At 49.5% G+C, this 52,345-nt stretch overlaps 4 protein-coding genes across 4 annotated transcripts; 3 read left to right on the forward strand and 1 right to left on the reverse strand.

Annotated features, from left to right (window-relative positions):
* The first annotated feature begins 13,435 nt into the window (after nt 1-13,435).
* LOC106865667 (salivary glue protein Sgs-3-like) lies at nt 13,436-13,858 on the forward strand. Its single transcript, XM_014896251.1, has one exon. The coding sequence runs from the start codon at nt 13,436-13,438 to the stop codon at nt 13,856-13,858; it is 423 nt and encodes a 140-aa protein (XP_014751737.1).
* A 5,128-nt stretch (nt 13,859-18,986) lies between these two features.
* Nucleotides 18,987-22,088, forward strand: LOC100824887 (protein kinase G11A). The gene is made up of 3 exons (XM_003563893.4): nt 18,987-19,114; nt 19,583-20,510; nt 20,983-22,088. The coding sequence occupies exons 2-3, from the start codon at nt 19,696-19,698 to the stop codon at nt 21,857-21,859; spliced, it is 1,692 nt and encodes a 563-aa protein (XP_003563941.1). The 5' UTR covers nt 18,987-19,114; nt 19,583-19,695; the 3' UTR covers nt 21,860-22,088.
* A 441-nt stretch (nt 22,089-22,529) lies between these two features.
* LOC100826714 (U-box domain-containing protein 35) lies at nt 22,530-25,490 on the reverse strand. The gene is made up of 4 exons (XM_003560753.4): nt 25,038-25,490; nt 23,362-23,480; nt 23,118-23,233; nt 22,530-23,046 (listed from the first exon to the last, which is right to left on the reverse strand). The coding sequence occupies exons 1-4, from the start codon at nt 25,351-25,353 to the stop codon at nt 22,761-22,763; spliced, it is 837 nt and encodes a 278-aa protein (XP_003560801.1). The 5' UTR covers nt 25,354-25,490; the 3' UTR covers nt 22,530-22,760.
* A 6,481-nt stretch (nt 25,491-31,971) lies between these two features.
* LOC104582201 (gamma-gliadin) lies at nt 31,972-32,451 on the forward strand. The gene has a single exon (XM_010231567.1). It carries the CDS (start codon nt 31,972-31,974, stop codon nt 32,449-32,451), a length of 480 nt encoding a protein of 159 aa, XP_010229869.1.
* Nucleotides 32,452-52,345: the final 19,894 nt, after the last annotated feature.

Below are 52,345 nucleotides of genomic sequence, written 5' to 3' on the forward strand. Positions count from 1 at the left end.
TTCATATATGTAGTAATTTTAGGCATGCACATCGCATAAATGACTAAACCGAAACAATGATTAGTTAAAATCAAGATTTGTTAAAGCAAAAATCCAGATCTAAACTATCTGAACTCACTTGCAAGGCCAAACGATTGGAAATATTGCATCCAAACAAGACTACTTAGCAAAAACTCATAGATCTCCTTACTTTAAAATAGATCTACAAGTACTCGTTAACACCTCACCTATTACATAACAACAGATAAAGGGGGAGAGCAGGGGAGAGTACCTTAGCAGTTGAATGCGTCCCTCCTATCTCTAACATCGACGCTGCGAACTTGCCGCCATCGACAGTGCGATAGTACCGCAGCATGGTAGCCATATGCTTAGAAGGTCCGGATATAGTCTCCATCGTTGGAGATGGCACAGGCGTCAGTTCTGGCGCGCTCACGCCTACATGCAACTCGGGAGCCGCTGGCGCTAGATCTTCTGTTTTCCCAGCTCGAGTTTGTAGATGCGAAGTGATAGTCGACACAGGTACCATGGACTGCACAACAGACTTAGGCACAACGATGTGAGTTTCCATTGCACTATCGTCCATCTGTTCATCCATGTATACCTGGGTCGAACTAACTCCGGTAGCCATTGTTGGAAAGCTCAGTGAATAGTAGAGATTGTTTAAGAGATTTGGATGGCCAGAGAGAGTGCCGAAGAATCGACGCAGTATTTATACAACGGAACTTCCAGTAGGACAGTCTAATTGGGCTGCGAATGCAACAATTCTGCGACCCACAACGAATGATCCATATAAGTTGTTTAACGGCCCATTGGATCATCGAGTTTTACATGGCGAAGCTCATACATACTGTTCACACTCGTAAATTTATCATTTTATGATTATTATTATCAGAAAATGAAGTTCGCAAATAATCGAAAAATTCATATAAGAAGGCCAACAAAATACCAGGATACCAAAATAACCGATAAAGCCCATGTAAGAAGCCCCAGATCTGTTTAGATCGAAAGCCCAGCTAAAACGAGTACACACAATACACATGGTACATCAACAGCCCATTGCCTGGCTTCACCTTCCATGTTAATCTCCATCACCATCCCACCTTCCGACGCCAGCTGCGGCGGCGCACTGAGTGAAACCCTAATCCCCTAGATAGTTCATCTGCCACAACACAAATGGGGGAACGCTACATCCCAAGTAGCCGATTGTTTCCAGAAGAGATATTTCACCGAGGTGATCCTGAATTTCGTCCGGAATCTGCACATGTTCTTCTATCCCGAACACCTGGGATGAAAGCCAAGCAGGATGAGCTCATCGGTCGAGCTCTTTTCGCGACAATCCATCCAGGTGCTGCGCAAGCGACCCCTCCTCCGATAGGAAACCAAGTCATATGGGCAATAGGACAACACTGCCATCTTGTTGGAGATATCGGTATTTCAGTAAGTCTCCCCCCTGCTCATTTTATTCTGAAATTCCATTTTAGTCAAGAATGTAACGCCACTGTGATGCAGTCGCAGCATATCCGTTGCCATGGATACACTATTTCGTTTCGGTGTTGGTCCCGCGATTACAGAGTTGAAAAATCAGAGTTACCATTTAGTATTATCATGAGTCTGGATGGCCACCCAGAAGATGCACGCGAGGTTGCATTTGTTGGGAACGTAGTTAACAGTCTAGGTGGTGAATTTGTAGAGTTTGTTAGCCCGATTGACCAACGATGTATAAGACTGAGAGCGTGGACACAGAATCCATCAGATATCCCAAAGATGTTACGAATCGAGATACCTGAACCTATGGGACCGCTAATTCCCCCGTTGGATAACGAAGACGAAATACAATTCATGGAAGAATTTGATCCTCCACCGACGGTCCAATTATCGAGGCGTACACTCACATTTCAAGTATTCGTGCATATCCACGAAGTAATAGACCGATTTCCACTACTTACTGATGGCCCGGGACCAATGACAAGGGCCTCTTCTTCAGATTCAGATTCAGACTACGCAAATTTCAACGGAGGGTCACCGAGTGAACGCGATGTTACTCGTGTCCACAAGTTCCCCTGCTTCGTTGGTATCATGGATGGCTCAGCTCCGCCAAACGAAAAACAAATCCATGCTAGTAACAGCGAAATAGTAAGCCTTATGCGCTATGTTGTAATCATCAATATATATTTTCATTGATGAATCCTAAGTCAAGGAAGTTGTTATAGCTTGCTAGCACCGCAGCCTGTCATTAGTCGTGCGTCTTATGTAATAAAAACTTAACTAAATCGTGAACTATGTGCGTCGTGCTGTAATTTAAAATGACACATTTTACTTCATGCATCATGCTCTTATTTACATTTAGTCATGTATCCTAAATCTAAATAGCAATCATGTGCAATTGCAGACCTTTGACTTATGAATTGTTCTATTAATCATGATATTTTTTTTGCTCTTTAACTCTTTGTTGCTTGAAATCTTGATTAAGGACGTAGATGTTGACAATAAACTGAATGAACTGTATTAATTGTAATTTTGACGACCCAAATATTACAAAACTAACTATTGTTGTGATTCTCTGACACCACCACAGATGTAACCAACCAGAGGAACTAAGCGCTGGCTTTCAGGTACGACTCCAACCGTTTTTGCTTGTAAGACAGTTTATATGGTAGATATAACCATTGTCTAACGATAACTATGCGATTTAACAAAACACAAAATAGGTACATGTTAAAAAAAAGATAGATATTGTGCTTGTACAGGTCGTTATTTCAGTCGATTAGTCTTATACATACATGCGAAGAAATGGACCGGATTAGGCGAAAATAGAATCGGCCCAGTTTACTGTTTTGACATAATTGGCGCCTAGCCCTGAGTACATCAGGTAAATGCTGGCTTTCAGGTATGATCCTAACTGTTTTCATCTGCGAGACAACCTTAACTGCAGATGTCGCCATTGTGCATCGATAACTACGCGACTTAATTCGGCACCGAATAGCTATGTGTGAAAAAAAAGACATGTTGCGTCTGTATAGCTCGTCATTTCAGACGAAGTACAGTCTTACCAACACACACAAGGAATTGGGCCAAATTTGACGAAAATAGAATCGGCTCACTTGACTGTGTTGAGAACATTGCGCCCTGAATTTATCAAGCCCATACAATTGTTACCAATCAATGGGCCGACATATTTCAGTCGATTAGTCTTACGCATACATGCAAAGAAATGGGCCAAATTAGGCGAAAAAAGGATCAACCCAGTTTACTGTTCTAACAAATTAGGGCCTAGCCATAAGTATGTCAGGAAAATACTGGCTTTCAGATATGGTCCTAACTGTTTTTATTTGTGAGAAAGTTTTAACTGTAGATATAATCACTTGATTGTGTTGAGAACGCTGAGTTCTGAATATACCAAGCACATACAATTGTTACCAATCAACGGGCCGACAGGCTATCGGACCATTCAACCCACGCACCAGATATATTAAGCAAACTAAAGCCTGTGCACTCGGTATGTAAACTGCACATGTTAACATTATTTTTGAAGTCATAATAGTGAACACTATAATAAACGGCAATAATACTATATTTTGTTGATTGTGCGCAGCCAAACAAGTTAAGCAATAAAAATGCCACCACATATAACACATAGAAGTGTCACCACATATAAAAACAAACTGTTACAAGGCAACAACCTAGATGGTGTCAACAGTAGGCTAGACAACATATCCTGCTGTCACCACATAAAAACAAGCTGCTACAAGTCAACAATTCAAATCGTGCCAACAGTAGGCTAAACAACATGTCTTTAAATAGTACATGACAACAACGCACAACTAAACGAATTGCCACGAACACTATCCCTAAGCTAATGAGTAACCACGTGATAAACTCATTTTATTGGAGAGAAACTAAGTGCGTCAAATAAAGCCGAAACGACAAACTACCACGAAGCCATCGAACATAACCACACTGCCCATCGCCATCATTGCATACACATATATCACGTACTGTATTTCAGCGAGAGACGAGGAAGGAAAAAATTAAAATAAAAAGATCAACAATTAAGCATGACCAGACGACGGTAAGGTGTTCAACAATTGTAACCTAAGAACCTACGTGACAGTACCTCTATGAAGTGGAACCAGATGGATTGCCGAAGAGTGTTTTCTGAGCATGTATTTTACCCACAGAAGACCGAGGCCTACTCCTGAATACATTCACTTATATTAAGGAGTAAACAGAGAAGAGTATAAATTAATAATAGCATCCCTGTAAAGAACAAAGATAAACAAACCTATTATTTCTACTCTTGCCTCCAGATTTAGAGGTGGTCATATCAGAAATCTTGTCTGCATTGTCGCCTTCACCCTCATCGCTCACAACAGCCTGTACAGAGAAAGCACTACCAATAAAATTAAATGCGATTTGAACTAACAATTTGCATGAACAAAAGAAAGCAAACGTAATATCTGTGAGTCTGTAGGAGGTGTATTACCAACCAGGGATTGCTCCATAAACGCCTCCCGAGAGCCAAGCATCTCAGCATTGAAAGGCTCCTCTTCAGATTGCATAACTAAGAACAACAGAAAGACAAATATGCAAATAAAAAACGGAGACTCACCTAGAAATCACACAGTTAGAGAAAAATTAAAGGAAATAACAAGGATCCCGACCCTGTTTACTCGTAGAATCACAGGTTTCTTTAGCCCCTGAACCAGACGCCTGATCAACATCTACCCCACCAGACACAAATTGAGTAAACACCATACCACCCACAGGATAGAATTTTAGAGCCTGAAATGATATGTTATCCCTTCGAAAAGAATAACGTGAAACAACTAAATCGACAACATAATTCCTGCCCATTAGGGAAGCAATCTCTGATGGGACACCGGACTCGAGCATAAGAATCTGCCACTAATACATCAGCAGGCTTTCCAAGAAGCTCCTCTGCAATCTGACCGAAGAAAACCATCACAATAGTGGCGCCGGCATCGGACCCCAAAAGAACCAATTTGTACCTGAGCCATGTCACACAAACAGACATGCAATAGATCCATTCATGAACAATATCAACTGTAAACAATGTGAACAATCACCAAACCTGGGACTCGCTGTGCGATTACTACAATTGGTATTAGTGCAGCGGAAACTGTCGCCTTCTTTCACAGCTTTAGACGTACAAATGTCGCAAGATAGAAACCACCAAGACCGTCCATCGGCAACTTCATCGATATGTACCTTGCATCTAAAAACCTTATTCTACAAAGAAATGATGATATTGTCAAAATAAAAAAGAACATAGTCAACTAATAAAAACGATAGAACACGAAAGCCACGCCTACCATGGCTGCATGCGGCACCAAAGCCGCCAGGGTAAAAACATCGGCATACTCTGTACCTGAAGAACCAAGACGACGTCCATGCTCAGCAATCCACTCAATGGAATAACGAATGCCAGCAACCCTTCCGAAAGCATATGGAAAAACACAGTTAATAGGGCACAACCAAATTAACCAAGAAAGATAATGAACAGACACCACGAAACCTGTTACGTAAGGACACAACATCCCGATTTGCCATATTGATACATATCTTGGATCCAAAACTCGCGGACAAACTTAACATTGCCGCAGCATAAATAAATTGTTAAAACACATTTACCCAACAAAATATCCAAAGAAAAAAATACAACTTATATCTATGATCATAATCTCAAGCTTACCATCTTGCATCCTAAAAGTACAACCCATTATAAGAGCGATCGCAGGCTCCCGTTCACTTAACCGCACAAGTCGATTAGCGTCTAATTCTTCTGCATTTGCACCCCACAAGGAAACAATCGCAGTATGCCTACAAATAACCACGAAATCTAAACATTAACACCATAACACATTCAGATCCAATCGGAAAATACAACTGAAAAAATTAAAGCGGACAACAACATGAATTATTATAAATCGTAGACAGCCCACAGGTGTACCTCGTATCTGTTAATCGAACTATCCTGTGTGATGTGACTTGGCCTTTCACATCCACTGATAATAATTCTGACACACCGGTAACAACACCCAACACATCTCGACAGTTACAAAAGAGCAAAAAAATACAAAGTCAGTAAATCAACAGTAATCTCTTGAATTGTCAATTAAAGAAAGAAAAAGGATAATAATCATACTAGCCAAAAAAGTCTTATCTAATAAACACATCCTTCACCGATAAGGTTCCTAAATTTAGAGATCTGGCCTTCAGGAACAAAACCATGCATGCCATCACCCTGCATAATATTTTTAAAATATAGAATCTCATGAAGTCGAACTGAGTTACCTAAGGCAATATCACATAGAATCTAAAGACGCCACATTCTCAAATGTTCAAAAACATAAACCAACGAAAAGACTTGGCGTTTACCTTTTCGTCGACAACTACAAAATGCAGACGAATCAACTCGTCCTTTGTAAAATCACGTTGTTCCCAAAAACGTGAGATCCTCACATGCACACGCCAATCTTTGGAATCATCATTCAAATCTTGAAGCAAGGAGTAGGAGCCCGACAACATCTTCCAACCTAATTCACAAACCTATACAGAAAAATATAAGAAAATACACGATTGACCACCGCACATAAAATCTCACCCCAAATAGTCATAAATACAAATGCCCATGCATCAAAAAAGAAAAAAAAGTAGAATCAGGTGCCAATAACAACAATTTAACAAATCCGAATATCAAACAGCACAAAGAAAGCTTTATTCATACATCTCCAACGCAAACAACACGCTGATACAAAGCAACATCTTATTATGCAAGCGAACAAAGGTGTCCCAAGGACACAAAATGCGTCTTAAACACGCAAACTACCAAACAACAGCGACATCTCAAGAACGCAAGGCATCAAGCATCTCAATGTATACAATATTTTTAGTAAGCACTCCTAGGGAACAATCGTCTTCTTCTATGAGAATCCTAAGTCCAGAAGGAGAAGTCACTCGCGAAACAGCCACATAAAGCTGGCCATGAGTGAACACTGGACTACGAAGGTACAACCCGACTTTTTCAAGCGTTTGGCCTTGGCTCTTATGAATAGTCATAGCATAGAAAACTCTAATCGGAAATTGACGACGCTGCAATATGAAAGGCCATCTTGGATTGGAAGCATTGAGAACAATCCTTGGTATGCAAATGCGCTGTCCAACAGCGAGGCCACTCAAAACTACACCTTCGAGGACAAAATCGAATAATTTGGTAATTATCATACGGGTCCCATTGCACAATCCCAGCGACTGGTTGATATTCCTGAGCGATATAACAGGGACCCCAACCTTCAGAACCAAACGATGATGAGGATAGTTAGGAACAATAACGGTGTTCAAAAACTTAGTCGGATAAAGTAACTCCACAATAGGAACTTGCTCAGAGGAAGGCGCTACTCTATCTGCGCTGAGATACTCCCTTGCATCACCGGGAACCTTGGAAATAATATACAAATTAATCTCATCAACTACCACATTCGTAGGACAAACGATAGCTCTCGCAGCAAGATAGTCTATGTTACGGTAAGACGACATGAAATTAATCGTAAATATCAGCAACAATAGAAGCAACCTTGTTATCCCCACCAGCCACCAAAAATCTATCGGGTATCTGCACCCAACAACGCTCCGGTTCAGATCCACGGCTACAACAAGACAATGCACCATCACCCATCGAAAGAACCCAGCCGGCAAACCAAGAGAGTTCATCTCTCTCGACACATGATAATCCAGTCCTCTGCAATATGATGTTGTCAGAAAGATTAAAAACCTTGACATCACGCCAAAGGACTAATCTGCAAAGAGCAGCATCCAGCACCTCCCGCTTCGAAGCACTGGGCAAAACAGGCAAAACTTGCCTGAAGTCACCTCCTAAAACAACAGGTAAACCACCAAAGATAAGGTTGGAATTATCAGATTGATTTTCTGATAAAATATCCTTAAGCGATCGGTCAAGACACTCAAAACACCAACGATGAGACATCGGAGCCTCGTCCCAAAGAATAAGAGCGGTCTGCCTGACCAAATCAGCAAGCAAAGTACCATGCCCGAAACTACAGTAGGACTTCTCATCAACATCCACAGGGATGTGAAACCGAGAATGAGTGGTACGTCCACCTGGCAATAACAAGGCAACAACTCCGGAAGACGCAACAGCTAATACTATTTTCCCCTGAGATTGTAATTTCGTAGATATAGTCCTCCAAGTACCACCATAACCGTAGATGAAAAAGGCACCAGGCTTCCTTTGCTCCACAACATCCATAATGTCCCTATACACAGCAAGTTGACCAAAGTTCAACTTCGAGTACATCACTTCCCATTCCGAAGCCAAAGCGCATGCATCATAGCAAGTCTCTTCAAGTACCAACCGATTGGCAGAAGCGCCTCCCGCAGGAGTCACGGCAGACGGCAGATTATAGTGAGAAATTGAACCACCATTGTCTGTAAAAAGTGCAGACAACTTCCGCAAGAGATGAACTCGCAGTAGAGGCTTAGGAATAACATATGACTGATTCCGAAGGGCTTGCCGCAATGTATACTTAATATCATCTGACATAAACTCCCAATAATTAGCAAACAGTGAACCAGCATCGGCCACATCACAAAACATCAAAATAGTGAAAAAAAGATCCCTCAACTGTCGAGGTGTAGCCCACAAGACGGTCTCATCAAACACACGGAACCATTCCTTATCATCACCTAGCAACCACAAGATTGACATGCCTCACGAAATGTAGGATGCAACTGACCACGATAAGTCTGCAGATCTTCAAAGCTACGGGCCCCATGTACAGACATCAACAACATCCTAAGATAGAAAAGCTCACCTGTGGTAGGATGAACATATCGTATTCTTCCAATTCTAGTTCCACAACCCCGTGGAGTCCATCTCTTGTGTTCACTATACCAAGTGAACCTAGAAGTGAATTCACAATAAGTAAGATCACGGCAATGAATGTACATCCGATTCATAGCAAACCATTCTGTCAAAGCGCTCTTCCGAACATCCTCCCACTGAACAACATCGGAAAGGCTATCATCTTCAGAATAAGTAACTCTGTTCATTTCCGGTAGATGGATCTCAAGCCTTTCAACAGAAGGATTCTAACATGCACGTCAAATGAAAACATCCTCCACATAGCCTCGCAGGAAGACAAATAACGACAATTAACATACTCTTCCACCTCATCGACACCAGCTTCCAAAGTCTCGCCATCAGTAACCACCGAGCCATCCAAACGAACCGTAGGATCATGAATTCTCACCGTAGCATGATCATTTCCTTTAAGTACATATTTAAGAAGATACTTCACCAAGTGAGTCTTATTGCACCACTCAACAATGATATGTGCCTGATATTTCTTCAACAAACTAAGATTATAAGGGACAACCCAATGATTATCAAGAGCATGAACACCTTTTTGCACGAAATGTGACGTGTCACGACGCATGTAAGAAACAAAACCGTCTCCATCGATAGAAGTATGAGAACTGAACTTCGTAGGAAATCTCTTGGAACATGACCCCTTCTTCATACACGCACAACCTTCATTCATACGACCACAAGGACCATGGACCATAAATCTATCCACCAAAGCATATCCAAGTGGATCCGTGGAAACATCATGCAACTCAGCCGAAATCAATTTGTCTACAAAGGCCACGTTCAAATCAGTACCAGTATCCGTCACAGTCCGTTCAGACGTGTCAAGCCAAATCAACATGTGGGCATGAGGTAAACCTCTCTTCTGAAACTCCACGGTGTAAAGAGCTGCATAACAAATAAGACAACCCATAAGTAAGCGCATCAATCGACTAAAACATAATCTTATTAACAACAATTGAGCCAAACAAACACTCACCAGCATGTGTAGATCCAAACGCCTCTCCACGCCTGACATCTCTTTATAATTCATTCAATTCCATCTTAAAAACACGGGTAACGATATCCGGCCGGTCAGAAGAAGAATGCCCAACCTCCAACCGCAAAGTATCAGAAATCTCATCCCATTTTGGATTGCATGTTAACGTGACAAACAAATCGGGAGCCCCAAAAGTCCTGCATATAGCCATAGCATCCTGGTAATTCTGTGCCATATACCTCCGAGACTCGACAAAACTGGCAAGCAACAAAATCTTCACACCAACGTTTCTCCCGCAAGATGCACCCTGACCAATAGCATCGGTCAACCCCTGATACGATTCACCACGTAACTTATCTTGGTTTCTCAAAACGAAAGAAAGCCTATCACACTCAACGCAAGAAAATGTTGGGAATATGCCCTAGAGGCAATCATGTATGATGTAATTTCCAAAGTATTCATAAATATTATTAAGTTGTCCTTGTTTGAACATCTGATATGTATCATTGAATATGTGATTTGATTGTGGAACTATGTATTCATGTTGTTCATACTAAATTGTCCTTAGTCATTGAGGTTGTGCTGGACACATAACCTAGACTAATGTGAAGTTGGCCGATGACTCGGTTCCACTTGTCATGGGCATGGTGATGTCATTCCAGCTTACACGGACTCGGCTAAAGAGTTTAGCGAGTCGGACTGACCCATATTGAGATGCAACGAGTATGTCGTCATTTGCATGTCTCAATCAATGTAATCCTTAGACCTGAGGTTATCGCACAATCCAAGTTGTGGATCACCAACTTAGGTTCTGTCAAACGTTGTTCCGTAACAGGGCAGTTATAAAGGCAGAGTTCGGGTTGACTGAGAATCAAGCTGTGTGATGTGGATAACCAAGATGGGATTTTGCCCCTCCGACTGGAGAGATATTCTCTGGGCCCTCTCGAGTGATATGATTCGGGAAGCATGGCCATGCGCGACTTGGTTAAACTGTTAACCGGGTCGATCGACTAAGAGTTAGTCGGATGAATCGTATATCACAGATCGAGAAGAGAGTTGAACTATTAAAGGGATGACGATTAATCGCCTATAGTTTGACAAGGTATATCATGAGGCAAAAGGGACTAAGACGTATGTCACATTGGAAGGTACGTCGTCATGACTCGATGGTACTTGGGAGTCGACACGTTCTGCTAGGAGCCGCTACCGATTGATCGATTGAGAGTCGGACTCCAATCGTGTCCAAGTCGCCATGAGCCTGCGGGGTCACACACTTAACAGCGGGAGCAAGTATTTGGTCGGGTTGGACCTGAACTGGAATTGGGCTGACAATGCGAGTTGGACTCGCAGAGTGGATGGGCCACAAGTGTTGGAGCCCACTTCCACTCGGTATATAAGCAAGGGCGTAGGATGCCTAAGGGGCACGGTTTTTCCACTCTCATGCGTTGAGAACCCTAGCCCTATTCAGTCCAACCGTCGCACCGGACCTAGCAGTCCGCCGCCGGAGCTCCTCCTCGCACGTGTGGATACCGGCAGAGGTGCTGTACGTTCAGCACTTCGACGATCGCGGGATTGGATCGGCTGGATCGGATCGAGGGACTGCACTGCATCAAGGTGCCGCATCGATAAACCGCAACCGCGCGTCTAGTGGTAATCCTCGTGGCCTTCTACCTCGGCTAGATCTTGGGAGTTCGCGTAGGAAAAGTTTTGTTTATCTCTACGCGCCCCTTCAGAAAAGGCATCAACTTTAGCTTGATCAGACAACCGTCCATAACACAAATATGGATTAGGCTGATTCTGCCTATAATGGCATCGGTAACAATAATACTCAAGCATGCTAACATCAGTCTTTCCACCTACGTCATCCTCATCAAGACGCTGGAACTTCATGTCCAAGTAAAAACCTTTCTCACCATATGGAAACAACAATGGATACTGCAACGCCATGGGAGCCGGATGAAGTTCATACACACGTCGGAGGACCATTGTTGCGCTCCATGACAATATCAAACTTGCATTGATCGGCCATGAAATCACCAACCACAAGAGCAGCCAACTCAGGCGCAGTAGGAGGACTGTACACATTCGGATCAGAAGAATCCGAACCCAATATACGAACAGCCAAATTTGGACACGTAGGAGAATGCAGGCGCTGAGAAGCGATTCGAAAAGTACGAACCAATAAATTATGCTCATCCAACATCGCAATTAAGGACGCCACAATACCAGGATCAGGAGAACCACCAGATTTATCATCACACCCAAACACACCAAGACGATTCGCCAACTTGTTCGCCACATCGTACACATAAAGCTGCGCAAACTGTGGAGACTTTCCATCAACAGGCACCAAAGATCCAATACGATGATGCACTTTCCCACAGGAACGGAAGACATATGGACCATTCCCCGTATTAATACTTTTGTCAATATCAACCCCGTTGAAGTGAAGGAAAATAGAGAATTATATGACCTAATCAACAACATAAAATGCCTCGACCGATGATCACCAGAAAAGGATGCCAACTCCTGCAAAGGCGACGGCCACACTTTGTACAAAGGCAAACGAATACGCCCGTCTCTGCAACAAAGCTTACACAACACATTCCCTTGGACGCTACCAGTGACTATACGTTCAGAAAACCAAAAAAGCGCCCCACATCAAAGATAGCATAATCAAGCCCTCCATGATATGGCCTCGATTCGTAATTAACTGCGAGACATACAGGAAAAGAAGCACATAAATACACGAAAATATTACACAGAAACACATAAGAAACAAAATATACCAAAGTAAGCAAGCCCACACCTTTGAAATAAGAAATGTACTCCTTCGAGAGTGACAGCCTACCACCGCCAGACAGGAAGAAGGACAATTGCTCTACGGAAACCAAAAACCAAATCAAAGTAGTAAGTCCCAACCTAATAATAACAAATGAATAACACCTAGTGAACACAACATCACGAATCCTCACCGAACAAATAAGGATGCAGCTGCATACGCTTACGTTTCCTGTTAGACCTGGCCTCCAAAGCACTAACATGAGGCAAAACGAGATTACCTAGAAAAACACGTATACAGAACTCAGTGCCACGTGAAGAACAAAATGCAAAGAAAATCAAAATCGAACAATTCATTACCAAGCAAATAGCCACGAACAACTGGCGATTCATCGGATAGAACCGACGTTGATTCCACATGAACAGAAGTTACACTCACACCGACACCAACAACCGAGGAAGCAGATGTTGCAGTCACATCGAATCCAATAGATGAAACAACAACTGAAGAAAGCAACACTACAACCAATCAGCAGAAAGCACATCAAGAGGACAACAAAAGAAACATCAAAATGAAGAAACACACCGCCTGAAGAACCACGGCCGACAGAGCGCCCACGCCCACATCCACGTCCAGATCCACTAACGCGCCCACGGCCAGCGCCAACTCCACCCTCGCCCTCCTAGACCCCTCCCAAGCCATGCCCACGGCCACGCCCACGAACAACCCTAGCGTCGCCTCCAGCGCCACCTCCGTCCTCACCCTCATGGCCACCCCCAAAGCCATGACCAAGGCCACGCCCACGAACAACCCTACTACCACCTCCACGTCCAACAACAGATCCACCCCTAACTACAACGCCGTCTCCACGACCACCACCATAAACATCCTCACCTCCACAAGCACCACGGCCTTGCCCACGTCCACGCCCACGTCTACAACCGCGTCGACCACCCACGTCGCCTCCAGATCTATCCCAATCTCCAAGGCCACCCCGCCCTCGCCCACGCACGGCCACTACATCACCTTTGCCGCCAACGCCAACTCCATCCCCGTCACCACGTCCAGAACGTCCTTGCCCCCGCCTACCACCACGCCCACGGCCAACTCGCACATCACCTCCAAGCCCACCACCAACTCCATTCGCGCCTCCACAACCACGCGGGCCAGAAGAATTATCCATCCATAAAAATCAAAAGAACACGCAAAAGCAACACCCGATATACAGCCACTGCGAAACACCTCGCAAAACCAGAGACAAACGAAGCAAGAATCACGAAAATCAGGGACAACAAACATGAATAATCATCGTACACATACCGTAATAGTGACGCCGGCTAGTACCACGAATCCAACCCAAGTGCCCACAGCACACCTCGTCAATACCTGCGTAAAAATAGAGAAGCCAACATCAAGCACGCACGCACAAAGAAGAAACGGGACGAAGGATACAACGATCTCGCAGAAAAGAAGGACACACCAGATCAACTGAAAGCACAAGACCTGATGAACCAAAACCAACACAAATCAGACGTATATATAGGACCCAACGGAAGCCACCAGAACAGCCACTCAGCAACCCAAAACTGCCAGTGAAACACCCTAGAAAACTCCACACAGACAGCACATGGTAGACGTAGCCATGGCAAGTTCTAGATAGCCCACGTAAGAAGGAACACACGCCAACCGCATGCATAGCCACGGCGGCACAGTAACCCCATGCAAAAGCACATGCAACCACGAAGAAATGGCGAACCCTGCACAACAGCACCCATCAACACATACACACGCTGATAGTAGACCAACCAAGCATACATCGGCCCACAAGCAGCGTCATAGACAAAGGAGCAACCAGTACAAAACAACATAAGTCATGCAACACATAGAATATTCAACCCCCAACCCAACCGCATCCATCAAGCATGTCCAGGATGATAGTGGGCCAACAGCACCACATGGCCCAACCGACAGCAAGAAGAGGCAGCACGCAACCGGTATCAACACAAAACCAAAACGCCAGAGAACACCCAAAAATCAAAACAAAACTGCACAAACGAAATCATGGAGCGCTGTGAGCGCGAATAACTCCTCGGCTTTAGGAGATGTATCTTATGTGTCTCCAACCCAAGATCATTTTCTTCGGTAACATTAGCTCAAGCTTGGGTTCATGAACATGCATCGTATTCAATGGATGCAAAAAAGGATATACTCTTGATTTCGACAGCAAGAAGAGAACCTATATATGTGTAGGCAGGATCACCAAGTAATTATATACAGTTCTATTTAGATCCAGCACGTGTTCCTTGGCAAATTAGTGGATGGATGGATACATTGGATGCCTGCCATTGCAACAGTTGCATTGCATTCTCCTAGTCCTAGAGATCTCGAGATAAGATTCCAAGGTCCCCACACTAATGACTAATCTTCGTTCTAGCCCCAACACTCCTAAAGAAAACTATATGTGGTCACATGGCTGGTTTACTCTCCCCAGAACCCCAGAATAACTAATCCCTGCATAGTCTTTAGTTCCAAACAGAAGAGCCAGACACATGATACATTCAGGTGTAGCTTTTAGTTCCTTATCCTCTCCAATTTTGCACGCAGGTCGGGAAGGCACGAAATGGAGAGTCACACTGAAAACTTCTCTCCTTCCTCAATCTCGACCGTCCAAGGCATGATGGTGCTCAACCTGAAAATCTTCAGAAGGCAATGGGTTCAGTTAACTCAACGCAAGCCTTAGCATGATTTATATTTATAAGAAGATGCTTACGGAGGGCAACTCAACTTTGAGATAGGCCACCACTGATTATGGGCTCTAACTGTGTAGGAGGCTAGCTGGTGCCCTCCACGATAATGATGTCCCAAGTTCTTCGCAAGCAAGCAAGCAAACAAACAAACAAAGATTATGATGTCGAACTCTAATCCACTACTAGGTCCACTCCAGTCCAACTGACCAACTCAATGGACCTGGCTTGCCGGCGATGCCTTGCACATTCTTTTCTTTACGCAGGAAATTGTCTACGCGGCTCCTGTCCTATCAGTCGCTATAGGCGGACCGCGGACCACCTTGAATGTCACCACGTGGATAGCTAGCCGGTACCACCCAATGTGACTCTTCATTGCTGATGTTTGAGATTGCCATGAGCTTGGATTTTTGCTTCTGCAATATCATTACATGTCGACATGTTGGTCTTTTTATGCACTACTGCTCAATCCGTTTGTGTTTTTGACGATAAAGATGCTTCCATCTAGAAGTTGATCTGGTATTTAGTTAAGGTATGTTTGGTTCGTGATGAAAATAAACTTTATAACTGATTGAGTGGCCAGGATTAATGGTTGCCACAATTTTGACATACACATACTCTTCGGTCTCTTTTTGTATTTCATCATGTCTCTTTAACAGGGCGTCCTCTTGGTTACCCCTTTTTGTTTTTCACATAACATTATTGGATTTCGAAAAATGGGTTATTGCCGCAGCAAGTCCCCGTGGACAAGGCAAAGTCACAAAACCTAGAAATGCCATTAGTTAGAACGAGGAAAACCTGGTAATGAAAATTTTAAAATTTGTTACTTGTGTAATTTTTCATACATTTGAACATATACGCTGGCCTCTTACAGCAACTCTAGCAGTTACCGAACCCGAGCGATCTGAATTCGGTTTTCAGTTTTGGGGCAGAAAAATGAGCCAGACCAGATACCGAATCGAGCCTGTTTACCGAAAACCTAATTCGGGTCACCGAATCGCCTCGCTTCCGCGTAGTATATGTAGGGTTCGGAGGGGGCTTTTCGGTTTGTTCTCCGAACTCTCATCCGCTGCAAATCCACCCCCCTCCGTCGCCGCCGCCGCCACCAACTCCATTTCCGGCGAGCTTCGTAGGAAAAATGCGACCCCCGATCTCCTCCGCCGCGTGCCGCACATCTGGCCGTCGGTCCTAGCGGCCACGGAAACCCTAGCAGCGGTCAGGTCACCATCGCGGCGGCCGAGGAAAAATCCCGGTGCCGCCGAGGAAAGGCCCGCACTTGGGTGAGATGGCCCCGATGCAGCACCCGCCGGGGAGTGGTTGGGGACCACCGCTTCAGCTATTCCGCTGCCAGGGAGGGGAGCTCGAGTAGCTCAAGCTGGCGAGTGACCGGCTCCGGCTGGCTCCGCCCTCCTCTTCTTCCTCCTCCGATTCGTCGGTGGAGATACTCAGGGAGGCGCTGGCGGTTGCGGTTGGGGAGGTGGATGCAGAGGAGGAGGAGGTGGATGTAGAGGGAGAGTAGGAGGAGGAGGGGGATGCGGCGGAGGCGGAGGCGGAGGAAGCTACGGAGCCGGGGTTCGACCTAGAGGACATCGCTCGTGCCAAGGAGGCGTCGAAGCACTCCATCACCAATGACGATGCGCGCCGCCTCGCCATCGAGGAGAGGATGCTCACGGAGGCCTATACAACCTCTTCAACGCGGCTCCCCCGCCTCTGGTGCCGGTTGCTCCCTCGATCATCGTCCGAAAAGTAAGTAAGTAAGCATTCCGGTGAGGGGACCGGAAGCCGGCGGGGCCGGCGAGGAGCAATTTTGTTTTTGGGTGTTTGCTCATCTAATTTAGCTATCTATTCGTAAATGTCGAACTAGTAGATTTAGTAGAACTTAAGTATGTCGACGAATGAGAACTACGATGATCTGCGATGTGAATCGCGAAGAACCAGCCCCTATTTATATGAATTCAGCGCAAAGTTTCAAATTTCTGTGTTTTTCGGTTTTCGTATTCGGTATCTGTTCTGCCGAAACTCAGACAGTACCAAATTCTGGAATTCGGTTGATCAAAACTCGATTAGTTCGGATCGCTCGGGTTCGGTAACCGATAGAGTTTCTCTTATGAGCAACGGGGAGAAGAATCGCCGAGAGACTCAGAATCCAAGCCATAAAGAAACCATGAACTTCTACTGTTGTTTATTGCAAGGTCATGTACACTGTACCCCAACCATACGGACAAATTAGGGTTCAAAAGATTCGAGGAAAGAAGAGTAAAATCGCACATCTAGCCTGCAACACTCTGACCACGTGGAGCCAAATTTAGACAGGCATAGACTGTACCCGGAGCTTCTTTTGCCTACAAGCCTGCACCTGGTAATGTAAAATGTTTCTACATTTGTTACTCTTTGCATGCTTATTTTATTCTATTTTTCCCCAGGCTCCAAAGCTTCGTTTGACTCCATGCCTTGCGCCTGAGAATGTGAAATGTTTCTACATATGCGTGTTACTCTTTGCAAGCTTTTTAGTATTCCCGAGGCTCTAAAGACTGAATGCGCAGCTAAACCCCATTTTAGCGGTGATTCTCCCGAAGGTTTTGCCCACAAGTTATGGTTCTTTTGTTTCTTTTGGCCTTTTATCATAGTTGTAAGTGGTACACTATGGAATCACTGTCGCAAAACCATTTTTCTTCTTTTCTTGGTCGACTTTGTTCGATTTTAATGTCTGACTTTGCCTGATTTTAATAATATATGGTTGCAAGCGTCGACCGATGGAACGACTTGGGTTATCCACCTTTTAATAATATAGAAAAAACTAAACCTCATATGAGTTTCTAATTCAATACAAAATTGCTATCCTTGCACAACTCTTAAAACAAGCTGCTACAAAATACTCCCTATGTTCTGTTTTATAGGGAGTATGAATTTTCCCATGAAACTCCGAAATATAGGATGTTCCACTGTGGCGCCCCTTTAATTCTAAAATGTATAATAACTACTCTAATTGATTTTGTGAGCAAATTGGTGCTTGTGTGAGACGTGATTAAAAAAATTGAAGAAGTCAGATGCGTTTGTATCGAATATGTGTATTTCAAAGAGTCGGTCATAACCGACCTTGTCAACTGTTGTGATATTGATAATTAACCAAACTCAGCAAGGTTTGAATGAAAATAAAGAGTTACATCTCGTTTGAGTGCAGACAGTATAAAGCTTTTCATGCATCGCCACGAGAGGTCTAACTTGATGTTACTAAGTTGACTAGATCTGTGTTGTTGAAACGATCTCGTAAAGTTAAATAGAAGAAAAAACACTTCATGAGCTGTTAAAAGTACGACGAAATATACACAGTTTATAAATGAATAACAAATTGTAGTTATAAAAAAGTTAAATAAAACCCTAAATGAGCCGTAGTAAAAAGAACGATGAAATGGACCGAGTTTTTTTGTTAAAATATTTGTTTTCTGTTGACACCAAAAAAGGAACATTTTTTACGTCACATGGATTATGGGGTTACTTTTTTCTCACATGGCCCGAGGGTCAGACCTCATCTCATATATCTCTCGCTTTTTCTACTCATCTCGCTGCCGAGCGCCCCAACCCCGTCGCTCGTCTTCCTCGAGCGAGCGCCGCCACCCCTCTCTCCCCATCCCGCTGTCGAGCGCCCCAGCCCCCTCGCTCCGTCGTTCGTCTTCCTCCTCGCGAGAGCTCCTCCGTCGCAGGTATCTATCTCCCCTTCGATTCTCCCGCTCCGGACAATTTCTCCTCCCATCACCCCACGAACAGATCCCGCCATTTAGCTCCCCATTTCATCTCCTTAATCTTCCTCAATTCGTAACTGAGGCAAAAATCAAGGTAGGGTGGCCGCCCTTGTCGCTAGTGCTGTATCATTACAGTTAGTGGGCGGTTGGACAGGTTCAATTGTTCTGTCAAAGCCATGTATAGATAGTAGGGTAGACATGAACTTTGTGACAGCTTTTTTGAGTCCAGTTTTGTGACTTGTGACAAGCTCATTGTGGTGGAAGGTTGATGGATCTGACTTTGGAGGTCGTGTCTTCATTTAGTCTTGGAATTGTTTGTTGATGATCTTTTGCTCAATGAGTTGGACTCATGTAGTCATGCAATTCTATGCTTTAGGTATGCATCTGTAGATTTGGAGTTCTTAGATTTTCTTTGCTCCTTTTTTGCAGATTCAGAATGCAAGGAACTTCAGTGGTCCATGCAAGCTTAAATCTTTGATTGGCCAGTAGTTTTGCAATCTGGCCTTCAGGTTTCAGTCGTCAGAGTAACAACCTGAAAGACAATGCCTCAAACCCTCCCAGCAATCCCCAACATCCAACAAGTGAAGCAGTATTCTGAGAATGATTCCTCTCTGGATATCACCAGTTCGAGTAAACCCAGTACACCACCAGAATCAGCTCCCTCGAGCAATCCAAAAAAAGACCTGGAGTCAAATAGGCAGAAACCAACTCGCCAGCTAAATGAGTCTGTCGATCTCAAATCTAGCAAGGTTCCTGCAGATGCTGAAAAGGAAGTTGTGGAAAATGGAATTACAAGTGGAAACTTGATGTCAGACTCAATGTTTGACAAGGAGCATGCAAGTCGAAGTGCTAGGTTGATCGGAAGATGTGAGACTGGGGAAAGAGGTGTTAGCAGCAGATGCAGGCCGAGTACAGGCAGTGATGTCAGTGAAGAAAGTGCGTGCAGCAGTATTAGTAGCACAAGCAAGCCTCACAAGGCAAATGATTCACGGTGGGAGGCAATCCAAATAATCAGGAGTAGAGATGGGAATCTCGGCCTGAGCCATTTTAAGCTATTGAAGAAGTTAGGCTGTGGTGACATCGGCAGTGTGTATCTCTCAGAACTGAGTGGAACAAAGAGCTATTTTGCAATGAAGGTTATGGACAAGGCATCACTTACGGGCCGTAAGAAGTTGCTTCGAGCCCAGACTGAGAAGGAAATCTTGCAGTGCCTGGATCATCCTTTTCTTCCAACATTGTACACCCACTTTGAGACTGATAAGTTTTCATGCCTGGTCATGGAGTTTTGCCCTGGGGGAGATTTGCATACTCTTCGACAGAGACAGCGTGGCAAGTATTTTCCAGAACAAGCTGTTAAGTATGTCTGATCTATATTTTACCCTGTACATGACATGCTTTTCTGTCTTGTAGACTTTTAGGATTCAACATGCTGTTACTATTTTAAAGAATAGATTTCTTTGTGTTTTGGTACATTGTGGAAGTACAGAATTGAGGAAAGTTATGGCTTGTTTTAAGTTAGCTGTATGCATGGAAATTACCTAGTGGGCTGCATAATCTTATGCAAATTGCCAACAAGAAAGCAACACTTGTTAATTTGCAAGCAAGACTTCATTCAATTCACTATAACTTGCATCCGTATAAGTGAACTAAACATTTCTCAAAGTAATGAAGCAAATACAGCATAAAGCGACATATATATCCTAGTAATATTTATGTCATTCAACAAATCGTAAAGTTCTGTAGTTTAATTAGTTTTGCAAGTTAATGTATTTCTACTAAATAAAAGGTATAGCACACTAATCTAGTATGACATTTGCTTCTAATTGCAGATTCTATGTAGCAGAAATCCTACTTGCAATGGAGTACTTGCACATGCTTGGTATCATATATCGTGACCTCAAGCCTGAAAACATCCTTGTCCGTGAGGATGGACACATCATGCTATCCGACTTTGACCTCTCACTTCGCTGTGCAGTGAGCCCGACTCTAATCAGGTCATCTAACCCCGATACAGAAGCACTTCGGAAGAACAGCCAGGCCTACTGTGCTCAACCAGCTTGTGTAGAGCCATCCTGCATGACACAGCCATCTTGTGCCGCACCGACCACATGCTTTGGTCCCCGATTCTTCTCCAAGTCAAAGAAAGATCGAAAACCGAAACCTGAAGTTGTTAACCAGGTCAGACCCTGGCCCGAGCTCATGGCGGAACCTAGTGATGCACGGTCAATGTCATTTGTTGGCACACATGAGTACTTGGCCCCAGAGATTATCAAAGGTGAGGGCCATGGCAGCGCTGTCGACTGGTGGACCTTCGGTATATTCTTATATGAGCTTCTGTTTGGAAAAACACCATTCAAAGGCTCAGCAAACCGAGCGACGCTGTTCAATGTCATCGGTCAGCCATTGCGTTTCCCTGAATACCCGGTCGTGAGCTTCTCGGCAAGAGATTTAATAAGGGGCCTACTTGTTAAGGAGCCCCAACAACGATTGGGTTGTAAGCGTGGTGCCACGGAGATAAAGCAGCATCCATTTTTTGAGGGTGTTAATTGGGCATTGATACGCTGTGCAAGCCCTCCAGAGATTCCAAGGCCAGTTGAGATTGAGAGGGCTCCAAAGTTGCCCGTGTCGACATCTGAGGCTGCTGCTGCTCCTACTGGTGCTGCCCAGAAAGGCTCAGATAACTATTTAGAGTTTGATTTCTTTTAGTGAACAGAATGTTCCATTTTCATTTGTTTGCATAATTGGAAGTTTCTAGGCTTTTCACTTGTATGTGTCTGGCAGATGATTGGTATGTAGATTTTTGTCTCTGTCAACCTGTTTTCTGTTTTCAAGCAAACAAATTGGATGTTTCGAATTTATACTGCTCCACAAGTTTTGAAGTGGCTAATCTTCTACTTAGTTAAAGGCCCCTAATTTCTGTGATGTGCAGAATGAAGTTCAGTTGTGTACAGCTTATATCTGCTATAATAATTACTGTTAGCAACTCTTCTGTCTCATGGAGCTCTTCAAGATAACTTGTGTTGTCTTTACTGTTGTTGGTCACGTTTCTGATAGTTGCATCATTATATGCAAAGACCTCGTTCACGCTCAGGAGATAGGTCATGCTAAATAAATATACATGATCCAGCACAAGAAATATAATCATGTGCATACTACAGTAATGTTGACTGCATTTAACTATTTACGCTGAAGATCATCTTAGCACAGATGCCCCCAATCAATAATTCTGGTGGTAAATGGTTTAGCTACAAGTTCTACTTAGCCATGATCATCTTTCATATACCTCTATGCAGTCAGGGTTCTAGTTAAACATCTTGTGAAAAATCATGCATATATTTTGTAATGTTTTCACTTTTTTCATGCACCTCAACAGAAATTATCATCAAATACAGATCCTCATTATAGAAAAAGAACCCTGCTGAGATATGCTGAAAGCTCCCACATGTGACAGAATTATCTCATTTTTACACAATAGATCGAGAAGATTAAAAAAAAATCAAAGCATGGCAAAACTGATAATTACAAACTCTTCGCTACATGATTATCTGAAGATGGTGCATCCAGCATTCCACCTTTGAAAGTGACTGAAACAGCAAATAGATGATAATCAAGATGACAGGCACCTGAGAAACTTGGGAATTTTCTTTCTTTCCTTCGCTTTGCTATCATTTTTTTCATCAACTGCTGCTATATTATCGTGGTTTGGTGTAGACGATGGCGGTGTCGGGGTACGAGATCTGCTGCTCTTATTTACAGGGGACGGTGAAAATGGTGGTGTTGGATCAGTTGTCACCGCTGTAACTTCTTTGCCATCACAGACAATCCTGACTTCGCAGTAGAGAGGTGTGTTCTTCTGAACCTGTCCCGCAATTGTGTTTCCTTTCTTCAGCTTCCTGCAAATTCGAAGTAAAACATGTCAAAAATCCTGCTAATAACTGCATGCTTCATGGTGTATAGACCTCACCGCAAGTTGGATTTTGAGACACCCAGCACCAGCTGTTTCACGGCCATAACAGGGATAAGTTCGACGATCGCATCAGCAACTTGATCACTCTCGATGAGGTACACATCGACGTTAACCTGAACACATTTGCATTAACGGAAATTTGCTATGAAACTTGGAGTGCAGATGCTGCTAGCTCAAAGTCCGGTAGGAAGTAAGAAATGTGAAGAACTGATGCTACTAGCTCAAATTTTACCCAGTTTACCTGAAAGTTGCGGCACTGGTCTAGAAATTTTTGTAGCATCTCTCGCCTCTTCGATCTCTCTTGGTTCATGTAAGTTTCTACCTGCTCTGGGGTTGCTTGCCTCTTGGGCATCATTCCTACTATTTCAAAACATTAATGTTACGTGTGCCAGATTTCTCACAGGACGAATACACCCTAACTAAATTTTACTCCTTCCGATTCATAAAAAGTGTCGCCCACTTGGTACAGCATTTTGTACTAATTTAGTGCAAAATGGACGACACTTTTATGGATAAGAGGGAGTATATTGTTCAGCGCACAGTTGAATACATTCAGACAGTTCCAATATTCAGGCAATACTCACTGTTAAATTTTACGTCAGCATAGTAACATTCTAAAATTTACAACCGTTCTAAGTTTTCCAGGCTCAAAGTCATTTTTTCCTAAAATTGTCAGGAGCACTGTCTTTCGATGAGAAAATGAGTTCAATTTACAAATGGGCAGTTTTGGGGACAAGTTCAGGACCCAAAAAACAGCCTGCGGATTATTCCCTGAAATAAACACACGCCAAGAACTACGAAGATAAATCACACGATGCAGAAGACAAAATAATTTAATACGGAGTACTTTGTAAGAAAATAATATGCACAGAAAGCTGATTTCGGTTAAGTTTGTCAAAGAAAATAAGATAGCAGAAAGGAATCTTACTATGTCCACACTTCAGTGGCAAGCTAACATCAGAGACTAGTATGCGTCCCAGGCAACTCATGAACCAAACCCCTAAAGTTTGGCATCCTATATACTCCACATATCCCTTAGCCTTTGCCTGCCTTGAGCTCAAAAGTTTAATCTGATAGCCGAGAATATATACTTCTCCATGAAATCTAGCACAGAAGCATTCTTTATTCTTTTTATATGACTAACGCATTGGACATCATGGGAACTCTCCTTTTCAGTGAGAGCCTGATAACCCACAACATAAACCATGTACCAGTAATTTAATACTGACAATGTGATTGTGATGATATATAGATCAATCCAAGGAACCTAGGTCAGCATCAACAGTTCAGAACTTTCTTGTTGTAGCTTAGCAACGGGACAATTCTTACAGCAATAGTTCTTCACGGAATCTCCAAAACTGCCAGGTGTGAAAGCGCCACCTTTGAAAGTTCCAGACACACAATCCAAGATCTCTCAAGACCAGTCCAAGAACATGACCCTTGTTTGCAACCACCCTTTGCCAATCTCTTGTGCAAAAGTTGCTGGGACCCATTGGTGATCCAAGACAAGGCAGGCCTCTTTACAAACTGCAACATTGATTACTACCACCATCTATTCTTTCCAACTGTTTCAACTTTCAAGAAGAATTCTAGTAGTCCCTAGCTAGAATAAATAACCATCTCAATAAATATTCACTACACTTGTACTTTTCCATCTAAATTCACCCTAACAGAACCGTCAGAATTTATTTAAATCGTCAGTAGAATTCTACCTTTTCATCTTGCAGATCAAATCACTGTTGTTTCTTTTTTTTTTTTTGACCCGAATCACTGTTGTTTCTCATCAGCTGACAGTTCTGAAGGCAGAATTAGAGAAGTTCTGATCGCCGGTTCAACAGAACGCAAAAGGCGGGCCGGCGGGCGAAAATGAAGACGGTGAAGAACGAAGAAGAAGACGATCGAGAGAGGGTTGCTTACATGGGGTGGGGATGCTGGCGACGACGGGGAAGACGTGCACGAGGTAGACGAAGCTCCGGGGCCTCGCGAGGTGCCTCAGCGCCCACGACAGCGCCGCCATGCTGGACCCGCCCTTGCCGACCGCCACGTACACATCCTCCGCCGCCGGCGCGCCCTGTGGATTCGGAGGAGGCGACCCGGCCCTCTGATCCGGCTCCACCTCCTCTATCTCCCACGTGCTGTAGTCCTTGTTCTTATTGCCCGTGGCGTCCTCATCGGCGGCATGGCGATTGACCGCGCCCAGTTGTTGATCTTCTCGGACCGCCTCGGCGGCCATGTCGTCTTCTCGTGTGGTGAAGAGGACCAAGGGAGGAAGGCTCGGAGGAGGAGGGAGGGGAGGTGTGTTTGTGTGTTTGTGTGTTTGTGTGTTTTTTGTGTCGTGCCAATGTGGCCAGTTGGGCTGTTGGAGGGCATCCTGTGTATGTATGTTTCTGGATTTGACTTTTTCCTCCAGTTTTTATATGCGAGATTATTATGTTTGAAGCTCATTTATAATGATTAGTGTGTCGCATATACTTGATGCCGTTTTGATGAGTTTCTGGCCAGGTCTAAAATTGTGGGGGAATGATGGGAATTAGTCAGAGCAATGCTCATGGAAGCCAAAAAGCATGATTTCGATGCCCTAATCATCTACTCTCTCCGTTTCATAATTCTTGTCGAAATGTTACATGTATCTAGACACCTTTTAGTAATAGATACATTCATTTTTGAACAAAATTGAGTCAAGAATTATGAAACGGAGGGAGTATACTTTTTGGAGCACGAGAAACCGCCATATTTTTCAACATCAAGACAAGGTGAGAAGAATGTTGCTTTTACTTCTCATTTTTCATGTGTTTAGAATTGCCACGAGGCCTCCGGTTGTAGGTGTCTAGGCGTTGTTGTGTAGGGTTTATTTCTAGCTTTGACCATTTAACCAAAGCTAGCTGTACTCTTTCTCTTCTTAATTGAACAACAGAGCTTTAGCCATTTTTCTTAAAAAAAACAAGCGAATCTCACAGGACACAGTAAAAAGCAAAACAATGAATCAAACCCTGACAAAAGAGAACAAAATAGCCATGACAAGCACATATTCTTTTCAAATGATGACAAAGCTATCAAGACCAAACAACTTGGATTGCAAAGGATAACAAAAATCAATTATTAAATGGTAAAGTTGTTTGTGATTTTTTTTGAGGTTGTGGTTTTTTCGTTCAAATCCATAAATTTATGTTGGTCCATGCTTAGTTTGCTTCCCGAATTGTTAGTGGTGGTGAATGTCAAATCAAGGATTTTCATTGGAAGAGAGCATGATTTGGTGCTTAAAGACAATATCCTCGTCAGATTCAACCAATAAGATCATCTCGCCACCCCCAACCCAAATCTTGAGACCGTCATAAAAAAAACCAATTAATAACTTCTCATGACTTGAAACTCTCTTTTTAGGGTGGTAACTCTAAGTATGACAGTTAGGTTGGATACATCGACATTAGTGTAGGTAAGAGCAACCCCAGCAGATCCCGCATATGGCTTACCACATCGGTTTTTCAGTTTTTGGGCCAAAATCGTGCCCGAGCACAAACCCCAAACATGCCCGGCCCGGAAAAAGGGATTCGGGTTACCGAATCGACACCTCCGCGCGTCGTATATCTAGGCCTCGGAGGGGTTGATTCGGTACCACATCCAAACCCGTCCGCGGCCCTCTCCTCCAACTCTGGCGAGAAATTGCCACCACTGCCCTCCTCCATCTCCGGCGAGAGTGCACTCGAGGCGCTCCGGTTGCGCTTCTCCCCGCCGCGGCGGCCATACCCTCTCCATCGGCAGGCAGGGAAACCCTAGCGGCGGGCGTGACCACAGTGGAGTGGCCGAGGACGAGGCGGCACGACGGCGCTCCATCGGGGCAGGGCGTCACGGTTCCCTCAAATGGGAGAAGCACCTCACCTGAGCCGTGACGCTAAGCGCCGCTACCAGGCCTACCTGACTGAAGAAGCTCGTCTGGCGGCGGCGGAGGCGGGGAGATCGAGCGTCGCTTGCGGCGCTCGCCCTCCGCGGCGTGAGGAGCCCGAGCCCTCTCGCGCCGCCGCGTTCTCGCCGGAAGAGGAGGAGGAGGAGGACCCGCAATACAAGGCAGCAATCGCGGCAAGCATCATCACTAGAGACAAAGAGGATGCCCGTCGCAAGGAGGATATTGAGGACCCGGACATCCAACTCGCAATTGCGGTATCCAAGATTCCGCCGGGGAGGGAGCTCATCATCCTTTCAGATCATGAGTAGGCGACGAGGAGAAGGAGGCGGCGGCAAGGAGAAGACGCAGCCGCCGGAAGTGAAGAATGCGCCGTCGGAGTACAAAATGAGCCGGCGGCGACAGGGAGCACATTTTGTTTTTGTGAATTGCTCCTCCGCTAACTATGTAATGACGATGTAGTATATTTTGTGTAAATGATGAACTCTAATTCTAGCAGTGACGATGAATGGTAATAGATGGTGAACTTCATGCTCCCGCAAACTTGTTTTTCAAATTTTTCTGAATATTTGGTTTCATTCCAACCGAACTCGTTTTTTTCGGTTCGCTGTTTTGGGGTATCTGCTAGATATCCTCTAAATCCTTTTTGTAATACTCTAGCACAATGCCCGTACGTTGCCACGGCCTCTTATGTTCATATGTCTTAATATAACGCACACAAAAATTCACGTTTATAAAAAGATGCTCCCTCCTATCCATATTACTTGTCGAAATATTATTGCATGTATCTAGACACTTTTTAAACATACATATATTCATATTTGGACAAATTTGAGACAAGTAATATGAATCGGAGGGAGTAACAACATAATTTGACACACCATAAGTTATTGGCTTGCTAAGATTTCCATGGCTCAATAAAGTTTCGTCTCTTTGTGCTAACTTGCATCTAATTACCCAGCTGGTCAGCACTCCTCTCATTGCCATTCATGGTTGCTGCAAAAAAAAAAGATTCTTTTGTCTTTGAGACTAAATTATCTCAGTCGAAGGGCTAGCCTTTGGCAAAAAAGAGTTTGCCACATCATCGATCCGCGTGACGGCGCCACGGATCGGTGATGTGTTCGGTCTCTTATCGGTTCTAACTCTCTCGTGGTCTCTCACCTCTCTCTCTTTCTCTCTCCGCGGCGGCAGCCCCAGCCTCTCCCTCCCATCTCCTTGGACATCTTCTCTCTCTCCTGTGCAGCGGCCGGCGGCAGCCAGCGGCGCTGAGGGCAGACGAGCAGGAAAGAGCGGCAAGAGCCTCCGTCTCGAGAAAAGAAACCGAGAAAACAGCGGTAGTTGGGCTTTTTTTTAGTCCAACCGTTCGAGAATGTTGAGATCCGGCCCAACCACGAACGGACGACGACCAAGAAAACACTATTCCCTTTATTATTAGGTGTAGATCCCGTGATGGTCGATGGGTCGCTGGCCCTTACGGTCGTACATAAGGCAAATGGAATTCGTTGCCATTGATTTTTTTTAAACCGACTGTACGGGAAGACTGTAAGTTGTTGAATTCAAGTGTGCTTGCTTCCGACACTGAAACACGTTGTATAGAAAACTGATTATCGTAGGAGCTTTGCATGGCAGGTGAGCAAACTGAGGGATTAGTATAATATGCGCGGACTGTAATATAATGCAGATAATTGCAGGACGGCGCGGCGGGCGTTTGGGTTTGGGTCAAAGGCCAGCTGACGCCTTCCAGTTGTCTGCTGCAAGGGACAGGCAGAGGGTAAGAGAGATGCTCTAAGGCCAACTCGACCCATTTGGGCCGACGCGGTCCGTTTGCGCGAAACGGACCAAATCCGCATTTCGATCCGCGAAAACGCATTCCGGGCGCAAATCTGCGTCGGATTTGTGTCCCCTCGGACTGAGAAACGGAGCACCGCTCGGTCCGCGCGTCCGCATCGGTCAGAGCTTTTTGTCTCTCCGTCCCCACATGGCGGTGACCCATTGGTCCACGCCGCGTCAAATTAAATGGGACCAGCCGTCCCCATTCCCCACCCCACCCACCCACTTCGTCCTCGAGCCAAAACCCTAACTCCCCGACGAGCACCGACCACCGCACATGGCGCCCAAGAGGATGTTCCCGCCGGCGAGGAACGACCATGAGGCTGGGTCCTCCTCTGGCTCGTGCAACTGCCATGCAGCAACGCCCTTCCGCCTCACGCCGGTGAGGAGGAGCCAGGAGGGGCGCACGTACGTGGATGTGCGCACGGCGGCGCACTACAGGGATCATGGCATTCCGCTGCCGTCGTTCCACGTCCACCTCCCGCACGGGTGGCACTTGAACTCCGAGCGGGTTCCTGTGCCACCGGTCCAGGCGAGCGGCCGCGCGTACCAGGTCGAGACCTGGCGCCGCCGCTCCGAGCTCCTCGACAACCTTCGCGACGACCCAGACTTCGCGGAGGACTCGCCGTACTAGGACGCGTGGTTTGAGACAGAGCACGACCTGCGTCGTTGCTCCTTCTTCGCCGCCATCCCGGCCCGCTGCGGCGTGCCCCTACCGCCTTCAGCACACCATCGTCGTCAAGGAGGAGCCCAAGGAGGATGTGGCGCCGGCGCCGCGTTCCACCGAGGAGCGGGCAATGTTGGCGGCGGCCATCCAGGAGTCCGAGCAGGAGGAGCTCGGGCGATGGCCCGACCTTGGGTCGGCACTCTACCTCTCCCAACTCCCGAAAGAAGGAGCCGCAGCACCGCCAACGGCGGCGCAAGCTCCACCGGAGCCCGAGGAGGACTGGGCTCCATAGTTGGACGACGACATGGAGGCGTGGACACCGAAGTCTCCGGAGCACGAGGTCATCGACTTGGATTCGGATTCCGAGTAGATGACATCGTAGCAGTATTATTTTAAATTTGTGTTTAGTTTTAATCTATGTTTAGTTTTAAATTTCAAGTTTAATTATGTAAGTTATGTAAATTATGAATCTATATAATGAAAATGGGTCGCCCCGTTGGACGCACCCCGCTACCTAAATGGACAGTGCGCAGATCTGTGTCCGCCCGCGACCCAAACGGACCAAAATGACCACAAAAGGTGGTCTGTTTAGGTCGCGTGGCTGGAGTTGCCCTGAGTGCCACAAGGGATTGACTCTTCCTCCCATGAGCGGATAAATGTTGAAAATGGAAACAGCTTAAAGGAGTTTATTTACATATTTCTTTATCGATTCAAGAAATATTGTTACATCACCAATGAGGAAGAAAGTCCAAAATAACTAAAGTACAGACCACAAGATGCACAAGCTCCATGGTGTAGATCGTGTTGACCATGTTAGGGCAGGGATGCAACCAGAAAACCATTATTTCATACGTTGTCTCGCTTCCACCGTCAGAACATCGTCACAAGGACATAAATCCTCACAAAAAAAGATACACAAATTACTTTCCAGTTGTTGATCCGCGGTTGTCCTGGTCTCCGGATACGAAATTGGTGGTCACAAAAGAGGGGAACAAATAGAAAATCACAACTTTCACAGCAGCTTCCGACGGCTAGGGTTTCTCAGGAGAGGTTCTTTCGAGGCCCACGTGTTCTGATGCTAAGCTAGTACTAGCATTTTTTCTTAAAATGGAGTCTTTTTCTTTAGATGTGCTTAAATGGAATCAACCTCTCGCACATCGCAGAATTAGGACTAAGCCCATGTCTTCGCTACTCTGGCCCAGCCGGGCACATGGCCGGTCGTTCGTTATATATTCTTGATTCCGCCCTCTGTCTAGTTAGTTTTTCAATTTGACTCGCCCTCCGCCTCGTTGGTTCATCAAATAGATCGCAAAGCCATTGGCATACATCTAATCGAATAAATCTGTTCACAAGTCACGAAAATACGGAATCGAAATGGCTAAAGCAGTAAAGTATAAAAATATATGTACCCCAAAGACGGATTAAAAACCAGCTGGCCGACAATGTTAAGCAAATCGACGAAAGAACAGCCATCCACTATTGGATCCACCCAGAATAGATATATGAGGGAATTCCATATATACCACCCAGAATTTTCCCAAATACTCAAATACCACGCATACTTTTCACTTTCCAAATTTACCACTTCAATTTTTCGCGGAGTCCAAATTTACCACAATGTTCAATTGACCGGAAAATAGTCAATATGCTGCTACACAATTTTCTCCATGTGTGTAGCAAACAAGGTTGAAATACATATCAGCAAGAAATAAAAAAAAAGTAATTTCAGCCTGAAAAATCAGAAAATTTCGATCGAGTACTAACCCCAAAAAGAATCGGGAAAGTCCCGTATGCGCTCCTCTCCGCCTTGCATGCGCTCCTCTCCCCTCCAGATCCGCCCTCGCTTTCTCTTCCCCACCATAGATCATGGATCGCCGTCTGACGGATGCGCTCGACGAGCTCCAGGTGGAGAACGAGGAGCTGGAAGCACGATTGGAGAGTTTCCAGGAGGAGATTCGACGGATTCAGGTCGAGATGGTGATGCGGGCTCACTTCCCCGAGCTGGCTCCGACGAGGGTTTCACTAGAGGCAGTTCTCTGGTCTCGGGAACCGGAGTTCAACGCAGCCTGGTGGTGGGAGAACAGGAGGCGTGCCTGACATCGGGCGGGTTTGTGGTTTCGGCGCGTGGGGGTGAGGGTACCGCGCTGTTGAGGGGGCGCTCGACGATTGGAGAATCGCGGATCAACCGCTCTCAGGCGCGATGGAGCTCCCGAGGAAGGACGCTCGGTCGATGTCCATGGCGGAGACGGGCTCCTAGCTACAGCGGGCCGCAAGCGCGTTCAAACTCGAGGGAACTTTGGTCGTTCCCCTGGTCACAGGGCTGGGTTTCCCGTGTTCGATTCGGGGTTGCGCGAGCTGGAAGCGGAAGATGGTGGGGATTTCTTATTCTCACAACCATGGAACTCGAGCTTAATTCCATCTGTTCTAGGGTTCCCACTGCAGGTCAGGGGGACGAGATGGCAGATGGTTGGGGGCGAGTCCTTGGTAGTGGTGGTGGCCGTGGAAACCAACAGGGTGAACCGCCACAGCCGCAACAACAGTCACAACAACAGATGCAGCAGCAGCATTTCCTAGGTTACCCACCCATGGAGAAATTCCCCCAGATGCCCATGCCGTACGGATATCCTCCACAGCTATGGCCGGCTTACTCTGCACCCGTGATGTATCCTCCGCCAGACCAGTTCTCCCAGACTCCGCCTCTGCAACAGATGATGTCGCTGCCGTTTCTGTATGGACCTCATCAGCAGATGATGTCGCCGCTACCCCAGCATCAACAGATGGCGCTGCCCCAGCAACAGCAGCAGCAGCAACTGGGGCCGAGAGCTGGGCAACAGGGCATAGGGGCTGGCCTGCCACCCAAAGGAGGACGTCCTGACAGGGAGCAACCTAGAAGGAAGCCGGTCCAGGAGGCATTGCGGAAGGAAGGAGGGGGATAAGGGAGAACAACCTGCTCAATTTGTTGATGTTATATGCTATAACTGTGATGATCCTGGACACCACAAGGCCAATTGTCCCAAACCAAGAGTGTGTTTCATCTGCAAGATGACCAATCATCACGTGGAACAGTGCCCCATAAGCAAAAGACCTTACAACATGGTAAAATTTATTGGTAATTGTCGCACCAGTGGCATCCGGGGTACACATGAAGAGATAACTAAAGAGAAGAACTTGGAGAATTTTGATGATGCAGATGATCTGGATGATCCTCCTAACAAGGATATTGAAACTGATCCTAAAGACCCAAAGGGAAAACCAAATTGTAACTCAGGTGGTAGCAGCACCACACCTCGGCAGAGTAAAAGCCAACCTTCCAATGCTCCTGGGGCATGGACTGTGTCATTACGTGGTAGCAATGGAAACCTTCCACATGCAGCTATTGTGCAGCAAATCTATCAGAAACTGCAAGAAACTGGTAAAAAGAGCCCTGGTGGACATTTCATTTGGGATGATGGACAGGACGGTGTAGGGTGTAGGGCCCTCAGTGGAGGAGGTGTTCCCTGATTCAGTTAAAGATCTTGGCGCTGAAGTGGCTGACATAATTGTGGTTGGCATAATTGTGGTTGACAGAGAGAGTGTTCCTCAACAACACGCTGAAGAGAACTTGATGACATTATAACGCCAGACCTCTCTGAGCTGTCTGTGGAAGTTGAACAACATAATATAGCACTGAAAGAACAACAGAAGCGGGGTCCAACTGTGGCTTCCAGAAGAAGTGCCCGGGGGCTACTGTCGCACCAGTGGCACCAGGGGTACCATCGTTGCCCAACGCGTGGGTCGCCTCACTTGCTCCCCGCAAGGACGGCACCCCGGACAGCGCAGTGCAAGCTGCCCGACAAGCCACCAGCCCGGCAGGACTAGCCGGGCTGCGGGGGTTGCTCCGGGTGGCAGCGTGGAGGTTCCCGTCAGGGTGCCCCCCAGGAAGATCACTTGCCGGGGAGGGTGTTCCCTGGCGCGGGCGCTTACAGTAGGACCAACGCCCGATGCAAGCAGAGTATTGACGCCACGTGGCCGCCCGGCAGGCTCCTCTTGTGCAGGGCTGATCAGGGCGTGGAGTATGGCACAAGCAAGCATTAAATGCTCCGACAGAAGGGTGGTCCCTGTCTAGTCAGCCCATAGTGAGTGGCTCGCTGTGAATCTAAGGCACGTACCGCCCCAGCTACAACACTTTGCGCCATGCATGCATGCCAGCGCAGCGAGGGCAAGCTGCCTAGGGTCTTTGCTCGACACTTGTCCCCCATGCACCGAGGCACCTGTGGTATCCCCTTGAGTATAACAGGAGGACCAGCGCCATCAGTCGGGGGGGGGGGGGTTCTTGGCTAGGTTACACTCCAGTGGAGTTTGAGGGAGAGTCTTTAGCCAAGAAGTAGCAAGTAGCCACTTAGGAGAAAAGGGAAGAGAACACCCGGGGACTCCCCCGGCAACCTGTAAACACCTGTTCATTGGCTAATATAAACTCAGAAGCAGGACGTAGGGTTTTACACCTCCGGGTAGCTCGAACCTGGGTAAACGAGCTTGTGCATGGTACGCACGTCATTGGCCTCGCTCCCCAATGCCCATTGCCGAACCAAAAAGGGGGTGCCTCGCATCCCCGGTGTCTAAGCCCCGGGCTACGACATCTGGCGCGCCAGGTAGGGAGCGCGTGCGGAGAGCTCGCCGGTGACCGCCAGCGCCGACGTCTGCAACTACATCAGCTTCGTCTCCTACGACGACAGAACCCGTCGCTATGCCTCCCAAGCGGGCTGGCGACCCTCGGATCGACCCGCGTGGTGCCCCAGCGGTGAACACGCGATCACACGACGTGCAGCCCACGTCGCAGGGCCAGGTGAACCCTGAGCCCTCCCGGGCGCAGCAGCAGTCGCAGCTGCCACCTCCGCCTCCTCGGTCGTCGGCGGACAACCGGCTGAGGGTGCCAGCGGCTCCCAGCGCCAGAGCCAGTCGCGCGAGCGGCCACAACGCCGCCCGTGCCGGCCAGCGAATCCACTCGTGGGCCGAAGATGCGCAACGGCAGCTGCGCCACGAGCACGCCGCGTCGCGTGTGACGCCGACGGAATCTTGTCCTACTCACCCGGGGGCAGGGCGGAGGGCAACCGGTCGGAGAACTGGCAGCCTCCCGCCCAAACCCCGGCGGAGGCTATCATAGCCGCGCGTGTCATGGTCCACTACGAGCCACCGCAAGGGCGTCGAGGATGGATGCACCGCGTTCACCGGCGAGCTGCGCCAGGTGACATTGCCCCGCAAGTTCCGAGCACCGGCGCTTGGAACGTACGACGGGACCGTGAACCCCAAGGATTTCCTCCTGACCTACACGCTGGGATGCATGCCATCGGCACCGACGACAAGGTCAGGGCCAACTAGTTCCCGATGGTCCTCAAAGGAGCAGCGAGGACCTGGTTGCTTAACCTGCCCGCCGGGTCCATAGCCTCTTGAGCTGACCTGCGCGAGTAGTTTGTGAGCGCGTTCCAGGGCGCCTACAAGCGCCCGGGAACCATGGCGGAGTTGCACACCGTGGTGTAGAAGCCAAGGGAGACGTTGCGGAGCTTCGTCAACCGCTTCTCCAGTCTCTCCTACTCCATTCCATAGGTGGAGGTTGCCGCCATCATCAACACCTTCGCCATCAACGTCCGCGACCCCAAGATGCGTGAGAAGCTGAGCACGCACCAGATCAGGACGACACAAGAGCTCTACGCCTTGGCGCACAAGTGTGCCATGGCCGAGGAAGGGCATTCGGCGCCTGAACTTGCAGCCAAGGCTGCCGCGAGTCCCGTTGAGGGCTCGCAGAAGAAGGGCTCCCGGAAGCGCAGCGGGAAGCAAGTCCTTGCTGCGGAACCGGGGGCTACCTTGAGGCCTGCGAAAAAGGCCTCGCCCGCCGGCGGGTCTGGTGGCAAGCCGGGCGATGCGCCCCGCTGCCCCATCCACACCAACGCCACCCATGACGTGCAGGATTGCCGCATCCTGTAGGGCATCAAGCAGAGGTGCGAGCAGCGCCACGAGGAGCGCCGAGCAGCCGGCGCCTGCTTCAACTGCGGGGACATCGGGCATCTCTCCCACGACTGCCCGAATGACCCCAGAGCTGGAGCGAAGCCGGCCGGCAGGGATGCCGGCAGAGGGGAAGCTCAGGGGGGTCGAGCCCAAGCCCGCGCCGGCAGGGAGCGGCCTCCCTGGGGACGAGACAAGGCTCGTGCTGAGGAGCAGCGCGGGTCCGACTGCAGTGAGGGCGACGAGCTTGGCTTTCAGGAGCCCCGTGGCGTCGCCTGCATCCATTAGGGAGCTTATGCTCTCTCATCCCATAGCGCGGTGAAGCGCCTCACCTGGGAGGTGTGTGCAATGTTGCCGGACATGGAGCCGCAGCAGCCGTTGAAGTGGTCGCACGTGCCGATCACTTTCAACTCTGACGATCACCCACCCCGGCAGCTGGGGTCAGGGGTTCTTCCCTTCGTGGTCTCGCCGATCATCAACAACATGAGACCAAGGTGCTGGTGGACAACGGGGCGGGATTAAACCTCCTGTCCGCTAGGTAGGTGCAGAAGCTTCAGCTCCCGCTGGAGCAGATGAAGCCCACCTGGGGCCATCACGCTGCCGGTTACCTTCGGGTCCCGAGAAGCGTTCAGGACTGAGCACCTCGTGTTCGATGTGGCTCACACCTTGTTGCCGTACAACGGGATCCTTGGTCGGCCAGTGTTGATCAAGTTCATGGCGGCAACCCATTGCGCCTATGGCGTGATGAAGATGTCGTCCACGTACGGAGTCCTCTCCATCAAGTGCGATCTTAAAGATGCGGCTTGGTGGGTTGGCGAGGTTGTCAAGGCGGCCGCCGCAGCCGATTCTAGTGAGGAAGGTGTCGCCGGAAGCGAAGGCTCGCTACCGGGTGACTGCCGCGCAGCGAAGAAGGCTCGTGTTACCCCGCAGAAGCTTGCCGGGGGAAGCACAAGCTCGAGCTCACGCCCCGGCAAGGGCCAGAAGCTCAAGGAGGAGGCCACGAAGGTGAAGAAGCTGCCCCTCCAGGCCGGCAGCGAGGAGCGCATCGTCACCATCGGTGCGAACCTCGATGCCAAATAGGAAAGCGCCCACATCACTTTCCTCCGGGAGAATGCCGATGTGTTCGCTTGGGAACCATCGGATCTTCCCGGAGTCCCTAGGGAGGTGATCGAGCATTGACTTGCAGTGCATCCAGACGCCCGTCCCGTCAAGCAGAAGATCCGCCGGTAAGCACAAGAGTGCAAAGACTTCATCAAGCAAGAAGTGGACAAGCTGAAGGCTGAGGGGGCTATCAGGGAAGTACTGTACCCCACTTGGTTAGCAAATCCAGTTGTAGTACCCAAGGGGGAAAATAAATTACGCATGTGTATAGACTTTACTGATCTTAATCGTGCTTGTCCCAAAGACCCTTTCCTTATACCCAGCATTGATCAGATAGTAGATTCCACAGCCGGTTGCGATTTGTTGTGTTTTTTAGATGCTTTTTCCGGCTACCATCAAATCAAGATGGCAGTTGAGGACGAGGAGAAAACGACGTTCATCATCCCGGTTGGTTGCTACTGCTACACGTGCATGCCTTTCGGGTTGAAGAACGCGGGCTCAACGTTTCAGCGTGCATTGCGCGAGTGTTTGGAACCCCAGCTAGGCCGAAACGTTGAGGCCTACATGGATGATATCGTCATCAAGTCAAAGCGTGGGGACTCGCTTATTGATGACTTGCGGGAGACGTTTGATAACCTCCGAAGGATCAAGCTCAAGTTGAACCCTGAGAAATGTATTTTTTGTGTAGACTCGGGGCAGCTTCTGGGCTTCTTGGTTTCACACAGGAGGATTCAGGCCAACCCAAAGAAGATAGAAGCTATCGAGAAGATGGAGGCTCCCCGCAGGGTGAAGGACGTCCAGCGCCTCAACGGCTGTGTAGCCACGCTGGGGTGCTTCATTTCAAGGCTGGGCGAATGCGCCTTGCCTTTCTTCAGGGTAATGAAGAAGAAGGGCATGATTGATTGGACCCTTGAGGCTGAGGCAGCGTTCCAGGACCTGAAGCGGTACCTGAAGTCGCCGCCAATCCTCATCGCCCCCAAGCCGCTGCTGCTCTACCTAGCGGTGACTGACCAAGTGGTCAGCTCGGTGCTTATTGCCGAGAGAGAAGAAGATCTCCCGAGAGTCAGCCCTGGCAACCGCCTCGGACCCGGGAACCGCCATCGAGCCGGCAGCGTCGACGCCACGCAAGCGACTCGTGCAGCACCCTGTGTACTTCGTCAGCACGGTGTTGCGCGACGCCCGCGTACGGTATCCACAAGTGCAGAAACTCTTGCCGGGTATCCTGCTTGCATCGCGCAAGCTGCGCCATTACTTTCAGGCACACCGCATCGCGGTGGTGTTGGGATTCTGCCTCGAGCGGGCCCTCACCAACCGCGAAGCCACCGGGAGGGTGGCCGAGTGGAGGATGGAGTTGTCGGAGTTTGATCTGCACTTCACGAATACCAAGAGTATCAAGAGTGTCGCTCCGGCTGATTTCGTTGCAGAATAGACCTCGACAGGCATAGAAGAAGAGGAGCCGGAGACCAGCCTGCCCGGCAAGCTGGACGAAGGCCACCGGGTCATGTACTTCGACGGCGCGTTCAGCCTGCAGGGGGCTGGCGCCGAAGTCGTCATTGAGTCACCTACGAGCGACCAGTTGAAATTCGCCATCCAACTCGACTTCCCCAACTCCACCAACAACACGACTGAGTACGAGGGGTTGCTCGCCGGGTTGCGGGCAGCCATCACCCTCGATATTAAACGCCTGGTTGTTCGCAGGGATTCCCAACTCGTGATTAACCAGGTTAACAAGGACTATGACTGTCCGCAGATGGCAGCGTACGTGGATGAAGTCCGCAAGCTGGAACGCAAGTTCAAGGGTTTGCGATTCGAGCAAATCAAGCGCAAGGATAACTTCGCAGCTGATGAACTGTCCAAGTGGGCAGCGGAGCGCCGGAAAGCCCCGGCAGGAGTGTTCTAGCACAGGCAGATTGCGCCTTCAGTCACTCCCAAGCCGGCTGCCGAGAAAGCCCCCCTAGCATCCGAAGGAAACCCCGCAATAGCGGAGGTCCATGCCGCCGACGTGGCGGCATGCATGAGTAGGGAAACCCCGCCTTGGGCAGTGGACGTCACCCGCTACCTCAAGGAAGGAGCCCTCCCTGAAGACGACGTTGCCACGGAGCGCGTAGCCCGGCAAGCCAAGATGTACGCTCTGGTAGACGGGGATCTCTACCGAAAACGTGCAAATGGAGTAAAGCTCCTCTGCGTGCCTCAAGACGAAGGGCGCGCACTTCTGGAAGACATACACCGAGGCACATGCTCGCACCATGTGGCCTCCCGGGCTTTTGCCGGCAAGGCTTTTCAGCATGGCTTCTACTGACCTACAGCATTAGCCGATGCCGAGCAACTGGTCAAGGCATGCGAGGTGTGCCAGTTCCATGCAAAGAAGAGTAATCAGCCGGCACAAGCCCTGCAAGTTATTACATCCTCCTGGCCGTTCGCGGTCTGGGGGTTGGACATTGTCGGCAAGTTGCCGAGAGCGGTTGGCGGCTACGAGTATTTGCTCGTGGCCATCGACAAGTTCTCCAAGTGGGTGAAAGTGGAACCAGTGCGGAAGGTGACTGCTCAGGCTGCCATCAAGTTCTTCAAGGGCATTGTGTGCCGGTTTGGTGTGCCTAACGGCATCATCACCGATAATGGCACACAATTTACGAGCGCCGTGTTCCAAGCTTACTGCGAGAACATGGGCACCAAGATCCACTTCGCCTCTGTTGCTCACCCAAGGAGCAATGGACAGGCGGAGCGAGCCAACGCAGAGGTGCTGCGGGGGCTCAAGACGAGAACCTTTGACAAGCTCAAAGGCCATGGGAAGCACTGGGTCGAAGAACTCCAGCCCGTGCTGTGGTCGATCAGGACCACACCTAGCCGGGCAACGGGTGAAACTTCTTTCGCCCTTGTCTACGGGGCAGAAGCGGTGCTGCCCCTCGAGCTGAAGCATGGATCCCCTCGAGTACGCGCGTATGACAAGCATAGCCAACACGAGCAGAGGATTGACGATCTTAACTTCATCGAAGAACTTCGATGCCGGGCTGCTGTGCGAGCTGCACGCTATCAGCAGGGACTCCGCCGTTATAATGACAGGCGGGTTCATCCCCGGGAGCTCAAGGTCAGAGACCTTGTCCTGCGCCGGATACAAGGAACGAAGCTCGGGACAAGTTGGCTCTGAAATGGGAGGGCCCCTTCCTGGTAGTGCAGGTGACCAAGCCGGGGGCCGTCCGGCTGGAAACCAAAGAAGGCTTGCCGGTGCAAAACAGTTGGAATCTTGAGCACTTGCGCAAGTTCTACCCGTGAAGCGGCGGAGCCTGACCCACGGGTGATGCTACTACAGCATGCCTCTCGAACTAGTGTAGCCGGGCAACTCCCGATTGTAATCCGCTAGTTTCTATGAATAAAGATAAGTGGGTCCTCTGAATTTCAAGTTGATTCGATTATTGCATGTGCTTTCTTCTGTCTCCTGCTCTATGTGCACTGAAGTCTCTTTCCATCCTTGGCTGTGAGCAGGGGGCTGCCGGAGCTTCAAAAACAGAAATCCCGTTGCCGGATCACTCCGACACGGGGTCGTGTCGTTGTTGGGTCCCCCGCAATGCACACAACGCAGCAGCAGCGTCCAGGAAAAGAAAGAGTGCTCACACCCAAGTTTGGTATCGACCCTTCTGTTCCCGGGGGCTGGGAGGCAGGAGGGCTGTCCCTGCTATACCATTTTTTCGTACATTTTGAAATTTTTTGCAGCATCTCGGGCTTGGTAAGAATCTGACATCCAGGATAAGGATAGGGATCGGGCACATTGTGATGCTCGTGGAGTACTCACGGGCCGTGTTGCCTAGCGAGGAGCCACTGGTGCATGGCGATCGCTTCAAGGTCCTTACCGCAGGAGGGTGTCGCGACGTGGGCCGTGGTGGCTCGGCGCGCGCGGTGGCAGGAGTCTTCGCCGTGCCTACAAAAGGGCATGGTGGCCACGGAGCAACTCAGGGCAAAGCTAAGGAGATGGCTACAAAGGCGAGGGAGGCCACAGAGATACGGTGGCGGTGCATGCCATCCGTGCTCAGTGCCGATGGGTGCACGGCCACTGTGCCCTTGCCGCATCCCTCCAGCAGGCGGTTCCAAGGCGAGGGTTGCTGCAGAGACACTGTGGTGGTGCATGCCATCCGTGCTCAGCGCCGATGGGTGCACTGCCACAGCGTCCTTGCCGCGCCCCTCCAACAGGCGTTCCAAGCGCAGAACTGATACGTTCAACATGAGAACAGACAGCTAAGTGCATTATCCTAGGCGCCTAGCTTTCTAATACTCAACGCTGGCTCGTTGGTGTGGGTCGGGTCTGGCGTGTGGCTAGAGTGTTAGAAGGACGTTTGCGGGGGGAGTGCGCTCCTCATGCAGCTTGCGGGTCCGTCCCATGGGCGCATGCTTGGGAGTAGCTGACCTGCAAGCGGAGTGGCTTGCCGCTGCAGTTTGGCCCCAGGTTGGCACCGCGGGTCCGTCCTGGGTTCCTGGTCTGGTTAAGTGGGTATCGTGCGAGTCCCCAGCAACACAAAGCGCAACACACGAGGACGGGAAGATCCACCCCACGAGTCAATTCCGGGAGCAAGTGCCAAGTAGAACCAGAAAGCAAGATTTCTAAAAGTAGCAAATGATTACATGGGCTAATAAAACCATAATTGTTCAACAGCGCCAAGCGCCACTTGCAGGAAACAAAAGGAAAAACAAAAGCTTGCAGGGGACTATGACGGCTGGTTGCCGGGATCTTCCGCAGGGGGCTCCGGCTCCGGCTTCCTCTGCATCCGCTCCACCTCTTCGTCGACGAACCTGCCCACTGCCCTGGTGTCGGAGGGGCCGTCCTCGCTGTCCGACCACGCGTCCAGCAGCGTCTCGAAGGGGAAGTCAGGGTGGTGGTAGTGCACTTGGGGGAGGATCGTCTCGGCGATCTCCCTGGCATACGACGCTATCTCCCCGTCCTAGAATTTGGAGATCCACACGTCCAGCGCCCCGAGCTTCCCCACCATGTCGGAGAAGAATGGGATCAGGGTGCTGACATCCGTGCCGTCCACCTTCACGGCCTTCACCTCGAACCTCGGCAGCAGTTCGCGTACGGCCTGGGCGATCTCGTGCAGCTTCTCGGTCTCCCTCCGCCGCTGCTCCGCCAACTTGTTGTGGTTGCCGTGCGCCAGCGCCACCGCATGCTTGGCCTTGCAGAGGAGATCCGTGATCCGCACGATCTCCTTGGCCTTGCCCACGCTGTCCTCGCCCATCTTGACGAGTTCGCCTTGGGCGGTGGCCAATTCGGACTCGAGATGGGCACTCCTTTCCTTTGCGGAATGGAGCTCCTTCTCCCGCCATGCCAACGCCGCTGCCGCGTCCTCCGTGGCCTTGGCCTGCTCCTCCAGCTTCGTGCGCACCGCCTGGAGCTGGGAGGAGTAGCTGCTGACCAGCTTGCTCTTCTCGGTGAGGCGAGCTTGGGCTGTTGCAAGCACCTCTTCATGCTCCTTGTTGGCCTTCTCCCGCGCTGCGGCCAGCGAGTCCAGTACTTGCTGGTGCTCGGCGCGTTGGGCTTCCAGCTACCGGTGGAGCTCTGCCTCGGGGACGACCGGTGTTGTGGCCTCGTCCCTGGCCTGCCGAGCCGAGCGGGTCTCCTCCCTCAGCCGGGATAGCTCCTACCACTCCCTCTAGACATCCCGCCGCACTTCGCCCAGTTGACCCTTCGCGAGCTCGTGGTGCTCCCTCACCTTGTTGAACGAGGTGACGAATGCCAGTTACTGCTCCTTGATGGCGTTGAGGAACTGGTGCTCCTGATTGCAGATACTTGGGTCTCAGGTGATTGGGTCCCAAGTTGCCCCGGCAAGGATGCCGAGGTCCGGGCTGGAAGTAGCGGCGGACGAGGGGGAGACCCCCGCTGCCCTACTCTGGCCGGGGGGAGCATCGTCCCCTTGCAGGCGAGCCGCCTGCTGCTCCCCAGCCATGTCTTCCTCCAGACCCGCGCTGGCGGGTTGCGGGTCTGGTGGGGGGTCACGCCCCCGGCAGGAGTCGCCTCCTGCTGAGCGGCCGCGGGGTCCGCGCCTCCGGCTTGCGGGGCCGGGGACGCACCGCCGAGCCCCACTCCGATAGCGGTGGTGGGTGCCACCACCATCGTATCTGGGGCGGCGGGGCTTGGCGCGGGAGCCGCCTCCGGCTCGTCCCTCAGCTCCGCGTCCTCAACGTTGGAGGTGAGGTCGATCACCGTGTCATCCGCCCCCGTGGCGGGCGCATTGGGACATGCGGCAAGTGCAAGATAAGTACTCCAAACCAAATTGAGGTATCCGACGACGAGCGCAAGGGAGTTCCGGGCAAGTACCTTGCAGGGCCGCCGCGCTTGCGGGGGTAGATTTGTCCCCCTCTGTCTCGGCTTCTGCTGTTGGGTTGTCCGTTGCAGGCCGGGTTTCGCCTGCAAAGCCAAGGTAATCACACAGTCACGGGTCAACGTGCAGGAGGAGCGTGTACAATGGAATCAGGAGAGGGGTCTGTACCTGCTGCGGGCTCCTTCTCCTCTAGGACCAGGTCGGCGACTGGCGTAGTGGCGGCGCCGCTGGCCGGCATGTTGGCCTGGCTGGCACCAACACTGGCACCAAGTAACGTCCTTCAGGTCGCACTTCATGGAGAGTACACCTTATGTTGATGGCATCTTCATCACGCCATAGGCGCAATGAGTCGCCGCCATGAACTTGATCAGCGTTGGCCGACCAATGATCCCGTTGTACAGCAACGGGGTGTGAGCCATGTCGAAGACAACGTGATCAGTCCGGAACGCTTCCCGAGACCCAAAAATTACCGGGAGCATGATTCGCCCCATGGGCTGCACCACTCCGGGGTTAATCCCCCGGAACGGGTCGGTGGGCTTCATCTGCTCCAGGGGCAGCCGAAGGTTTTCCACCAACTTGGCGGACAGGAGGTTGAGGCTCGCTCCATTGTCCACCAGAACCTTGGTCACCATCACATTGTTGATGATCGGTGACACCACAAGGGGCAGAACTCCTGATCCCAAGGAACGAATCAGATGATCGTCCGAGTTGAAGGTGATCGGCACATGCGACCACCTCAACGGCTGTTAGGCCTCCACGCTGGGGTGGAGGCACACACCTCACGGGTAAGCCACTTCACGGCGGCGTGAGACATGAGAGCGTATGCTCCCCTGTGGATGCAGGCAACATCGCGGGGCTCCTGGAAGCCGGGCTCGTCGACGTCATCGCTGCAGTCGTCCTCGCGCTGATCGGCGCGAGGCTTGTCACGTCCCCGGGGAGGCCGGTCCTTGCCGCCTCGGCCTTGACCGAGACCCCCCGCGGGTTCTCCCTTGTCGCCGCTGTTGACCGTGTCGCGGCCCGCTCCATTGCGGGCGTTGTTCGGGAAATCGCGGGAGAGGTGCCCAATGTCCCCGCAGTTGAAGCAGGCTTCGGCAGCGCGACGCTCCTCATGGCGCTACTCTCGCTTCTCCTTGTTGGTCTGGCGAGTGTGGCAGTCCTGTGCGTCGTGGGTGGCGTTGGCGTGGATGGGGCAGCGTCTGACCGTTGCCGGCTTGCTACCCGATGTGCCCACTGACGCCACCTTCTTGGTGGGCCTCTGGGGAGCCCCCGGTTCCGCGGCAAGCACTTGCTTCCCGCCACGTTTCCAGGAACCGTTCTTCCCGAAGCCCTCAGGTGGGTTCGCCGCCGCTTTGGCGGCACGCTCAAGGGCTAGGCGCCTTCCTCGCCCATCGCGCACTGTATAGATCCCTGGTCGTCCGGATCTGGTGCGTGTTCAACTTCTCATGCATCTTCAAGTCACGGACGTTATAGCATACGTGTTGATGATGGCAGCCGCTTTTGCCTCTGGGATGGAGTAGGAGATGTTGGAGAACCTGTTGGTGAAGTCCCGAAACATCTCCTCCGGTTTCTGCATCACCGTGTGCAGTTATGCCATGGTTGCCGGGCGCTTGTAGCCGTCCTGGAACACGTTTACGAACGGCTTGCGCAGGTCAGCCCAGGATGCAATGGACCCAGTGGGCAGGTTCAGCAACCAAGTTCTCGCTGATTCTTTAAGGACCATCGGGAACCAATTGGCCCTGACCTTGTCGTCGGCACCGATAGCATGCATGCCTAACGTGTAGGTCAGGAGGAAATCCTTGGGATTCATGGTCCCATCATACGTTCCGAGCGCTGGCGCTCGGAACTTGCGGGGCCATTTCACCCGGCACAGCTCGGAGCTTCATGTCGGTTGACCAGAAACCCCGAAGGCTGTCTTGCTTACAGCCAATACCTACCTACAAACAATCCAGCCACCCGATAGTGACCCGCGCTCGCGGCTTCACAAACAAATTCTGGAAGGATTGAATAGGGCAGGGGCTTCTTGTATCAGCCAAGATTTCAACAACCGAAGGCCGCCGCGGGACAGGACCTTGACCTGCCTCCTCGAGGCCGCAGGGAGCGCGACTTGCACCCAAGGGAAACACAGGGGTCCCACCGGGTCGCAAACCACGACCGGCGAGCCAGGTATCGCGACCACTCGCCGGACTCCGATCACGAGGCCGAGACATGCGGAGTGCCTTGCTTCAGTCGTCGCATCCGGCAAGCTAGGATGCCAGAATATCAAACCGCCGACTGATCTAGCCAAGTATGACGGGACTCAAGAGCCCAAAACTTGGTTGGAAGACTACCTCACCGGGATTCGCTGCCAAGGTGGTTCTCGTACTACTGCCATGCAGTGCCTGCAGTTGCAACTCAGAGGCCCTGCACGCGCGTGGCTAACCGGTTTACCACGAGAAGACATTGACCCGTGGGATGAGCTCATCCAAGCTTTCACCCGCAACTTCAGGTCCACGTACAAATGACCCGTCTCCGTCGAGTAACTCCGAGCTTGCATTCAAAAAGAGGGAGAGTCCATCCGTTCGTACATCCAGCGCTGGACCAACACCAAACATGCTTTTGAGGAAGTCTCCGATGAAAGCACCATCGACGCCTTCAAACGAGGACTCCGATGAGTCAAACTCAAGGAGGAATTGAGTCGTGTTCGGCCCGCAACCATCAGCTACCTATTGGAAATCGCCAATCGCTGGGCCGACGGTTTAGACTCAGTTCGCAATGAATGCCACCGATCTCCAGAAGAAGAAGGCGATCGTGGTCACGATCGAAGGAGAAAGCGCAAAAACCGAGCATTCGAAGAATCACACCCACCTGACTTCATCGCAGCCGCCTCTCCGTCAGAGTTTGGCTCTCGGGAGAACGGGAATCGCGGTGGAGATTTTCGAGGTGGTGACAAGCGCAAGCAACAATGGTAGAGAAAAGGGAACCAACCCACCCTCTCTCAGCAGCTAGCTTCCCCTTGCCCGTTTCACGTCTATAGGGATGAACAAGGCAACATCAAGCCAAGTCACCCTCTAGCCGAGTGCCGGCGTTTCAAGGAATTACAGGCTGAGTTTGCCAGGACACAGCAGTCGGAAGCCAGTGCTAGCTTCTCACAGTTACCTGGGTCTCACCCGTATCCTAACGAAGGAGTCAATGCGCCTTTGCTGCCTCCCATACCAGGAGCACTAGCCATTGGTGCTCCTCCTCCTCCTCCGTGCCCAGCCAGTTTTGCCAGCGCAGTGCACCCAGTGGCGCTTGCACCCACACCAGAAGCGCTAACAACGGTCGCCAATTCATATCCGACTCCGGTCGGACACATCTGCATGATTCAGAAAGAGAAACTCACCAATCGGGTCCATAATTCAATAACTCGGTAGGTCCATATGGTCGTGAGGTCACCTCCCTCTTCAACAGAGTACCTCGACATGTCTGAGGTGGAGATCACATTCTCCAGAGAAGATCACCCAAACTGCATCCCGCAACCAGGGAACGCAGCATTGATGCTCGATGCACATATCGAGGGTTACATGTTAAACAAAGTGTTCATCGACGGCGGAAGTGGGCTAAACATTATCTATGCCGACACCCTACGAAATATGAACCGCTCAACAACAAAGCTGGCCCCCAAAAGGACAACCTTCCATGGGATCATCCCAGGAAAAGCAGCCACCCCACTGGGCAAAGTTAACCTTGATGTGGTGTTCGGCACACCCTATAACTTCAGACGCGAAAGACTCGACTTCGAAGTGGTCGACTGGCCATCCCAGTACCACGTGGTTTTGAGTCGCGTCGCGCTAGCACGCTTTATGGCAGTCCCGCATTACGCTTACCTCAAGCTCAAAATGCCTGGACCCAACGGCGTGATAACTATCTCTGGAAGTTTCCTGCGGTCTGACCACTGCGACCGTGAATTCCATAAATTTTCCGAGTCACTTTTCGCGCAGGATTAGGCTGGCTAGGCCTACTTCTTAACAGACGACGACCAAAATTCTGTCCTTAAGAAAAGAGCCATTGAGGCCGCAGGCGGTGTAGACTTGAAGACAGAGGAAGCGAAGGACTCTTCATCAAAGGAGACCAACGCTGGCTTAGCCAGCAGCCTTATCAAGTAAGGGGTACTGGCTTGCTGGGCTCCCCTAATCGCAACAACGGGAGCCCCTCTAGCAGGCGCACTAAAACAACGAGCACACCAAGCCGGCTTCGCAGCCCATGTAGCATAACTCAAAAGACACCTGCCGAAGAGAGAGTCAGTTCAAGCACATACCTGCGGGCTCATCCACGCCTCGACATGGCTGTTTAGCCAACTCGACCGCGGGATATGAGAACCAAGAACCTCCCCCTCAGACTCCAATTCAGAGTAGGGGACTCAAGAAGCAAGGCGCGGAACGCCATGCAATCGCACCGCCAACGCGCCAGGCTTTTTGATTGATTTCTTTTTAGTTTCTCATCTATTTTTCCTTTTTTTTCTCTTCGCATTTTTAAGTACCTTCTTGTACCATCAGTACGTAATAAAAAGTATTTATGTTCCTCTACTCAAAGTCCTTTTCTTTTACTTCCTCTGTTGCGATCGCACCAAACTCAAAGCTGAGAGATCGACCCCAAAACCTGTCATTGGACGCACACGACACTCGGAGGCTGTGTCCATTCGACCCTAAACGTGTCATTGGACGCACCCGACACTCGGGGTCTGCGTCCAATCGACCCTAAACTTGTCATTGGACGGACCCGACACTCGGGGGCTGCGTCCAATCGACCCTAAACTTGTCATTGGACGCACCCGACACTCGGGGCTGCGTCCAATCGACCCTAAACTTGTCATTGGACGCACCCGACACTCGGGGGCAGCGTCCAGTCGACCCTAAACTTGTCATTGGACGCACCCGACACTCGGGGGCAGCGTCCAGTCGACCCTAAACTTCTCATTGGACACACCCGACACTCGGGGGCTGCGTCCAATTGACCCTACTTTTTCATTGGACGCACCCGACACTCGGGGGTTGCGTCCAATTGACCCTAATACTTGTCATTGGACGCACCCGACACTCGGGGGCTGCGTCCAATCGACCCTAAACTTGTCATTGGACGCACCCGACACTCGGGGGCTGCGTCCAATCGACCCTAAACTTGTCATTGGATGCACCCGACACTCGGGGGCTGCGTCCAATCGACCCTAAACCCTATCATTGGATGCACCTGTCATTCACGGGTTATCGCGTAACAAACATCAGCAAAAATCATTCAATGGTCGGCAATTTCCAAGTATGCAAAATTGGGATCATGTTGTTTTCTCATCAAGATCAAAAGAAGTTACAGAACAAAAAGGTGCGACCTCTTTCAAAGGTGCTAGCGGTTCCAGTTACAAATTATCTCAAAGTATTTGGGTCTCCACATGACTGCAAACCAGTCATGCATAGATCCGGGGGCTACTCCCACCGGGAGCGTTGGTCGCGCACCTGGTAAAAATACTACTATGGCAACTACGCCTACATCCTTAACGGGTATCGAAGACTACTCTACTCCAAAGCCATAAGAGTCACCAGCTGACGTACCGTGTTCTTCTTCATGTCATAAATTTGTCCAAGCTGAGCATTGTCTGGAACACAGGAGGGAGTCAAATGCAGTGAGTCCAGATTTAATGAGGGGTAGCGAAGACGAACAAACGAGAGGGCTAGAACAGCCCCCTCCACCAATTGTTCATGCGTAGCACCCCGCACCACTGCTCCTTTGCAATCTCTAGATCAATCCCGTCAGGTCAACGGGAACAGGAAGCTCCGGAAACAAGTTATGGTGCACCTCAGTCAAACAGTGGCTGCAGGACTTCAGGCAGACCCCAGCTCTTGAAACTCGATCTTGCAGCAGTGCAAGGGTATAACCCTTATCGCAGTTCGACCAGAAGGATGGGGTCTTTGAACCAGACCGTGCTAAAGCATCAAGATGACTTTTTACGCGTTCAGCTTCGACATATCATTCTGGCATCACATCTGCATAAGATGGCGCATCCAAATTAGTCGAAATTCAGCTGACCCAACAATTTCAAGCAGAGGAATCAGCCGTTACCTCGCAAATCAGAACTCAGCTTCACGATTTCCCCAAGAAGGAAATCTTCTCGGCCCAACGCAGCCCGATTCTCCGACTTGAGCAAGGAAATCTCCTCCCGGTCTTGCGCAAGTTGGTATTCAACATGTCCCAGACGGATATGCATAACATCGAGTGCGTCGGAGGAGTCCATCTCTTCCCACGGGACCTTAGTGCTAATCAGCAGGGCAAATCCCTTGCGCTGGTTAGTACGCTCAAGTCCGCACTCGGTTATTTATATTCAACTGCGAGGCACTCCCACCGGGAGTACTCGAACTCCGACTTAAATTCGACTTCCACAAGTCAGAATTCGACTCGGTGTTGATTAGCAAATCATATCATTCCATTTCCAAAAAAAAGAAGGGGAACAACTTTGCCAAGAAATACAAGGATATCAAATTACAACCTTGAGTCCGGTCGCCACTACACACAGTCGCAACCGAACTCGGGAGCTACTCCCACCGCGAGCGCTGACCGTGCACCCGGTAGAATATTCTTTACAAAAAAGAAGAACTACATGACTATCTACTACGAGGTATGCTTTCCTCCTCGGCTGCTTCCCATTGTCGGATCATCTGTAGCGTGGCCGCTTGCCCGGCCTCCAGGAACGACCCTATACTCTGGGTGAGAGCATCTGGCAGGGTGGCAACTCGCCAGAAATCCAACTTTAGGCAGTTGACTCGCACAAATGCGAGGGCAATCTGGGCACCCTTCACCAGTTGGAGTCGAACCAGTTCCTTCATTTTCTCCTTGCCGTGGAACTTCACCATCAGGCTGCCTAGTTCAGGAGGCACCTCCTCCTGTGGCCATAAGGCCCGATGAGTCGAAGCTAGCATCTCACGGCAGGAAATGAAGTACCTCTTGACCTGTTTGATCCGCTCGAAACAGCATCAAGTCGTAGCTCCTCGACTGATCCAGCCAAAAGGGTGATGGGTCATGACCTCGGCGAGCCTGAATTGCAGCATTCACTCTGACCTTTTCATCATCAGGGTCAAAGCGAACAGCTACACAGAAGACGATAAGATTACTTTGCAAACCGACATGAAAGGCAAAGGCTTGAGATCCTATACCTTGGATTTGACCGCTCAGGTTACGAAGCTCTCCAAAGACAAACTCCTCCCGGTTGGTTGCAGCTTTCAGGGTAGACTTGCTACTTTGAGCGTCACTCAGCGTGTCACGCTTCAACTTAGCGAGCCGAGCCTCAACTTCTGGCAACTGCTCTGGGGACAGAGTCGTCTCAGCTTGACCCTTTTCGCTAGGGTTGGCTGGAACATCGTTGCGAGAGGCTGCCTTTGTAGCTGGAACCGAGTGACTTGATTGACCTTTTTCCCTCTGCGCGAAAAAACACTCAAGTTACCTCATCATTTATCCTAAAAAACTCCTTCAGGGTGAAGATAAAGATCTTGGATTTCTTTCCAAAAAAGGCTCAGCTAGAGCAGTTCTTTACAAAGCAAAAGAACAGAAGAAGAAGATTCACATGGGAGAAAGAGAATCGAATATATCTAGTGAAAGATTGCCCACCTCTGGGCCGCCAGATGAAGCTAGGTTTATCTCCGCGATTGATCTACGAGGTTGCCGCAACGAGACCTCGGCCAATTCTTTGCCTTTTCCCATAAAGGGCCCTAGGCTGACCATGTCGCCTGCTCTCGATCGAGTCGATTGAGAGGCTACTCGACGGAGAGTGTCTTCCTCGATGCCATGCGCAAGAGCAAGCATGAAGAATAATTCAGCGTTGGTCGTCGATTGATGCTGGCAATACTCCTCTACCGGGTCTTGACTCACAGTAAAGAAGTCGATGAGCCCATTCAGCGACTTCGGCACTGACCCATCAGGAAACATTTTCCTGATTATGTCGTCACCTGCCGGGGCTTGCTCTTGGCTTCGGCGTTGATAACTTTGACATTTTCTAGAGCCTCATTGAAGCTCTAGCTTTTCTTATTAAATTGAACCTCAGCAGAGGCATCAAGGACTCCTGCAAAAGGGTAGAGCAACAGTCAAACTTTACACTAGAAGGTCGAGTAGCACTTTCGAGGTGCTCGATCCAAATCTTTTCTCGCTCTTTGTCCGCGGAAAGACGGGAGTCCATACGTTGCTGGAGACGACTCTTTTTGACAGCTGCTTCCTTTAGCTCTTGACGACACTGATCCAGCTCTGCTCGAAGTCGCTCCCGCTCTGCCTTTGTCTCCTTGAACTCTTCAATAAGAGTTGTCATCGAGCGGATGATCGACTAAAAACAAATGGCAGACTCAAGATATATTTCTTGAGCATCACTCCCATCGGGAGGCAAAAACAACAACAAAAGACAAATTTGCTCACATGCTGACTCGGTGCAGGAGTCGTCGCTTGAGGAATGGTGGACTCATCTGGTCGGCTCCCTCTGCTTGTTTCGGAAGGATTAGCTGCTGATGCTCCTTCGGCGTGAGCTGTCTTTTCCTTAGTCGGCTGGTCCAACCGTTTCGAGTCTTAACCAGTCGATTGAGTCTCGGGAGCCTTTTTGCCCCGACTTAGCCACCAGAATGGAATTTTTAGAGGTTTAATAAAATCTCTAAAATGCTAAAATAGGATCGCCAAAGTGCTCACCTGCCACGGTGGAATCGAGCAAGAAGGTCAAAACGACGAGCCGCAACGGGCCCGTCGGACTTGGTTCTCTTGAACACAGGTACAGACACTGACGGCTCGATATTCGGGTCCCTCGTGCCTGTTGGTCGGGCTTGTACCGGCAGATTATCATCTTCTCTGCCGCGCTTCTTTGCCGGTGGAGAAACGCTGCTCAGCTCATTGTCGGGTCCCTGGAATCAAAAAGTATAATAAAAAACAATTAATGTCAAGACTGGAAGGTTTGTTAGAAGCCTCGATGATTACCTTTTCCCAGGGCCTGTCAGGTCCATAGGGAGCCACTGGAGGGTCAATCTTGCATGGCTCTGACTCACTCAAGTCGGTGAGCCGTCGAATCTGTCGACACACTTCAGTCGAACGAAATTCCACGGTACTAATCCGGGTCGGGTCACGAACCCCTTGATATGCCCACATGGGATGAGCACGAGCTTGCAGAGGCTAGATTCTTCTCCGGATAAAAGCAGCAATGAGGTGAATTTCAGTCACCTTCAGCTGAGGAGTCTCCATGAGAGACAAGACTTGGGCCATCAGAGTCTCGGCCTCCTCGCCCTCTATTCCACCTAACTTATGACTCCAGGCCGTCGTCTTCTTCACCGAAGCTGTTGCGGAGAATTCAGGGAGACTAAAGCCACGCCCTTCGGCCGGCACATCCATGACATAAAACCATCTCGATGTCCATCGAGAAAGTGATTCCCTCACTTGGAGGTTGAAGAATTTAGCATCTGCCTAAGTTTTGATGTCCACA

Source organism: Brachypodium distachyon, chromosome 1 (assembly GCF_000005505.3).
Source record: "Brachypodium distachyon strain Bd21 chromosome 1, Brachypodium_distachyon_v3.0, whole genome shotgun sequence".
In the NCBI taxonomy this organism is placed as follows: Eukaryota; Viridiplantae; Streptophyta; class Magnoliopsida; order Poales; family Poaceae; genus Brachypodium; species Brachypodium distachyon.

Coding starts and splice junctions, on each gene's coding strand:
- LOC106865667 (XM_014896251.1), top strand. CDS start 13,436: ATGGCCACCCCCAAAGCCATGACCAAGGCCACGCCCACGAACAACCCT.
- LOC100824887 (XM_003563893.4), top strand. CDS start 19,696: ATGCCTCAAACCCTCCCAGCAATCCCCAACATCCAACAAGTGAAGCAG. Junction 20,511..20,982: donor TTTCCAGAACAAGCTGTTAA/GTATGTCTGATC, acceptor TTCTAATTGCAG/ATTCTATGTAGCAGAAATCC.
- LOC104582201 (XM_010231567.1), top strand. CDS start 31,972: ATGGCAGATGGTTGGGGGCGAGTCCTTGGTAGTGGTGGTGGCCGTGGA.
- LOC100826714 (XM_003560753.4), bottom strand. CDS start 25,353: ATGGCCGCCGAGGCGGTCCGAGAAGATCAACAACTGGGCGCGGTCAAT. Junction 23,481..25,037: donor CGCCAGCATCCCCACCCCAT/GTAAGCAACCCT, acceptor GTTTTGAAATAG/TAGGAATGATGCCCAAGAGG. Junction 23,234..23,361: donor ACCAGTGCCGCAACTTTCAG/GTAAACTGGGTA, acceptor AAATGTGTTCAG/GTTAACGTCGATGTGTACCT.